Source organism: Prionailurus bengalensis, chromosome E4 (genome assembly GCF_016509475.1).
Source record: "Prionailurus bengalensis isolate Pbe53 chromosome E4, Fcat_Pben_1.1_paternal_pri, whole genome shotgun sequence".
NCBI classification, from domain to species: domain Eukaryota; kingdom Metazoa; phylum Chordata; class Mammalia; order Carnivora; family Felidae; genus Prionailurus; species Prionailurus bengalensis.
The window spans coordinates 42,538,837-42,602,225 of NC_057360.1; the positions used below are offsets into that span (position 1 = coordinate 42,538,837).

A 63,389-nucleotide genomic window follows, 5' to 3' on the forward strand; every position below is an offset into this window, starting at 1 on the left:
AGCAACCCTTAGTAGGGGTGGGGGAGGTAGAGCGGCCTCCACCCCAACTATGGTAGGGAAAAAAACCCGCTTCTTTCCATTCAGTAGGTCATGTTTAACATTTTTACTCCGAGCGCCTTTCTTCGAGCAGTGGTCTCTAGAAGAATTTTCCTAAAGACTCCACCCAAAAGAAACCGAGAATTGGCCAGCTCCTCACTTGCATTTGCTTGGCATAGTAACTATGATCCCTGATCTCAAAGTACATTTTCCTCACACTTGTATCCCATTCTCCCCCAGGGCCCTCCTTCCTTTCTGGCGGGTGTGTGAGGATCAACACCCGACTCCCAGGCCCCCCCGCTCTGCAGTCCCCTTCAGGTGTCCAGGGTCTCAAGGCTCCCAGCCTCCCTCAGAAGCCTAGCCCTCCCCAGCCAGGGGAATCCCATGGAAACGTCTGCCAACCTACCCCTTCCCTGGTCTCAAGGAAATATTTATTGAAATGCTACTATTTCAGTCTGTTTAGGGTTTACTAGAGTTTTACTTTTTAAAAAAATGTCAGAAGGGCCTTTTCAATAAGATACAGGGCCTTTAAATTTTCCTCATTAATACAAAACTGTGCAACAAAGCCAACACGATACTTAGATTCATAGTTGTAGAATTGGAAGAGACTCCAGAGCTCAGTAAGAGGCTATTTATTAGGAAGGAATTTGAATAACCGGAGGACGTCCTACGTGGGGGGGGGGGGGCCGGGGGGGGGAACAATATGAAAAGTGACTTTGTGGTTCACAAGGATTTCTTGGGATATTGTTTTGTTCTCATATAAGACGAAATCTGAGTGAATGCAAAGGATCCCTAATGAGAAGGAGAAGTTTGCATTTCTCTCGGCCCTCTGCCAGGTGACCTTGCGTAGCCCCCTCCACCCTCTTAAGCATCAGTAATATCAGCTTCACTTCCTACTCCGGGCTGTTATGGGACTCGAATGAGAGAATGTGAGTGAAACTTGTTAATGGCTAGACAGAATGCGGCGCGTACATCATAATGTACACATGATCCTAGTCCCGATCCTCGAGAGCCACGGGGGATAAAAACATGTGTTTATTTACTCCCCCATTCACCACTTGTTGGCGAGGCAAATACTTGTGACAGCTTACTGTTTGCCTGTCATTGGCTAAGCTCAGAGGCCTGAGAACAGAGGAGCCTGTGGGCCATCAGCATCTGTGTTGCTGGAGTGAAAAGTCCCAAATAGAGAGCTAACAGGAAAGAGGCCTGGGTCACTGGGTTGAACGTCTTATCAAAGGCTTTATAACGCACTTTGGTGGGGAGAAAAATGTCCTTATAAGAGAAATCAGGACATGCCAAAAAGTTTAGATTTTGTCCCGCAGGTGACAGAGAACCCAGGGGGTAGACAAGTGGAGCTGGGAACGATCTGACCAGAAAAACCTTCTGGCGTGTTACACGGGAGGAAGGATTTGGAAGATGCACTGTGTGTCCTCCCTTTGCTCCTGCAAACGCAATCTCGACCCTCTGGCTTCCTCGTAGGGCGTGGCCACTGGGGAGCCCTGGCAGGAGATTGGAAGGAAGGAGGTCAAAGAGGTCTGGCTATTTGTTTCTCGGGATTTCCTTCTCTTTGGAGTCACTGTGGGCTGGCTGCCACCCTCAACCAAAGTTCACAGCTCCCCCTAGGTGCTTCCCTCTCCCTCTCTTCCTTCCCTTTTCTCAGTTCCTTTGCCTTCGCAGGCCTGGGGGTGGAAACTTGCTTTCCTGCTGGCCCCAAAGTACTGCACACTATTCCTGTGGCTTTCCTTCACCCTGCTGACTCTTTGTAAATTGTCTCTTCAGTTTGGAGCGTGCCATCTGCTCCCTGCCAGGTTAGGAGAACAGGCTGAGAGCTTAGGAGGCCATGGCTATGTTCAGAGTGCAAGATCAGAGAATCTCTGATGTGCCAGGGCTGTGGCAATGAGGATGAAAAGGAAAAAGGACAGGTACGAGAGACGGTTAGGAAGTCACATCAATAATATTTGATAATAGGGGCGCCTGGGTGGCTCAGTCGGTTAAGCGTCCGACTTCAGCTCAGGTCACGATCTCGCGGTCCGTGAGTTCGAGCCCCGCGTCGGGCTCTGGGCTGATGGCTCAGAGCCTGGAGTCTGCTTCCGATTCTGTGTCTCCCTCTCTCTCTGCCCCTCCCTCCCATTCATGCTCTGTCTCTCTCTGTCTCAAAAATAAAATAAACGTTAAAAAAATTAAAAAAAACAATATTTGATAATATATTAAATGTAGGAAGTGGGGGCAGGAATCTAGAATCCCTCTCCACTTGATGCCATAGGAATTGGTGGCAGGTGGTGCCAGCACTAAGTGGGGGACTACGTAAGACAGGGCCCAGGTGTTGGGGGAGCAAACGTGAGTTTAATTTTGCACATGTTGGGTTTGAGGAACCTGTGGAAGGTTTAGGTGAGGTTGTCTAACAGACAGTGGATTTCTGAAGCTAAAGTCAGAGCAGAGGCACAGACAGATGACAGGAATTTTGGACTCTTCAGATTATAGATGGTCGGCGAAGCTGTGGGCATGCGTGAGATCACCCAGATGGGCGTACAGAGGAAGCAAGAGCCCTGCAAAAGAAGTGGAGAAGAAACAACCACGTCGATAGGGGAAAAAAGTGAGACCATAGGGTGTCAGAAAGGAGGGTGGGAGGAAGTGTCAGGAAAGTGACCGGAACACCAGTGTGGCGGGGACATCCAGGGGAGGCAGGGCCGGAAAGTGCCCGTTGGATTGGCAGGAAAGTCACTAGGACCCGTGCTGTGAGAACAGTCAGAGTAACACCAGGCTCCAGTGGGTTAAGGAATACAAGAGACCGAAAATAGCATTGAGCATTTTTTTCTAGAAGGTTGACAGTTAAAGGAAAGGAGAAATGTAAGGCAATCGGGTGGGGGGAGGGCTGCAGGATCAAGGGAAAGATTTTTGTTACGTCTTTCCTTTTTCAGAAGGGAAGGCTTAAACATGCTCATATGTTGAGGAGGGAGACCAAGGAGATAGAGAGATGATTAATGAAAAATGTCGCAGAGGAGATGGGATCCGGACACACGGGGGTGGGGTTGTCTGGGATATCTAAGAGGAAGGGTGCACCCGCAGATGTTTGTGTAGATCGGTAAGCCTGGAGGTTAGGCGCTAACTGGCTGCTACCTGACGGTCTGTAGGTAATCTCCTGAGAGAGAAGGGGGTCAAGCTGGGCTTGAGGAGAGTTCAGGAAAGTGGTTCAGGCAAGGAATGAGGATGGTAACTTCTTAGAGAGGGAATGGAATTGTCAGCAGGGTGGAGGATGTGGCTGGAATCAGATATTCTGATATGTAGTGGCTACGGTATTAACATTTTCATCATTTTCTTCTGCAGCACTGGGAAGCCCAGGTGTAGAATGTTCAATCAGGGCTGGGGGCAGGGAGCCTGGTGGTGTTGCAGAATAGGTACCCTTGGAGGATAAAGGGGAAAGAAGGTTCCTGACAAAACAGGAACTGGCCAGGGAGGGATGTGAAGGTGGGGAAAGGCTATGAATCTTGAGGAAGGGGGTTAAGGGGCTGGGCTACCTCTAGTCTTGCTCCACTCCTGTCTCTTTTCCAACACCCTAGCCAGAATGATCTTTCTAAAGCAGACATCTGCTTCCCTTCCTTAACATCAACTAGCCTGTCAGCTCCATGAGGGCAGGGATTTTTTTTTTTAAGTTTATTTATTTTGGGGGAAGGGGAGAGAGCGAGAAAGAGAGAGAGAGAGGGAGAATTCCAAGAAGGTTCTAAACTGTCAGTGAGAGCCCGATTCAGGGCTTGAACCCAGGAACCATGAGATCATGACCTAAGCTGAAATCAAGAGCTGATCGCTCGACTGAGCCACCCAGGGGCCCCAGTGCAGGGATTCTTTACCTTAGTTTTTAATTTTTGTTATTATTGTTATTGTTTTATTATTATTTTTTTTTACCTTAGTTTTTAAACTTCTGTATTTCCCAGAGCCTGGAACAGTGCCTGGTATGTAGCATGTGCTCAATAAAATTTGCCAAACAAATGGATGAATGACTCTGTATAGCTCTTGCATGAAGCTCAAACTTTTAAGAAAGTCAACAAGGCCTCTCATAATCTGGCCCTTGCTTTTCACTCTAGCCTCGGAGGACAAAAACTGTCTTGTCCATCTTGTAACCTCAGAATGCCCATAATGTCATCATTTAATAAATGGGGCTTGAATGAATCACTCCCTCCCTCATTCCAAGGCAAATCCCATGTTGCTTCTAGAATACATGTGATTCCCAACTCGGGGTCTTTCTACACGCTCTTCCCACTGCCTGGAAAGGGCCTCCTACCTGCCAAAAATCCCACCTCTGTTGCCCTTCCCATTATGTCGCTGTCTTTCTACATGGTAGGCAGAGTAATGGCCCCCTTGAGGAGGAAATGTCTGCTTCCCAATCCCTGGGACGTATAAATATGTTATCTTACATGGCAAAAGGATTGTGCAGATATGATTAAGTTAAATACCTCCAGATGGGGAGATTAGCCGGGATTACCTAGGTGAGCCCAATCTAATCACACTGGTCCTTAAAAGCAGAACACTTTACTCAGCTGAAGCCAGAGGGAGATGCGATGATGGAAGAATGGCAAAAGGGAGATGACGTTGGTGGCTTTTAAGTTGGAGAATTGAGGTTCTGAGCAAAGGAATGTGAACATCTTCTAGAAACCGGAGAATGTAAGGAAATAGATGCCCCCCAACAGCCTTCAGAAAGGAACACGGCCCTGTTGACACACTGATTTTAGCCCAGTGGGCCCCGTGTTAGGCTTCTGACCTACATGATAAGCTTTTTATAAATAGTTTCTCTGCGTGGTCAGTGCAGAGCCCGAGGTAGGGCTCCATCCCACAAACCATGAGATGGTGACCTCAGCTGAAATCAAGAGTCAGACGCTCCAGCAACTGAGCCACCCAGGCGCCCCTAAGATAATAAACTTTTAATCCACTAAATTTGTGGTAATTTGTTATAGTAGCAATAGCAAACTAATACACCCTATAATTAGCTTTCCAGGAAGCTTCCCTAGAGTGCTTCCTAACAATGTCTAGATACACCTGATAGCTGCCTGGATTGTAACACTCATCTCCGAGTGTCAGAATTGCCTGTTTGCTTTTTTTCTGAATTGGGGAGGGGACAGATGAGGAGGGTAATGAGAGTGTAAGCTTCTTAAGGACAAGGCAATCTCTGTTGGGTTTACCTTTGAATTTACAGGACTAATTCATTGCCTGATCCAAAGCTGTTGTTCAGTATATACTTGATGAATGAATGGGTGAATGAAGAACTGGTTACTAGTTAGAGAGCAGGTGGTCGAAAGGAATGAGAGGAGAGGGGGATTAAATCTGTGCTGTGTTCTCTCAGGGCTCTGCTCTGGGCCCGGGCTTATCCGTAAAACAAGTCTGAGCTAAAATTGCAAAGGGCAATGTTTGTACCATTTTCATTTAAAAATCCTTCAGTAGACTTTCTTCGAAAAGATCCAAATATTTTTGCAAAGGCGAATGGATACTGGAGACGGGGTAGAGAAACTCTGTAAATATTTGGTGATCAGACTGGCTTCAATCCCTTTGGGTCCCACTGGCCTCGAAATCAGTCCTGTTTCTCTCTTACACCTTTTCCATGACCCAGAACATTTGGGGGCTGCCTTGTTCAGGGAGAATATTAATCCTAGTGTCTGAGTTCTTGAGGCTGTCCAAGATTATTGGGCTGCCAACCTCTCTGTATTCTCAGAGAGGAGAAGAGTAGAAGGGCTCACCTGAAACCCAGGATGCTCTCAGTTTGGAGTTTTTAGGGCCAAACACCAGAGAAGACTTCTCCAAACAACTTCTCTGTTCCATGCATCTCCCTGGTACCTTGTAATGGTCTCAACTCCAAACACTCTACACAGTGATGATGGAAGATGGGGTCTTTGCACAGGCAGCTACACCTTGCATTGGTTTGGGAAGCCCTGGGAAAGCCTCTCAAAATTAAACCTTTCCCGCTGGCCTAAAATTCACCATTACAGGGGTGCCCACGTGGCTCAGTTGGTTAAGCATCTGACCCTTGATTTCAGCTCAGTCGTGATCTCACGATGGCATGGGGCCTGCTTGGGATTCTCTCTCTTCCTCTCTCTCTCTGCCCCCCCCCATAAATGTATAAACATGAAAAAAAAAAAAAGTCAACATTAGAGATGTTTTCTGGCTCTTCAATACAATTGTATTCAACTCCCAACTATCCATATGCTTCCCCTGTCATGGGCCACTGTGGGAGTCTCAGGATGAGGAGGACAAGACCGCACCTTGCACGCAGGTGCCCCTAAGGCCTTGTGAAAACAGTTTCCTCTTCAAAGTGTAATCACATAAGCTAACGTTTGCCAGCTGTAGGAAGAGGACTGTGTCAGGGTCCAGCTAACGGACGGTGTCACTGAGAGGGCAAGAAGGAGCGAGAACTGCAGAGACCTTTCTTGCTCCACAACTTTTCCCGGTTCTGATACAGAGCTGATGGTGATTTTCAGACAGGTGAGTCTGGTGAATGGCGGGCGGCGTTTGTGTGGGGGGGGGGGGGTTAAAGGGTGAGTGGGGGGGGTGGTAAAAAGCATCCCTTTAAAAATTAGTGGGAGAACACCTGAAACTAATGTAACACCGTCTGTTAAGCATACCAAGTTAAACATTTGATTAGAAAAAGACAAAATAGTGGCGGAAATTATGTTTAAGAAATGTGGGGAGGGGAGGGGGGGGACCCAATATGGAATCTGTGACATTCGACTGCCCTCTAGTGGGAGAACTAAGTTCCGCAGTCTAGGCGAGGTGAGAAATGAAGAGGCACTCCCGGAAGGGATGGTTGTAAATAAGGTACCAGATGGCACCCCTGTTTGTGATTCAACTTGGGGAAAAGCGGATTCAGTTCACGCTACCTCAGGTGTGACACTGCAGTGTGAACGAGCCAGACTTTTGATTCAACTTTCAAACTTTGCCATTGCCTGTACGACACAATTTTTCTCCCCGGCCCCGGATGAATCTGGTCAGCTGTCTCCAATCTGGCACCTCCTGTCTCTACCTCCCTCCATTCCAGCCACACTAACCTATTCACCATTCTTCACCCCCCCCCCCCCCGCGTTGACACTCCCCGCTCTCCTTCCAGGTTCAGTGTTTGCCTTCCCACTGTGTCTAGTTTACTGCTGTGGAAATAGTAGGTATTCAACAAGCCACTTGATGGGTCAGTCCTATCCAGTCTATTGAACTTTAAACAGAAGGAAAGGAGAGGGGGATTAAATCTGTGCTGTGTTCTCTCAGGGCTACCACGGAATACCACATAACAAAGCCATTGGGCAAGGGGGAAAAAAAAACCTTCAAAGCCCCTCTATTCTCTCCCCTTTAGGGAGCCTAGACAGACACCATTTGCCTTCCTTAAACGAATTTAGGTATCGCACGTTTCCACACCTCGTTCATAAAAACAGAGCGAGGAGTTTTCCTTAGTTAACACAGTGGATGCTCAAGGAATGCCTGAATGAATAAATGACAAACGTCTGCTGGCTCATTACAATCTACTCTGCACACCTCTGACAGTTATTTGTTGCAATTCAACTCTGACCATGTGTTTTCCTTGCTGAAAACTCCAGGGCCCCTATCCTGGTTTTGTAACCATGGCCTTGCTGCCCATGCTTATGCCACTCTGTACTTGAATTCGGCTTGCTACACTTATTACTTTGCTAAAGTGGTTTGCTTACGTGTCTGCCTTCTTTCCCAGGCTGTGAGCAGGATCCGTGTCCTACAGATCTCCGACTCCAGAGCTAGTGCAGGACCTAAGCCATAATAGAGGATCAATAAATGTGCAGTTAAATCATTCCTTCCTGTTGCATTTCGAGTCTGTTCCTTCTAATCTTATTCACTGTGGGAGAAGGAAGAGCGTGGTAAAACTTCAGATTTAGAAGGTATCTTACAGGTCATTTGATCAATTTCCCTCATTTTATAGATGTGGAAACCCAGGACTGCTCAGGATCACACAATTTGTTGGTCTTTGTTCTAAAAGAATCAGACAATTGTGGGAAAGAAATTCCTCCAACCAAGGCTGAGCGGTTTTGTTGTTCATTGTGTTCAGAAGCCTCCAGTTCCCAGAAACAAAAATGAACTCCCTTATCAGTCTTCGGAATTTCATAATCCTGCCTTCCCCACCCCATGCGTCAGGGCTGCTGAAACTGATTTTGGGAAAAACTAGGCTGATCTGGAGGTTTATGTTGCTAATACTCCACGTTGTTCCCACTGGTGCACGCTGACACTGCTTTTACAAGGGCTCATTTTGTGAATCTGACCTGGAAACTGCAAGGTGCCTAGAAGGCAGGGAAAAGCAAAAATTCGGTCAAAACCTAAATTAAAAGTCTAAGCTCCTTCTCTCTTGTCTAAATTTGGACCCACCTTTCCACTGTCACTTCTATTTTCCTATATTAGCTGCTCTATTCGTGAATCAGATGCGTCTTTCCTTCTTTTGTGCTGAGGGATGCTCATCTAACAGCTGTATCATCTAGTTAACGGAAATGTATTTTTCATTAAAGAGAAAGATACGGTCATCTAGTTCCGTGGAGTAACTAAAATTAAGAGGTCCTACTGGCGAAGTGATAAACGGAAGACACAAGAATTGTAACAAAAAGAGGTCACAGCTCTATGTCTGAAAGTTTAATGTTGGTTGCCCTTTCCCATAAGTCGCTACCATTTCGTGTCAGAGTTTAGTAGATACTGGCAATTGATCAAATATGAAATATGAAAGAACTTCAAGAACACATGTCTTAAGGAAATGGAGAAACAGAAAAATAAATGCTTTTTTAAAAATCTTGCTAAAAAAGATACTTCAAATATGGTTCAACCAGAGAAGTAATTTATTAGAATTATATCAAGTAAACAGAAGAGCAGAGCTTCCCAAGAGCGCCCGGATAGCTCAGTCGGTAGAGCATCAGACTTTTAATCTGAGGGTCCAGGGTTCAAGTCCCTGTTCGGGCGTCTGTGGCTTTTGCCCCTTACTTACATTACCAAATATTACCGTATGAAAATCTCAGCACTGAAGCAAACTTCTGCCTCAAATTGAGTTTTTTTTTTTTCAGAATTGCTTTCAGAATATGCGAGGTAAATATGTTCGCGGGGAAGAAAACACTGACTACGCAAACTCACTCAATTTCTTGGTGAATATGGAAGTTTTTACGTGGTGGTTTCCCAGTGAGACGGAACTTGTGTTGTTCAGATTGTTAAAAATCGAAGCTGAAAAGGAAGGCAGAAGTTAAAGCAAAGCGCCCGAACAGGGACTTGAACCCTGGACCCTCAGATTAAAAGTCTGATGCTCTACCGACTGAGCTATCCGGGCTCTCACAAGAGAAGGCTCCTATTACAATGCCTTACATAAGAATAAAGAACCTTGCGTAATCGCCTCCTTCCATCCACATTTTGTGAAACCGTTTTAAACCCAAGAAAGCTCACGATTCATACAACAAAGAGAAACAGAAGACCTGAATCATGTACTTGTCAGCAGCGTTAGCAGCTACTTCAGAACTGAGAGGTATTTATGTGCCCAACAGCCATTATTACGTAGGCTTCTTTGATTTGTAATCAATCCAACACATCCAGGATTAAGAGAAGGGCAAGGTACATCACTTTTGAAGCGTTGTGGTGGCATCAGGTCCCTTTTATTATTGACAATCACGTGGATATCAGTTCTAAAACTGACCCGACAACAGAAAAGAAGAAAAGAGTCTAAGAGAAGAGTATAAATATGCTGCTGGGAAGCCACTGGGTTGAACTGCAGAGTACAAACTGGGAGAAAGGACCCTGCAGAGGGATAGTGTGATTGTCCCGCAGGTCCCTTGAAGACGTCCAAATAATTTTAAATGACGCAAACCCTGGAGGAAGTCACCAGCAGTGATCCTGGGGGTACAAGCCCTGCCAGCCAGAGAGACAAGAAAGCTGAGCGTGCCTGCAGAGAGATCTCACTGATCATGGCATTCGAGGCTCTTCTCTTCCACTGCCATCAGTGATCTGAGCACTGCCTTCTGCTACAGGGCCGGCTTTGAGACTTATCCACCATGGGGCTCAGGGTGAGACATTAAAGAATTTCTGTTCGCTGGTGTTGCTCTCCCTTAATCTATCTGCCTAATTCCAACACTTTAGGAGTGGTTGTTCAGGCCCAGCAATGTCACTTTTGGACTTTGTCCTGAAGAAATAATCAGGGATACATAAAAAGACTTGGTTACAGGAGAGATCGTCATGGTATTTTAAGTGGAAAATACTGCAAATGACAGAGATGGCTATATAAATTATGGTACCGTCTTAATGCATGGAGTATTATGTAGCTATTAATAATCATGCTGTAGAAGAATACGACTTGAGGAAAATGCAAAACATTGTTAAGTTAGGAAACACTTCAGACCAATTTTTTAAAAAGGTGCATATATGCACATTGAAAAACCGAAAGCATAAATGTCTCTCTATAAAGTCTGTGTTCTGAATCGAGGTGCACCTGTTTGAAACCTTCCTTCCACTGTGTGATCTTGAGTAAACTACTTCTCTGTGTCTCAGGACAATGGGATAATTGTGAGAATGTATAAGGTAGTTTATACAAATTGTTGGGAACAGTGTCTGACAAGTAAAAAGCAATCACGAAGTCATCTAAAGACTTAATGGCAAAGACGTAACAAGAACAGACTACAGATTCTGCTCTAGCTAGAGTTCTAACACTGTCTACGCTTCGACAAGCACTTAGCTTATTTTTAACAATTATTTTTTTATCAAGATCTAATTGACATATAACATTAGTTTCAGGTGCACAACATAACTAGTCCGTATTTGTATACATTGCAAAATGTCACCACAGTGAGTCTAGTTAACATGCATCACGACACATAGTTTTTAACATGTGTGACACATAGTTAACATGCATCACGACACGTTTTTTCATAACGATGAACACTTCCACGATCTGCTCTCTTGCAACTTTCCAATATGCACTACAGCATTATTTAACTATAGTGACTGTGCTGTATCAGGCTTAACATATTTGAATGGATTCAAGGAAGATGTTGAGAATTTTGAAGGCTGACAATATTGGGTTAACGCCAGACAAAAAGAATCACTTTATCCTCTGAGCAATAGGGGAACTATTAAAAGTTTGGCTTGGGGTGCCTGGGTGGCTCAGTCAGTTGAGCATCTGGCTCTTGATTTCGGTTTAGGTCATGATCTCAAGGTTTGTGGGTTTAAGCCCCATGTCGGGCTCTGTGCTGACAGTGCTGAGGCTGCTTGGGATTCTCTCTCTCTCTCTCTCTCTCTCTCTCTCTCTCTTCCCTTTCCCTGCTCACGCTCTCTCTCAAAATAAACATATAAACTTAACAAAACAATTCTTTTTTAAAGTTTGGCTCAATTATGTTCCAGTTTCCCACTGAAAGGAGCACACATTAGACTTTTTTGTGCTACAATAAAAACAGTAACAAGGACTACCATCAAATATTCTCTGTAAGAATCACATCACCAGAATGAATCATCTGCCCAAGGCTAATGGTACAGGTTTCTAAAATTGGCTCTGTGCAGACGGGATGTTTAACCATCAAGTTAGGAATATTAGACTGCCTTCTCTTTGCTCAAAACCCTTTGATTCTTCCCTACTACTTCATTGAGTAACACATGGAACTTTTTATAGCAGCATTCAAAGTCCTCCGCAATCTGGTCCTGGCCTACTTTGATACCAATACAATACAAACCAAAATTGTTATTTAAAATTTTCCAGGAGCCACATTTAAAAAAAAAAGTAAAAAGAAACAGATGACATTAATTTTTATAATATATTTTATTCAACCCAATATTTCAAAATATTATCATTTTGATATGTAATCAATATGAAACATTACTGGTGCGCCTGGATGGCTCAGTTGGTTAAGCGTCTGACTTCGGCTCAGGTCATGATAATCTGACACTTACTAGGGTCACGCTCTGCGTCGGGCTCTGTGCTGACAGCTCAGAGCCCTGGAGCCTGCTTCGGATTCTGTGTCTCCCTCTCTTTCTGCCCCTTCCCCGCTCATGCTCTGTCTTTATTTCTCTCTCAAAAAATAAACATTAAAATAAATAAATAAAAATTAAAAATATAAAACCTTATAAATAAGATATTTGATGTGTATTTTACACTCATAGCACATCTCAATTCGGACTAGCCAAATTTCAAGCCACATGTGACTGGTGAATATTATATGAGACAGTGTGATTCGATACCATGCCAATCGTTTACTCAGTAACCAACACTTTGATCAAAGTAGATTCTTTCAGTTTTAAGATCATACCTTCCAATTCATCTCTTTCTTTCCTCATTATTTGTGCCATGTTTATTCAGATGACTTCTATTTACACCTCTTGAAATCCTATTCATTTTTTTAAAGTTTCTTTTTAATGTTTATTTATTTTTGAGAGAGAGAGAGAGAGAGAGAGAGAGAGAGAGAGAGAGAGAGACGAGAGGTGGAGGGGCAGAGAGAGAGGGAGACACAGAATGGGAAGCCAACTCCAGGCTCTGAGCTGTCAATGCAGAGCCTGATGCGGGGCTCGAACCCATGAACTGTGAGATCATGACCTGAGCCAAAGTTGGGCGCTTATCCGACTGAGCCACCCAGGCACCCCTCAAAATCCTATTCAATTTTTTAAGGCCCCACTCAAATGAAACCTCTTCTACAAAATCTTCAATGATTGTGTTAACTAGGAAGAAAAGATGGATTCAAGAGACTATAGATAGACTCATATTCAGTTTACAGATTCAGTAATAGAGACGTGTATTTATTCTTCAAATTGAAAAAGTAAAATTGGATCTCCATGTTACAACATACACAAAAATCACTTGCAAATGAGCTAAGGGCTTCTATGTGAAAAGGACATCTTTAGAACCTTTAGGAGAAAATATATGAGTATCTTTATGACCCCCTAACAGGGAGGAATCTCTTTAAAAAAAAAAAAAGGAAGTGAAACATAAAGAAAATAATTAATAAATCTGACTTCATTAAAAAAACTTCTGAAAAACAGAAACTTCTGTTCATCAAAAGACAACATTAAAAAACTGAAAACAAGGTACAGATTTGAAGATTGGTAATACATAATAATCAAGAAGGATTAATGTCCAGATTATATACAGAACTCCTACAAATCGACAAGGGAAAGGCTAATCAATAGAAAAATGGGCAAAAGATGTGGACAGGCAATTCATAGGTGAGTAACCATAGTCAATATATATGAAAAAATGCTCGGCCTTACTCTTAATCATGGAAATAGAAATCAAACCACCATAAGAAATTCTCACATCTATCAGGTTCGTTTTTTAATAGTCTGACAATACCAAGGGTTGGCAAAAATATGGACCAAGAGACTCCCATACACATTCGTGAGGAGTGTCTATTCCCACAACCACGTTGGAGAGCACTGTGTTATGATCTGACAGCATTGACAGTGTGTTTGTGACCCAATAATTCTACTCCCTGGAGTTCACAGGTACAAGAATGTCGGTGGCAGCACTGTTTGTAACAGTAAACGACTGGAAACACCTTAGTATTTATCAAAGGAGGAGGTGAATAAAAAATTGTGGTATGATCATTACAATTATGGGCTGAATTGTGCCCCCCACCCATTAATGTGTGGAAGTCCTACCCCCTGAGCATCTCAGAATGTGACTCTATTTGGAGACAGGCCTTTTACGGAGGTGATTAAGGTAAAGTAAGGTCATGGGAGTGGGCCCTAATGCATTATGGCTGGTGGCCTTTTAAGAAGAGATCAGGGCACAGACCACTTACAGACCGAGGGGTGAGGACAAAGCAAGAAGGCAGCCATGTGCAGGCCAAGGAGAGGTATCAGAAGAAACCAAATCTGCCAACACCTTGATCCTGTACTTCTAGCACCCAGAACTGTGAGAAAACAAAGCTCTGTTGTTTAAGTCATCCAGTCTGTGGTATTCTGTGATGCCAGCTCTAGAGAAGCACACTTACTGTATAACAATTAATTCTACAATTTAATATATTACGATACAGTATTACTCCACAATATTGAAAATTAACTAACCATATGTGATTCAACATGGTGGAACTTCCCAACAATGAGGAAAAAATGCAAGTTGCAGAATACATACAGTTTGATGCCATTTACAAAGATTTTAAAAGCATCAAATTCTGAGGGAATATATGCATATATAAATCCTAAAGGTCTAAAGAAGTGCATGGCAGGGGTAAATACCAAATTCAGAATAGTGGTTCCCTATGGAGTTGAAGGAGGGAGATGGGACTACTGTAGGAAACCTTTTTGTAACAGGTAAAGAATCGTTCTTTAGGAAAAGTAGGGGGGGGGGGTGCCTAGGTGGCTCAGTCAGTTCAGTGTCCAACTTCGGCTCGGGTCATGACAGCACAGAGCCCGGACCCTGCTTCGGATTCTGTGTCTCCCTCTCTCCCTGCCCCTCCCTGCTCGCACTCTGTTGCTCAAAAATGAGTAAACATTAAAAAAAAAAAAAAAAAAAAAAAGGAAGAGTTACGGGGAAAAGATTAGATTCTTCTTTATACTTTTTTTTGTATGTGTGAAGTAGCTCATTATGAATTTTTAAGAAAGGCTATAATAACACTGACTTCCAATTCCTTTAGAACTACCAGGGGCTCTAGAAAAATCACCTCATTTAGCCATTTTATTTACAGACTGGGAAACTGTAGAACTATGTAACTTTCTGGTTTCTAGAAATAGCTAGACTAAACCCAGGTTTCCTGTCTCTTTATTAAATAAACAGTTTTTGAGTATAGTTCTTAGGGAAGGAAGTGAGGATCACTGAGTTAGTTATGAGCTTAAGCTAATTTCATTTTCTTTTTAAGTGCATTTGACGAGCAGAAGAAATGCTACAGTTATGGCTTATTTTCATTAGAGCAAGTCATGTGATGAAGTTTTATGAAATCCTTGGGAAAGGATAGCAAAATGTGTCCAGATATTGACCACTAGTAGGTAGAATCATTTGTGGTTTAAGAACAACGTTCAAGGATGAATGATTAATCACGAATTAATATCAACCATGACAGGAAAAGCTCTATTCTTAACCATGTCCTATTCAGCGTATTTATCAAGACTTTCAGTGAAGACACGTTAAAGATCTTAATCAAAATTTTTGCAAAATGTAAAAGGAAAAGAACTAATCCCTCTCAACCTTCCAGGCATGGTTAAGTGCAGCTCATCAAGCATTGCACTTACCACATTCTCCCACCCAAGAACTAACCAGGCGTGACCCTGCTTAGCTTTTGAGATCAGACGAGACTGGGAACGTTCAGGGCGGTATGGCTGTAGACCCACATTCTCCTTACCTGGACTGTCTGAGTCCTCCACTAGACAGATTCCAGGTGTTACTTGTTTTGGAATCTTCTAGGTTGGTGTTTGGCACACAGTAGGTGTTCAACAAATGTTTATCTTAAACAAAATGAATTGCATGACAGGATCATAATTCCAAGAGTCCAGGAGGCAATAGGAAGAGACCTAAACTAACCGGATACTATTTGAAAGATACAAAACAAACTCCTGTTTGGGAATTAAACCAAAAAAGCACTCAACTTGATTGCATAAAAAGAGAGGGGAAACAGTGGAGACTGGTTCTCCTAAAAAAGCCCCTCCCCTCTAATTTTTGAGAGAGGTGGTTGCTGACTTCAAGCTCTTTCAGAGCAACTGTGAAAAGGCATTACTTTTTCGGCTCCTTTGCAGAGATCTGGATCTCCAGCTCTGCCTAAGGTTATGCCAGAAATAGAGCAAGGTGCAATGTGCAAATTAAGTGTGTGTGGGGGGGTGTCATTGCCCTATTTTATTTAGCATGGGTTTGTACCCAGTTCTGGGAACCACAATTTAAACAGAACAAACAGGTACTTGTTCAGAAGATGGTGACCAGGGTGGCTTGAAGCCATGTCAAGTAAGAAATAGTTGAAGGTTGTGAGATTTTTAGCTTGCAGAATAACAAGGCACAGGGTTAGAGATGGGACATGGTAACTGTCTTCAAATGACTGAACAGTATTCATATGGTAAAGAATGAAGCCTTACTCTACGTCTCCCAAGTGTAGAAATGAAACCAACGGAAACTGCAAAGTAACATACTTCAGCTCAGAAAATCCTCTAACATTTAGAATCATCCTGAAATCAATGAGAGGAGGTATTTGGGAGAGACAATACCATTTGGCACCTTCTGAGGTGGAAGTCGGCCAACCTGGGAGGTTTGTGGCAGGAGCTTTTATATTGGGACTCGATGACCGGGTTGCTGATCCAAAGACGCTCCACCTCCCTCGTTCTTTGCACCTCTTCCAAGCATTTATCACATATCTCGTTGTTATTCGTGTATATCCTAGTTCTATTTCCCCCAATTAGCGACACTAAGATGCTGTTTGCCCTCTGCAGCCACTATCTCTGGGGAATAAGAATGAATACGTTAACTTTGAGAAACAGAGGGAGTGGTGTTTTTTGGAAGAGCGGAAGGCTTCCTCTGACTACGCTATTAGGTTTCTTCCATCCTCGATTTTTGATGTCCTAGGACACATCTGTAAATACCATCAGACTCTGCGAGCTCCTCAAACGTTTTCTCTTGAAACTTCACAACTTAGTCTTCCAAGTCCTGCGACTCTCTCCCCGGACTGGCCTCTACTCTATGGTGGGGAGACCGCAGTCTTTCTGCCTCTCTAGCCCTCCAGTGGCGTCTCTATGGTTTCCGGAGGCCTCACCGGAAGCCCTGGTGTGAGCTGGGTTCAGGAGGCCGGAAGTTGCGCCCTCACTACTCGCCGTTTCAAAATGCTGCTGAGGCCTTAGGGCCTGAGACTGACGCCCCCTCCCCCCCCGGGCTCGGCGGGGGAGCGACTCATGGAGCGGCCGTAAGGTGTGGCTCTTGGGTTTCGGCGGCCGGGTCCCGGGCGGCTGGGGGCCGGGAGGCGGGGAGCGGGCGGCGGTACGGCCAGTTCGGCGGGCCTCGGAGCCGGGGCAGCGGGCGGGTGGAGCTTGAGGCGTGGGTGGCGGCGCGGGCGGAAGAAGGGCTGGTGGGGGAAGGGTTCTGCGTTGAGGCCCCGCGGAAGGTAAAAATGGAGGTAGACTGACGTGCTTGCTGCAGTTCGGCCGGCTGGTTTACAAGTCGGAAATCGAAATCGTCGGTCGACGATGTTTTTAACTGGACGCAAAATTGGAGAAATACTGAAGCCCTTTGGAGGAAAGAGATGGGCGCAGAGGGAGGCGGGAAGAGTGACACTGAGGTGTCCCAAGAATTGAAGGTAGTAACTTTCAAGGGCTTGCGCGCCATCTGTGCCCGATGCACTTGAGTGCTTGTTTGAAGAAGGCTGGTTTTGGGGCCACACCCAGACCCGCCCAAGCAGAACATCCGGAGATGGGGCTCCGGAATATATATTTTGCATCCTCCAACTGAGTTTTGTACACCGTGAAGTTTGAAAACCACTGTGTTAGAGCGACACCCGGAGAGGATGCTATTGCTCTGCCCCGTCATTAGGAAATCTCTGTGTTGGTGAGGAAGCCCCTTCACGCTGAACAAGTATCTGTCAAACGTACTTGGGGTCTTTGGTGTGAAGTATTACTACCTTTTGGTTTAGGTGTTGTCGCCTCCCTCCTCCTCGTATCAGGAATCTCTGATACGAAAAGGCAATTGAGTTTAAAAGTGTTTATTTCACAGTATTTTGTTTGACAGTACCGGTTAGGATCACACATTCTCGTTGTTTGAAATAAATAAGTAAGTGCCTGAAGTTAAAAAAAATGCACACAATACAGAAGTGTGTACAGTTTTAACTGTTCATCAACCCTAACGGGTTCTCTCCTCAGGCTAGCTGCTGTTAACTGCTTGATGTTAACATCCGTCCTGATTTTTTCCTACAGTACTCACATTTTTAAACAACAGTAGGATCCCATTGTACGTATTGTGTATGCGCCTTACGTTTTTAAGATGATAGCAGGGACACCTTCCATCCAGTATATATGTAAGGCTTTCTTTTAAATATTTGCACAGTATTGCGTTATAGAGTTTGTACAACAATTTTGTTCCTCATCAGTTCCTCATGGATGGAGTTTTAGGTTGTTCCTGGCCCGTTGTTTGTTTTGCAAACTATGTAGGAGTATACTCTTGCTACACACTTGACCTTTGTAGGTGCCTAGCAGACTTTGTAAGAACTAAAACAACATCTGAATAGAACAGTAGTTGTTATCTTTTTTTTTAAGTTGTTTTTATTACTTTCAACTATGTAGTTGAAAGAGAATCAGACAGTACTGTTTAGTAGAGGCCCTTAGGGCTTTAAAGAATTAAGAATGATTATTCCTGCTAACTTCTGACAAGAAGTCTTTAATTCAGTCTTAAAATCACAGTTGTCTTCAAAGGTAGAAATTTGAAGATGAGGTGTAGGAATCTCTTGGACTGCATGTAGGGTAAAACCAGGCTTGCATTATCATTGAGAGATGAGTAAGACGATTTCGATCCTCTCTGGTTTCAGTCCAGTAGAGGACACAAATAAAAACCTAAGTGGTAATAGAGGTGCTCTGGTGACATCTTCCCTTGGAGAATCAGAAGGCCTTGACCAAGGAAGTGATTTTTGACCTGGGTAGAATAGGAATTGTCAAGAGTAGCAAATAGATCACAGAAGAGGAGAAGGGACAAGCGCCAAGGCAGTGGATTTCCAACTTTTTTAACAATGATGCCCAGTAAAAAAAAAAAAAAGTTTTATGTTGTGACCCAGTACACACAGTAGGGGTAATGAATGGTTCAGCTCTGGCTCTGCAGCCAGAGTGCTTGTGCTCTAAGACCACGATTTTCAGCAAGCTAGTGTCTTCTCTGCCTCAGTTTCCTCTTCTGAAGTGCGGACAATAATATATTTACCTAATAGGATTTCTGTATGGATTAAGTAAGTTATTGCAAAAAAGTGCTTTAAAGAGTGCCTGATACAAAGGTGCTTAACTGTGTTGTGTTGGCTTTTTTCAATAACGGAAGCAGGTTCCACAAAACAAAACTTAACCTTTGTTACTTACGTTTATTTTCTATTCTGTTCTGTTTCATTAATAGAGGGGAGGGATTAAGACCAACTGGGGTACAACTTGTAGTTTGAAAAACTCAGTACTAAAAATACCTGGGAGGTGAGTGATAAAAGGGCTTACGGATTCAAGAAACTGAGTTCATCATTCATCATGGTAGATACTGAGTGGTGGAAGTGGAAACTTGAAGTGGAAACCGAGGTGGAACGGAGAGAGTAAGTTGGAGACAGATCATGGAAGCTGATGTACACATACCCAGTGAGGGGAGGGGAGTGAGTTTCTGGAAATGAAAACGCCTTGTGAGTCAGCTCTATAGGCCCATGTGGGATAGTCCTTCACTCTTGAGATGCACTGAAAAACCAGGGTATTTTGGCCTGCCCTGGGCTATTCCTAGTTCTGCTGTGTTGTGGACCAAGGTGGTGGGATGACTTCCTTTTCTTTTTTTATTTTATTTTTATTTATTTTTTTAATTTTTTTTTTCAACGTGTATTTATTTTTTTTGGGACAGAGAGAGACAGAGCATGAACGGGGGAGGGGCAGAGAGAGAGGGAGACACAGAATCGGAAACAGGCTCCAGGCTCTGAGCCATCAGCCCAGAGCCCGACGCGGGGCTCGAACTCACGGACCGCGAGATCGTGACCTGGCCGAAGTCGGACGCTTAACCGACTGCGCCACCCAGGCGCCCCGGGATGACTTCCTTTTCAGTAAACACATCTCTCTTGAGGAAGAGTCCTTTTGTTTTTTTTTTTAATTACTATTTTTTTTAACTTGAGATATAGTTAACACACAGTGTTGCATTACTTTTAGGTGTAGTGTAGTGGTTCGACAACTCAATATGTTATGCTGTGCTTGCTACAGGTGCAGCTACCATATATCACCATACAACGCTAGTATAATACCATTGACTATATTCCCTATGTTGTACCTTTTATCTGTGTGCCTTATTCATTCCATTCCTGGAAGCCTGTATTGCCCACTCCCCTTCACCCATTTTGCTCATCCTTCCACCTCCTCCCTTCTGGCAACCATCACTTTGTTTCAGGGAGAGTTTTTTTGAAAGCAAGAAAAAACTGCAAAAAGGACTTTATTCCCTCTTTCATTTAAAAGTAGGCAAATTCTTTTCAGCTTTTTATACTCCTTCCTGAGGTTTATTATTAGCTGTAAAGAAACAAACTTCCAGAGAGCCAAAACAGTACCAATTAGTGATGTAGATTCTTTTTTTTGTAACTGGAGTGTTTCCTAAGACTACTAGTTTTTTCAAGATGCAGGCAATAAACAGTGTTTGTGATTTCTTTCCATTTGGTGTATACCATTTAATAAAGTAAAACCTATTGTTCTAATTCAATATTTTTTCTATTTTTCTCAACGTTTTAATGAAATATTGTTTAAAATGTTCTTGAGGGAGAGCAAGAGTGAGTGGGGGAGGGCAGAAAGTGGAGGGAGAGAATCCCAAGCAGGCTCCACACAACCCTGTGCAGGGCTCCATCCCGCAAACAGTGAGATCGTGACCTGAGCCAAAATCAAGGGTCAGATGCTTAACTGACTGAGCCACCCCAGGGCCCCATTAATGAAATTAAAAAAAATTTTTTTAATGTTTATTTCTGATAGAGCACAAGTGGGGCAGGGCCAAGAGAGAGGGAGACACAGCCTGACGTGGGGCTTGTGAATTCGGACACTTAACTCACTGAGCCACCCGGGTGCCCCCTTTAATGAAATATTTTAAAGCATATCACAGGTGTGTCATTTTACCTTTAAATGTGTTAGGATGTATATCTTACCAGATCAGGATTTAAAAAAAAAATTACCATAGTGCCTTTTTACTACAATTAACAGTTTCTTAATTAACCCAGTACATAACTCAAAATTTCATGATTGTTTAGGGAAAAATGGCATTTTACAGATGATTTGTTTGAATCAGGACCTGAATGAACAAGATCCACATGCTGTGTTAGGTTTATGTTTTTTAAGTCTCTATGATGGTCTCCCCACTTAAGTGTATTCCCCCACCAGAGATCCTGTAGAATTTCCCGTGATCTGGGTTTGGGTAATTATTTGCTTTTGGTATTACTTACTCCTTTACTCTCCAGTTTTCCTACAAACATGTAGTTAGTAGTTAGATCTAGAAGCTTGTTTCGTTGTTTTTTTGTCAGGAATACTTCGTAGGAGGTAGGAGCTTCTAGGTCCTTCCTATTGCTTCACATCAGGAAGTGTACGATGTGTGAATGATGCTCTTTTAGAGAGTTTTGTCAGTGGTCAAGTGCTCTCAGCCTTCTCCATGTGTTTTAAAGTTCCCCCTCCCCCAGCCTTTTACTTTAATGGTTTAGCATCTATTAATGATTGTTGAGGAGGTGATGCTTAACCTGAGACTAAAAGGTCTGGGATGAGTTAGTCTTGCGCAGAACTCACAGTGCTATAAATGAAGGAACGATGTGTGCAAAGGCCCTGAAGCAGGAAGTAAATGCTCTGAGAAACTAAAAGATCAGTGTGGTGAGGTGCAGAGAGCATGGAGAAGAACATGAGGCACAAGAGGAAAGACTGGCAAGACTGGGGCTAGGTTCTGTATTTATCTTTAGAGCAGTAGCAAGCTATGGAGCAGGGCTTGGTTCTGTAGGATTGGTTTTGTTTATTTATTTATTTATTTATTTTTAATCCTTCTAGCTGTAGTGTGGAGTTTGGTTTGAAGGCGGTTAGACCAGTTAAGAATCTATTTCAGTGATGCATGTGAAAAATAACACTTTTTGGTTTGGGGAAATGGTCATGTAGATGAAAAGAAGGGGTGGTTTTGAAAGATTTAGAAGTTAAAATTGATCAGGTTTCATGATGTGAGAACAGGGGAAGAGGGAGACAAAATGACTTCTGACTTTCTGGTTTGAGTAACTGAATGTAACTACTAACTGGTAGCATAGTGGAAAAGGATAAACTTTAGACTTGGGCAAGTTATTTGACTTCTTTAAGGCTGAGTTTTCTCATGTAAGGAGCAGGTAACAATACCTAACCCTGCTGTAATCAAAAGAGATTCCAAGGGGTGCCTTGGTGGCTCATTCGGTTAAGTGTCCGACTTCAGCCTAGGTCATGATCTCACCATTCCTGAGTTTGAGCCCCATGTTGGGGTCTGTGCTGATAGCTCAGAGCCTGGAGCCTGTTTAGGATTCTGTGTGTGTCTCTGTCTCTGCCCTTCCTCCACTTGCACTCTGTCTCTCTGTCTCTCTCAAAAATAGACATTAAAAAAAAAAAAAAGATTCCAAGTGGGAAAGGGACAAGATCTTGCTTTGGATTCAGAGCTTGTCATTTGACTCCATTTCTCACGTACGCCTTGAACAGTGCCTTTGCTGGTGTTTTCTTTCCCATTCTTTCCACTATTCTGCCATTTTAAAATCCTTCCACTCCTGTCTCCATTCCCTCTCAGTCCTCCTTTGCCTTGCAGTCAAAAGTACTGTGTCCTACACTTAACTTCCATGGGCCTTAAAGCAATGCCTTTTTTATGGCACAACACTTTTTACCGGGTGTTAAAGCAAAGTAGGAAAGGCTTATTGAAGTTTAAATTCTTCAGACCTGTCAAGTGGTTAATTCTTGTTCCTACCAAGATGGTGAACTAGCATGACTCCTGGCTCCCTCCCAAAATCATCCGTATAGGAACTGTAATAGGAAAATGCCGTGAAAAATAAATGCATGAGGTAGGCTGTCTTGAACTTGTGTGTGTGTGCATAGATGGGACAGTGTTTCATCTGGGACAGGAGTCAGCCAGGTATGGCTGTAAGAGAATAAAACCATGGGGGAAGGGAACTGCTGGAATACTACTCTAGTTTCTCCCCTGCCTCATTACCTTGGAGTTAACCTTTTTCTATGCTTGTGACTCGGAGCTCTAGTCCAGCTTTCCTCAAGAGTGAATTAGGGCATTTCAGAAGCATATACTTGTGTGAAGTTGATGAAAAACAGGAGATGACTGACTTTAGACCGTCGCTTCTCTGTCCCTTACCTTCTTAAGCCTTAGGTCTCCCGAATCCTATCCTAATACTGCTTCTCCTTGGAGAACAGAGGGTAAGTCTTTGATCTGGGTAGTGATGGCATGGGGTGGAGAGTGATTGTGGTTTCCTGGTGTTTGGGACTTTCTACTTTAGTAGTAGTTCTTCTTCTTTTAAAGGTTTTATTTTTAAGTTATCTGTATACCCAACGTGGGGCTCAAATTTATAACTCCCAGATCAAGAGCTGCACGCTCTACCAACTGAGCCAGGCAGGTACCCCTAGTACTTATTTTCTACCTTACTCCAGCTTACTGCAGCCCTTGTGGGCTGGAATCTGGCCTTGCCCCATATTCTTTGCCTGTCAGGGTATCTGCTATCCTCTAGGGAAAAATAAACAAAGACAGTTGAAAAGCACAGGTATTTCAAGAGAATAATGTATAAGTTTCATTGGAACAAGCAATAGAACAGATGGACCAAGAGTTTAAAGCTAGACTGGTAATTATTCTAAAAGAAATAGGGAAGATCTTAACTTGAAACATGAATAAGCAGGGACTGAGAGAAGCAAGTGGAAATAGTAGAGTTGAAAAATGCAGTGGTTCAAATAACAGAATGGATACAGTTAATGGATTAGAACTCCAGGTTGAGAAAATCTTCCAGAACAAAAGAAGGAAAGGACAAAAAAGAAAATATAAAAGAAAAACTAAAAGGTAAGGAAAATAGATGTAGAGGTACTCACATCTAAATAATAGAGATTTTTTTTTAAAATTTATTTTTTGATTTTTTAAAGATTTTTTAAAAAAATTTTTTTAACATTTATTTATTTTTGAGACAGAGAGCATGAACAGGGGAGGGTCAGAGAAAGAGGGAGACACAGAATCTGCAACAGGCTCCAGGCTCTGAGCTGTCAGCACAGAGCCCGGCACGGGGCTTGAACCCATGGACCGCGAGATCATGACCTGAGCCGAAGTCGGACGCTTAACCGAGTGAGCCACCCAGGCGCCCCCTAATTTTTTAAAGATTTTATTTTTTTATTAAAAAATTTTTTTAATGTTTATTTTTGAGAGAGAAAGAGTGAGTGAGTGGGGGAGGGGCAGAGAGAGAGAGACAGAGAATCTGAAGCAGGCTCCAGGCTCTGAGCTGTTAGCACAGAGCCGATGTGAGGCTGGAGCTCAGGGACCACGCGATCATGACCTGAGCAGAAGTCGGACGCTTAACTGACTGAGCCACCCAGGCGCCCTTAAAGATTTTATTTTTAAGTAATACATCCAACATGCGGCTCAAATTTACAACCCTGATATCAGGAGTTGCCTGCTCCACCAACTGAACCAGCCAGGTGCCCCTAAATAGTAGGAATCTTAAATAAAAATGAAAAGGAGGGGGCACCTGGCTTGGCTCAGTTGGAGGAGCATTTGACTGTAGATCTGGGGGTCATGAGTTCAAGCCCCACGTTGGGCATGGAGCCTACTTAAAAAAAAAAAATGGAAAGGGAGGACATCCTTGAAGAAATAGTGGGAAAAATAGTTTTCTTTTAGAATTCAAAACAAGAAGATGAATCCTCAGAGGGAAAGTTTCCTTAGAAGGCTGAAGATGAGAGATCAGGAAAAATTTGCTTCTAGTATCATTGTAATGAAATTTAGAAGTAACAAAGCAAAAGAAGCCTCAGAGAGAAAGAACAGATTACTACAAGGAACAAGAATTGAAACCAGTTTTGAACAGCATTACTAAATACAGGAAAACAAAAAAGTGTTTGTGGAGTTTTAAAGAGAAACTTAGAATCTTTTTTTTTTTTTAATTTTTTTAGCGTTTATTTATTTTTGAGAGAAAGAGCATGATGGGGAGAGGGACCGAGAGAGAGGGAGACACACAGTTGGAAGCAGGCTTCAGGTTCCAAGCTGTCAGCACAGAGCTCAATGTGGGGTTCGAACTCACGAACCGTGAGATCATGACCTGAACTGAAGTTGGACACTCAACCGACTGAGCCACCCAGGCGCCCCGAGAGAACTTAGAATCTTATACCCAACCACATTCATTTAAATAGGAGGGGAATGATAAAAATATTCTCAGGTGTATGAAGTCTTGGAAGCCTTGCCCTACAAAGACCCATATTGAACATAGTTCTGGATGAAGTACTGAGAGATTCAAATCTGAGAAATGTTACAAGAAGATATATGAAGTAAAGGTGATTATAGTTCTTTGATATTTATTGTAAGGGCTAAGGCAAAAAAAGAAGAGAAAAATACATCTATTCCAGAATTTAAAGTCCAGATGGTATCATGCTAAAGTTCTTGTCTTACTAGCAGGGAGATGGAGAGAGAATTTTTAAGAAAGGTAACATGTTAGAAAGAAGCATAGGAAGAGTAGAACAAACGAATGCTAAGTCAAGGTGGTAGGAACAGATCCATATATATATTAATTACAGTGAATGGACTAAATTTACTAGTTAAAGGTAAAAACTGACAAGGTGGATTAACCCTCCCGGCCCGACCCAAAGTCCAGATACATGCTTTTTACAAGGGACACCCCAAAGGTTTAATGGCATTTAAAGATGGCAAGAAAAAGATTGAGAAAATACATACCTGGAAACCTAAAAGGAAGCTGGCATGACCTTACTAATGTTAGGTAAAATATACTTTAGGACAGTGTGTTAACTGGGGTGGAAAGAATTACTACATAACGATAATCACTATATAATGGCAGTATAGTGACAATAATACAATGACAGTTCACCAAGAATATACAGCAATTTAAAGCATGCATGCCTCTGATTAAAAGTCTTTAAAATAGATGATGCAGAATTGGTAGAACTCACTCTGGGATAAATGGACAAATCCACCATTATAGTAGATTTTATTACATCTCTCTTAATTGTAGGTCAGGCTGACAAATTAGATGTGTAAGATTGTAAAAAGTCGACAGGCTTAACCTAATGAACATGGAGTTTTGCAAGCATATTTTATACAATGGTCACCAACTAGACCAGGTGAAAGCCTTAAAAATTTCAAAGAACTGGGGTGCCTGGGTGGTTTAGTCCGTTGAGTGTCTAACTTCAGCTCAGGTCATGATCTCACAGTTTGTGAGATTGAGCCCTGTGTCAGGCTCTGCCCTGACAGCTCAGAGCCTGGAGGCTGCTTCGGATTCTATGTCTCCCTCTTTCCCTGCCTCTCCCCTCCTTGTGCTCTGTCTCTGTCAAAAATAAATTAAAAAAGAAAAAAATTTCGAAGAATAAGTTTTACAGAGAGGATGATATTGCCCTACAGTGCTTTTAAATTAGGAGTTCAAAAACATAAATTTCGAAAAATCACTGCATAGGCATAGCTATAAAGCTCATGGATTTATAAAATTATGGAAATTTAAAAATATACATGAGTGATAATGAAAACTTCACATAGCAAAATCTGTGGGCTGAATTAAAAATTGTGCTAGGGTGGGAGGGGGAAGGAATTTTAGCCTTAAGTATTCAAATTATAAGAGAAGGGGTAAGCTAAATGTCTTAAGAAATCAGGAAATGACCAACAATAAATTTTTATTAAAAAAAAATTTTTTTTTCAACGTTTATTTTATTTTTGGGACAGAGAGAGACAGAGCATGAATGGGGGAGGGGCAGAGAGAGAGGGAGACACAGAATCCGAAACAGGCTCCAGGCTCCGAGCCGTCAGCCCAGAGCCCGACGCGGGGCTCGAACTCCCGGACCGCGAGATCGTGACCTGGCTGAAGCCACCCAGGCGCCCCACAATAAATTTTTAAAAGTAGAAGAGGTAGTAAAGATACAATATCATTAATATAAAGGAAGATGCATTTGTATACAGATAGAAAGAGAATACCATCAATTATGTGCCAATAATTTTGAAAACTTAGACAAATGCAAGAAGAAATAACAAGCTTGAAAAATCTAATATTTATTAAAATGGTTGGGGGTGCCTGAGTGGCTCAGTCTGTCGAGCATCCAGCTCTTGATTTCGGCTCAGGTCATGAACCCAGGTTCGTGGGATCGAGTCCCTCATTGGGCTCTGGGCTGAGCATGGAGCCCGCATAAGAGTCTCTCTCCCTCTGCCCCTTCCCCGGCTCATGCATGTGCACGTGCTGTCTCAAAATAAAGTGATTAAAAATCTTCCCACAAAGGAAACACTGAGTTTTATGTTTCAAAGGTGAATTCTACCAGTCTTTCAAGGACCAGACCATCTCAATTTTGTGGAGTTTTTTTCCCTGGCAATAGAAAACTAGGGACTATTCAATTTATTCTAGTAGGCCTGCTAGCCCTGATAACCAAACTAGACAAAGACATGGCTGGAAAATTGCAGACCCATGTCACTCCTTAATATAGACTTTACAACTTAAACAAAATAGCAGTAGTGTACAAAATGCAATAGTGTACCAATAGTGTGCAAAAAAAAATACCCCCAAACCAAGTGTGGTTTATCTCAGGTGTGTAAGGATTTACTTTGGTTTTAATTTTTTTAATGTTTATTTTCTGAGAGAGAGAAAGACTGAGTGCAAGCAGTGGGGGGACAGAGAGATGGGGAGACACAGAATGTGAAGCAGGCTCCAGGCTCTGAGCTGTCAGAGCAGAGCCCGACGTGGGACTCGAACTCCATGAACCGTGAGATCATGACCTGAGCCGAAGTCAGGCAGCAAACCGACTGAGCCACCCAGGCACCCTCTAAGGATTTAATACTAGAAAGTCCCTAAATGAAGTTCCAGAGTCATCACACTAATAGATTAAAAGGAAAAAAATTATGATCATTTCAATAGCTACAGAAACAATATTTTACAAATCACTTTTCCGTGATATATTTTTGTTAATGAGGAAGGAAAGGAACTCTTCTAAACTGATAAAGAGTAGCTGTTAAAAAACAAACATGATATAGGGAAACATTAGAAGCACTTCCTTTAAAATCTGAGACAAAGATGCCCATTATCATTAATGTGTATTTAACATTGTATTGACAGTCCTAAGCAGAAGACAGAAGAAATTAGGAGCACAAGAATTGGAAAGGAGGGAATAAGATTTTATTATCTGCAGATGATATAACATTTATGTAGAAAACAGAAACTTCTACAAATTATTAGAAAAAATTATGTAAAGAAAGGTAATTATGTAAACTTATATGTAAATTTTATCCAAGTGACTGGATAAAAGATTAATGAAAATCATTTGTATTTCTGTATATATGCAAAAACTACTAAAATCATAAATAGAAAGCATCACAGCAATATCAAAATCTGCTTTAGAAATTCTAACACAAATATGTTAGATCTTTTTTTTTTTTTTAAATTTTTTTTTAACATTTATTTATTTTTGAGACAGGGAGAGACAGAGCATGAACGGGGGAGGGTCAGAGAGAGAGGGAGACACAAAATCTGAAACAGGCTCCAGGCTCCGAGCTGGCAGCACAGAGCCCGACGCTGGGCTTGAACTCACGGACCGTGAGATCATGACCTGAGCCGAAGTCGGACGCTTAACCGATTGAGCCACCCAGGCGCCCCGACAAATATGTTAGATCTTTAAAGGGAAACACAATTTTACTAAAAGTAATTAAATAACTAATAGAGAAATATATGGTGTTAATGATTGGAAAACAATTTGATCTGTATATTAAATGTAGTTTCATTCAGAATCCCAACAGGGATTTTGATGGAACTTGATTAAGTTGATACTAATCACATGTACATGATTCCATATGAATATGGAAGAGTTAAGGGGGCAGGGATGCAAACTGGTACAGCCACTGTGGCATAGAGAATGGAGGTTCCTGAAAAAGTTAAAAATAGAATTATCCTCTGATCCAGTAATTGCATTACTGGGTGTTTACCCCCGAAATACAAAAACATTAATTCAAAGGGATACATGCTCCCCTATGTTTATTGCAGCATTATCTACACTTGCCAAATTATGGAAGCAGCCCAGGTATCCATCAATAGATGAGTGGATAAAGAAGTTGGTATTTATACACAATATATTGGAATATTAATTCAGCTCTAAAGAAGGGAAATCTTGCTATTTGCAACAACATGGATGGAGCTAGAGAGTATACTGCTAAGCGAAATAAGTCAGAGAAAGTCAAATACCATATGCTTTCACCAATGTAGAATTTGAGAAACAAAACAAGCGTAGGGAAAAAGAGAGACTAAGAAACAGAGTCTTGTAGAGAAACTATAAAACTGATGGTTACCAGAGCAGAGGTGGGTGGGGGGTGGGTGAAATAGGTGATGGGGATTAAGGAGTACACTTACCATGATGAGCACTGAGTAATGTATAGAATTGTTGAATCAGTGTATTGTACACGTGAAACTAATAGAACACTGTATATTAACTATACTAGAATTTACATTGAAAACTCAAAAAGGTAGAGCGCCAAGAATATCTGGTCACTTCTGAAAAAGAATAGGGAGGAGGTGGAGTGGGAAAAAAACAGGGAGAAGACTTGATTAACCGCATAGACTCATTGTAAGATAGGAATTAAAACAGTGTTAAATAAACACTAGAAAGATTGATCATTGGGAATGTGAGGGATGAGAAGATTGATAAATGGAATAGAGAACTCGTAAACATCCATTTTGTAAAATTCTGTATATTGAGGTCTAATGGGCAAAAAATTACTGTGTGGGGACTTCAGAACTGTTTTGAGTTGAAATCTTGACTCTAGTAGTTCACTAAATTGTGTTATCTTGTGTTATCTCTTGCCTTAGATGTAAAACAAAGGCAATAATATTGTGTATGTCAGAGGATTATTAAGTGGGTTAATGTATGTGTCTGGTATAGAGTAAGCTCTGTGTGAGTCTGCCATTTGTTTTGATTATCTAAACCACAACTTAGTTAAAACAACAGCCATTTTACTTATTTATTCTGTGGTCTGAGTTGAATGGTTCTTCACTTGTCTGCCTGCAGCTGTAGTCAGGTGACAGCTGGTGCTGGAATGTCCCATGATATGTGGTGCTTTGGAGGGAATGGCTGGAAGGCTGGGCTCAAATGGACAATTGATACTCTCCACTTGGTCCTTTTGTGTGATCTCCAGTAGAGGAGTCAGATTTTAGAGGCCTCCGAAAGCACAAAAAATGAAGCTGCGAGGCTTGGAATTGGCACATTATCTCACTTCCGCTGTATTGTTTTGATTGATGTGGTTCATTGGGGACCATTTTTGGAGACCATCCACACTGTTACTATTTTTTTCTTTTAAGATTTTAGTTTTATGTGTAGACCCATCATGGGGCTCGAACTTAAAACCCCAAGATCAAAAGTTGGGTGCTCCACCAACTGAGCCAGCCCCCACGCTCCCTTCCACACTGTTACTGATATTTGTATACATCATGTTGCTTTACAGTGTGTATAATTGTCAGTTTAGGCACCAAGGATTTATTAATGAACAAATACAAAAACTTGCTCCTTATGTTTTACATGATAAGTGCTTAAAATGTATAGTGACCAGAACAGTAAAGAAAAATAAGGCAGGGAAGGAGATAGGGAATACTGGGGGTTGGGAGTTGTGGTTTTAAAAATGGGTAGTCATGGAAGGCTTCCCTGGTAAACTGACATTTGAAGGTTTCCCTGGTAAACTGACATTTGAGCAGACGAAAGGAGGAAATTAGGAGCTAGTGGGGCAAGGGTGGAAGCCAGAAAACTGGAGGGTAGTGCAGTTGACAGGTAGGTCATTTGGATTAGTGCAGTAATAATGGAAGTGGTGAGAAATGGTTAGGTTTTGGATATATTTTGAAGATACAGCTTTATAATTTATTTATGAACTGGGTGTGGAGTGAAAGAAAAAGGAATCAAGGATGGCTTGGAGGTCATTGACCTGAGCAACTGAAAGGATAGAGTTGCCATTTGCTGAAATGGAGAAAGCTACAAGGACTGGCAGGTTTTGGAGAGATCAGGATTGGTGTTTTCTGTATAAGGTTTGAAATGCTAATTAAAAGCTAGCTGCTTTAAAATTGTAAATTATGCTTCTATCCTGTCTGACTTCCCATTCTGTTGCAAGGGAAGCAGATGGGGGAGGGAGGAATTCATATTTTATTGCAGTTAGTAAGTGTTCTTGTTCTCAGAAGATTGAGGAATCTTGTTGGTTTTAGCCAGAGTATTTGTCCTTTTTTCCAGTCCCCTTTCACCCTTCCCCTGATGTGGCTTGTTACTGATAAATGTCACTGATCGTTTGTCACCTTTTTACTAAAAAAAGACCTGAAGATAAACAAGTTTGTTTAAAAGTTTATTTTTCCTTATAGCTTTTTCTTTTTTCTTTTTTTAAGGAGAGATGGTAGAAGGTGACAATTTTAACTAAACCTTACTCTCTCTTTCTCCAATTCATGCTGTATCTTTCCGTGATGATATATGTCCACCTTGGCTTAACCCATTTTGTAGGTATTTAGTTGCTATGCTCTTTGGGTTTGGCACACGTTAAAAGCTGCTTTAACTGATGCTGAGTATTTTGATTCTCACTGTCCTGTGGTTCCTTGCCAAGACATGTTTCAACATGTTGTAAAGGTTTTTCTTGATGTGCTCTTGGCATCTTAAATCTATTACTTAATCTTGGTAATTCCCCCAGCTCCACAACTGTTGTCTTCCAGGGGGTGCTCTTGAGCACTGTCCAAAGAGAGGAGGAGTTACTGAAACTCTGATATGCATTGGGGAGGTGATGATTGTAAATTTGACTTTCAGCTAAAACAGTTTACTCATTATCATCACTGTGGGGGTTGGAGCATGCCTAAACCTGTTTCAGGCTTCACCTGAGGGAAGCATAGATGGTTCTTACTCTTAATTAAACTCTTCAGTTGTTTGCAGGATCTGAACTTAGGAAGTGATCAGAAGGGTATCAAGAACCTCATTATGGATATATTGCATTTCTGTAGGGCGCTCTGATACACGTGTCTTTTTCCTTCTGCTGGCTGCTATTTTGTAAATCTTAAAAGAGAAAATTTTCTACTTTAGAAGAGGTTTCATCATGGTTTTTTTTTTCCCTTTTAGATTTATCAACAAACTGCAATTTCTTCACTGCCAAAATGACATCATTTTCCACCTCTGCCCAGTGTTCAACTTCTGACAGTGCTTGCAGGATCTCTGCAGAACAAACCAATCAGGTAAATCATATTTAAGCCATTTCTAGTTTTCAAAAATCTGAATTGGGGCATGTAGGTGACTACTGACTGAAGGATTTTATGTAGAGCAGAAAGGGTTATTTTTTAAAATGTCTTATTAGGGAAACTAGTGAATGGTATCAGTGTTCAAAATTCGAATTGATTATTGATTAAGTAAATGTATAGAGGTTACAGATTGTTCAAAATATGGTACCTTTTGAAAATTACTGTGTTTTACAGTATGGGTGGCCAGTGGAGAATTTGGGGCCAAGATACATGTTTGGTTTCTGTTTCTCTCACTTCATTTTAACCGGTCTGTTTTCTTTAAAAATCAATTTTAAACTGCAACTAAAATATTGCAAATGTATTCTTATAAAATATTCAGTTTTCTAATGTATTTATCTATAAAGTATTTATCTGTAGGGACTCCTTGACCATGTCTTCCCTTCTTCCCCCAAAGTCCCTTCCCTCTGAGATAACACTTTGGTGTGTCTTGTTCCAGATCTTTGCCTCTAACATATAAAAACACTTAATTTTGTGTTTTATTTTCATAAATATTGCACAGTGTGTAGTATTATGTACCTCAGTACATGATAAAGGTGGAATTTGGGTTTGATGGGGGAAGATGTGGCTTATGTAGTAAATGGTTTCGATGTAATTGTCCATCTCTGGAAGGAAACAAATGAAGACCTCAAACTTTGTGCAAAAACAAATCCCAGATAGATAAAGATTAAACGTAAAAAGTAAAATAATATTAGAAGAAAATTTAGGAAATGCGTGTGAAACTTTAGGATGACGGAGGCCTTCAGTAAAACAAAACCAAAGAGGTGGTGAGAGGACGAGAGAGACAAATTTGACCATAAAAGTTTTAAAATAAAATTGTGTGGCTGAACATAGACTCTGCAGTCAGTCAGGGGATGTCAGAGTCACTGTCCCTTACATGTATATACCACATCTTGTTTGTCTGTTCACCTGTCATATCTATTCACCTGTGAACACTGGTGTGCAAATACTTGTTTGAGTCTTGCTCTCAGTTCTGGGTTCGTATGTAGCAGTGGAACTGCTGGGTCATATGGTAATTCAGTGTTTAATTTTTTGAGGACCTGCCAGACTGTTTTCCACAGCAGCCGAACCATTTTACATTCTCACCAGCAGTGCACAGTGGTTCCAGTTTTTCCACATCCTTGCCAATGTGGAAGGCTGTTTTTGCCCTTTTTTCTTTTTCTTATGGCTGTGCTAGTAGGTGTGAATGTTCTGTCTTTTGAAAGTGTGATTTTTCAGGAAGGTAACAAGTAGTAGTCTGATTATCTGCAGTTATTTTATATATTGGAAGGCTGTATGTGATTAGATGATAAGTATTTCTACCAGAGTTTGTAAACAAACAAAAAAATATTTAAGGAGGTTCTCTTATTCCTTAGGGTTTCAGAAACCAATTTAATTGAAATGTAAATAGCAGGTTTATTTTGTTTCTGTCAGGTACGACCAAAACTGCCACTTTTGAAGATTTTGCAGGCAGCAGGTGCACAAGGTGAAATGTTCACTGTTAAAGAGGTAAGCCATCAAAGAAAATTCTCAGTTGTAAGAACAGCTAAGAAGTAGAAGCTGACGAATATATAGTTCTGAAATCAGGCCTAAGAAAGCAAATTCTACTTCTGAGGTGCTAGAGAGGCAACTTTTTCTTTATATTAAAGATCATCAAGCTAAATTGAATTTCATTATTTCCTTTAAATTTCCTTTTGAAAAATTTTTTTTTTCAACGTTTTTTATTTATTTTGGGGACAGGGAGAGACAGAGCATTAACAGGGGAGGGGCAGAGAGAGAGGGAGACACAGAATCGGAAACAGGCTCCAGGCTCTGAGCCATCAGCCCAGAGCCCGACGCGGGGCTCGAACTCCCGGACCGCGAGATCGTGACCTGGCTGAAGTCGGACGCTCAACCGACTGCGCCACCCAGGCGCCCCTAAATTTCCTTTTGAAGTGTGTTGTCAGCCAAACCTAAAATTAACCATGAATTCATTGATCTCAGAGTTAAAATGCAAAGCGTGTACAAGATTTAAAAAATGACACTGTCTATGATTTATAGGATATACTGCCAGGCAGGAATTAAATGCAGTAGTTTTCCATTATAAATGTGTCAGATACTCTTCTGAGCACTGTGAGTTACTTTAAACACTTATGCATTTAAATAACTTATTTAGCATCTAAAGGTTTTTTTTTTTTCTTAAGAAAAACAAATTGAATTCCTTAAGTGGAAAAACTCAATATTAAAATGTTAATCTCTTTGAACTGCTTACATTTAGTAGGGTAAAAATCTAACCTTTTCTAATTGGAGGAAACAAAACTATCAAGCTTTTTTTTTTACTTTTTTGAAAAGCTTAAGACCTATTAGCAACACTGCATTCCTGAGCTGTTACAGTTTTCTTTTTTTTTTTTTTAATTTTTTAATGTTTATTTAGTTTTGAGAGAGAGTGTGGGCGGGGGAGGGGCAGAGAGAGAGAGAGAAAGAGAGAGAGAGAGAGAGAGAGGGAAACACAAGAATCTGAAGCAGGCTTTAAGCTCTGAGCTGTCAGCACAGAGCCTGACTTGGGGCTCGAACTCATGAGCTGTGTGATCTTGACCTGAGCCATAGTTGGACACGCAGCTGACTGAGCCACCCAGGCACCCCTCCTGAGCTGTTGGATCTTTCAAGGAAACAAATTGGAAGCATTTTTTTTCTAGAATACTCATATTTCCTGAGCTGTTCGATCTTTCAAGGAAATAAATTAGAAGCATTCTTTTCTACAATACCTATATTTCCTTTATCATTTTAAATTTAAGTGCATCATCTTAAATTGTATCTGTAGAGTTCTCTAAGTTTTTTTTTCCCAAACTATTACTGAAGTATGGATTTTTATATCAATAAAGTTATAATAAATTACGCTATCTCCTTTAATAACATGGCAGAATTTGCCTGGGTTAAGAATAAATTAAGTACATATTGGTCAGAGAATGTTTTACTGGGGAAAAGTTGGACAGAGTCAGTTTACATGAAGCTCTCTATTACGAATCTTGATCCTCTGTGGTGCATAAAGAATTTCTTAATTTTTTATTTTATTATTTATTATACTTTTTAGAGCATGAGCGGGAAGAGGGGCAGAGGGATAGAGAGAGAGAGAGAGAGAGAGAGAGAGAGAGAGAGAGAGAGAGAATCTTAAGCAGGCTGCACGCTCAGGGTGAAGCCCCACATGGGGCTCAGTCCTACTACCTTGGGATCATGACCTGAGCCAAAATTAAGAGTTGGATGCTCAACCGATTGAGCCACGCAGGTGCCCCCACCAATTTTTTTTTTTAATTTTAATATTATTATTTTAAAGTTTATTTATTTATTTTGAGGATTGGGAGGAGTAGAGAGAGAGAGAGAGAGAGAGAGAGAGAGAGGGAGAATCCTAAGCAGGCTTCTCACTGTCAGTGAAGAGCTCCATGTGGGGCTTGAATTCATGAACCATGACAAGCTGAGCTGTAGTGAGATGATTTATCAACTGAGCCACCCAGGCGCCCCTCTAATTTTTTATGTTTAAGTATTGGTTCTCAGTATGTGTGCATTGAGGCAGTATGGTATAGTGAGAGTAGTAATCATGTACACATTTATTTTTAATTTTTATTTTATTATTTTTATTTATTTTTAATTTTTTTTAACGTTTATTTATTTTTGAGACAGAGAGAGACAGAGCATGAACAAGGGAGGGTCAGAGAGAGAGGGAGACACAGAATCTGAAACAGGCTCCAGACTCTGAGCTGTCAGCTCAGAGCCTGACGTGGGGCTCGAACTCAGGGACTGCAAGCTCATGACCTGAGCCAAGGTCGGACGCTTAACCAACTGAGCCACCCAGGCGCCCCTAATTTTTATTTTATTTTATTTTATTTTATTTTATTTTATTTTATTTTATTTTATTTTATTTATTAAAAAAAATTTTTTTTCAACGTTTTTTTATTTATTTTTGGGACAGAGAGAGACAGAGCATGAACGGGCGAGGGGCAGAGAGAGAGGGAGACACAGAATCGGAAGCAGGCTCCAGGCTCTGAGCCATCAGCCCAGAGCCTGACGCGGGGCTCAAACTCATGGACCGCGAGATCATGACCTGGCTGAAGTCGGACGCTAACTGACTGCGCCACCCAGGCGCCCCTATTTTATTTTAAAGAAATGTTTATTTTGAGAGAGAGAAAGAGATCGTGAGTGGGGGAGGGGCAGAGAGACAATTCCTAGTAGGCTCCACATTGATGGCATGGAGCCTGATACAGGGCTTGAAGTCACACATCATGAGATCATGACCTGAGCCAAAATCAAGAGTCGAATGCATAACCTGTACTGTCCAGGTGTGCCCCAGAAATTTACTTGTTAAAAAAAAAATCCACACGCTGGCATTGTCCAGAAAAATGTAACAGGTTTATTTATAATTATTGTGAAGTTGAACTGCTAAGACGTGTTCACTAAAACATTTTGACTTGCATTAATGCTTTAGGTCCCACATTTGTATTAAAAATTTGCACACAAGGGGCGCCTGGGTGGCTCAGTCAGTTGGGCGTCCGACTTTGGCTCAGGTCACGATCTCACTGTCCGTGAGTTTGAGCCCCACGTCGGGCTCTGTGCTGACTGCTCAGAGCCTGGAGCCTGTTTCAGATTCTGTGTCTCCCTCTCTCTCTGCCCCTCCCCTGTTCATGCTCTGTCTCTCTCTGTCTCAAAAATAAATAAACGTTAAAAAAAAAAATTCGCACACAAATGAAAATGGAAAAGCTGCCAATACCCGATTTCTGTACCCTGTTTTTCCACTCGCAATCACATACTTAGGTACCTTTTGACCCCATGGAAAAAAAATAGTTTTTTTAAAGAATGAAATAGTTTCCATCATAGTGGATTCTTAAGCACATTCTCCATGTGTGTGGTGTGCTAGCTGGATGTCTTTTGGCATAATTGTTACATGTTTGGCATGGACAGCACACAGGTTGGTCTTCAAAAAGGCCCACCGAGGCTCCGTAGCTCAGGGGTTAGAACACTGGTCTCACAAAAAGGTCCACCGATAGGCCTCACTCACTTGCCTCCTGCAAAGCACCCATAACTGCATGCTGGAAACACAGATCTGTTTTGAAGTCCTGAGCAGTTTCTCACACCAGATGCCGGAAAGGAAGTTTGCAAATCACAAGTTCTGTGGAGTTTCACGGAGCGCCACAGTAGCAGAGCTGTAATGGTGAGGTTTCTTCACTCCTCCAGTAGTGGGCGCACTCTCACCAGGGGCTTTTGTAGTCAGTGGCTTCCTCGGTGCTATACCACCCGTCGATTTGGGAGCAGTCTGCTTTGGGCAAGCCATGATATAGCGAATTTCTTACTTACCCCCCTCCTTCTTCAGCTGGGGCCCGGGAGCTGGAGGTGGCGGTGGTGGTGTGGCGGGAGCTGCAAACATTTAATTACATACTCATGTAGAGTAGTGTTGTAGAAGATCTTATTTTGCATACTTACAGTGGATTTCTGTTTTACAAGTTGGACAGGCTAAATATAAAACTTTCTCCTTTTTCTTCCAGTAGGTGCTCTTCCCCATCTTATTTCCCCCTAGATATTTGGTTAGGTATGACAGCACCATTAACACTGGGACAGAATGTTGCTTGGGATGGAGGGGAACCTGGGAACATTTTTGTACCAATAGTGGGAACAGGGTTAGAAAAATTTTCTGTGAAGATACCTAATAATTCCTGAGAAGTTGGGGCCTAAAAATAAAAATAGCTGCTTTGGCCTGTTTGTGATAACAAAATTCTTATTGTCATTAAGGGAATTTAATTAATCAGTTTAAAAAAATTTACCTAGAGAAAACATTATGAAAAAAATAGATAACTTAAAAATTTTGAATCGTGAACTTGTCTGAGTTCCTTCCATTGTTGTGAACTTTGAAAAAAGCCAGATAGGCTAAACTTTTATTTGATAAACACTAGATTCTATGTTTTATGCACTTATGGCTTATTAACCCTTGTACTTCATTTGCCAAAAACAAGTGAACATGCATCAAAAACCTCTTGTAGTTATGGGTCTCTGGACTTGGAAAATACTTTTATGACTCAGGCACATTTAATGTTTATTACTTCTAATGATAGAACAGACGTCTTTATCTGGATTGGTGAAAAAATTTTTAAGGGGATGGGGTGCCTGGGTGACTCGGTCAGTTGGGTGTCCAGCTCTTGGTTTTGGCTCAGGTCATGATCTCAAGTTCATGAGTTTGGGTCCCCCATCGGACTCCACACTGCTGGTGTGGAGCCTGCTTGGGATTCTCTCTCTCTCTCTCTCTCTCTCTCTCTCTCTCTCTCTCAAAATGAAAAGAAAAAATTTTAAGGGAATACTAGGAAAATTCACTTTTTATCATTGTCAAACCCTACATTTCTAAAAAGTAAGAGTTTGGGAGCACCTGGGTGGCTCAGTCAGTCAAGCGTCTGACTCTGGATTTCAGCTCAGGTCGTGATCTCACAGTTCAGTTTGTGAGATCGAGCCCTTGTTGGGGTCCTGTGGAACTGACAGCATGGAGCCTGCTTGGGATTCTCTCTCTCCCTAATGTTCTGTCTCTCTCAAAAATAAATAAACTTAAAAAAAAGTAAGTCTGTTAACGTCCAGCATGAGAATAAGTGGATGAGCCTGGTGGTTGAGGACAGCTCTCTTGTTGTAGGACTCCTTTCTCGAGCATGACAGTCATGTTCATAAATGTTTCCTCTTTCTCTAGCAAACTGTCTTCTCATAATGAATTTGTGTCTTTTGGAGCAGCTGCACAGACCTCTTCGTGCTTTTTTATCACCATGTAGGTCATGCACTATCTAGGCCAGTACATAATGGTGAAGCAGCTTTATGACCAGCAGGAGCAGCATATGGTGTATTGTGGTGGAGATCTTCTGGGAGAACTGCTAGGACGTCAGAGCTTCTCCGTGAAAGATCCGAGGTAGGGAGAGCGAAGGTTGGTTTATCTTTTTGGGGGCTTCTGTCTAACCACTCAGTCTCCATAGGTTATTAATGGTTATCTTTTTTTTTTTTAGTCAACCAATATTTAAGGGTCTGTGTATGTCAGGTAGCCGGTGAAGCACTGAGAACAAGTCAGTGAGCAACGCAGTCTCAGATTCTATGGCACTTAAAGGGTAGTTAGACAGTAGATGCGCTTCCCCATCTTAATCAGACAGTCACACCAGCACAAGGTAAAATTATACCGTGGGTAAGTGTTACAGAAAAGAGGTACATGCAGCTGTGTTGGGGGTGGGATTCAGGGTCTTAGGAGTCAAGGGAATGCTCCTTGAGGAAGTGGTTTGAACTGAGAGCTGAAAGAGAACTAAGGAGTGAGGGGCCCGAAGGAGAGTGTTGAAGGAGAGCTTCTGGCAGATTGCACGTCGTGTGCAAAGGCCTGGGTGGGAGGAGCTTCACGTGGCTAGGATTCTGTGAAGCCATTGTAGAGAGAGGAAAGTGAGCTGGTGAGAGAGATGCGGTGTTGCCGGGCAGCTGGAGGTGATGATGGGCCTCAAGAATCTCGGTAGAGGTCCTCTGACCTGTTGTGTGACTTTCTCCAGCTGCATGGGGTGTAAATGGTTGTTACAGAGTCAAAAGCTAATAGGTAATTGGGAAGCCAGTTGTTCTCTTTGGATAGCTTTGTGATGACTGTTTCTTCTGAGCTCATTTTGTCTTATATTGGTAAGACTCCCTTCCACCCCTTCCCCAATTAAAATTGTAAAAATTTCTAGAAGGAAGGAATGGTCTCTAAAGGAAATCTTGGGCTGTTAGCTAATTAAATAAAATGTAAATTAATTAGTTTTTTAATGAGGGCAAAGTAACAAAAGGGCTTGGGCATTAACATTCTTGACTTTTAAATGATTACAAACAAATCTATCCTGGGGGAAAAATATCTGCCTTTTTGTGTGTTATAGAGAAAGTTGGAAGATCACATATCAGATAGACACATAACATCTAAATTGGAAAACCATGGGGTTATTAATTTTTTTTTTTTTTTTGTCTCTCTGACAGCCCTCTCTATGATATGCTAAGAAAGAATCTTGTCACTTTAGCCACTGCCACTACAGGTATGTCACATCATATTTCTTCAGTGTGTGTCACAGCTTTGAGCTCAAGGGGGCAAATGATGGGAAAACGAGGATCGAGGTGGAAATGAAATGCTGTGTTGGCATGATCGAGAGGGATTCCTGTCACACAGAATGTTATTAGTATGTTAATTTTTCATTGTGAAAAATTTCAAATACGCTGAAAATAGATTAGTATGATGCCTACCTCTTAGTAATTGTTAACATTTGCCACATTTGCTTCACCTGGACATGCTTTTTTTTTTTTTTTAATTTTTTTTCATCTGGACATACTGTAAAAATCTCTAATTTTTACTGTCCAGTAGCCAGTGTATGTATAGTTACCCCCAGTTATCTCCGAAATATCTTTCACATTTGGCTTGTTCAGATCAAGATCCAGACAAAGTCCACACATTGCGGTTGGTTGAAACACCCCTAAGTGTCTTTGTAAAACAATCCTCCTTTTATTTTTATGTCATTTATTTGTTGAAGAAATGGCTCATTTGTCCTGTAGAATTTCCCACATTCTAGAGGTTGCACATTGTATCCTTGTGATGTTGTTAAACGTCTTCTATTTTCATTAAACTAGTAATGCTTGAATAGTTTCAAGTTTAAATTTTTTGCTGAGAACATTTCACGGGTGGTGCTTTGTACATCTGTTGCATCACATCCGGGTCATGTAAGGTCTGCTTGTCCCTCTTTCCGTGATGTTCAGGTTCTGTGGGCTCACGTGGTGTTACCCTGACCCATCTGTTATAAAGGTCCCCCGAGACCCTTTCACCTAATGGTTTTAGCTTTCTGGTGTATGAATGCCAATTTGCCTAACCCTTTGCTTGATTCTGTATCTTTTAAATACTGCCCTTTGAGTTTAAGTTAGTAGGTGTGTGCAGGAAACTGGCTGCTTTGGGGTCTGATGTTTGGTGTGTTAGAGATAAGTGAATCAGCTGTACATAACTGAAATGTAACCCGATTTCCCTTGCTCGTTGCCAAATGATGACACTTTTTTTTTCTCCATTCCTATGTGAAGCCCCTTCGTGAGCTTCAAATCAGATTTTGGGTAACATTGACCTTTGAAGAAAGCCCAAGTTTGTAATTCTTTTATTTATTTATTTATAATTTAAAAAAAATGTTTATTTATTTTTGAGGTAGAGAGAGACAGAGCGCGAGTAGGGGAGGGGCAGAGAGAGAGGGAGACAGAATCTGAAGCAGGCTCCAGGCTCTGAGCTGTCAGCACAGAGCCTGATCTGGGGCTTGAACTCACGGACTGTGAGATCATGACTTGAGCTGAAGTCAGACACTTAACCAACTGAGCCACCCAGGCATCCCTGGTTTCTTTTAGATTGGTTATCCTTCAGTAGTTCACTGAAATAAATACTGTAGTTGAAAAGAATCTGTTTCTAATAAAGACTTATGATTTAAAGTGAGAGCAGAGAGACTTTGCTTTCATATTGAAATGTGATTTTGAACTTACATTGAATTTTGGAGCCTGTTGACTTCATTGAGCAATTTGCCCACTTTGCCCACTTCACCCAGCTGTAAATTTCTGTTGCGAGGAAAGGCCTTGTAAATAATATAGTGCTTTATTGAAATTCAGTCACTTGTGAAACAGTAGGGCTTTTCTGGGATATTCACTGCAGACTTGAAATACACAGAGGATTTTATATTTGCTGATCTACTCTTTCGGTGGAATTTGTTTTCTGATTGATCTGTTCTCTGAATATCTAGAGTGGGTGTGATTCTCACTTTTTCTCTCTCTTTCTTGCACTTTCTCTGCAGCATTTAACATGCTGTGTATTAAGATGAAAATTTCTGTAACAGACATTTCAGATGATCCTCACAACAAGGCTGTGAGGAAGGTCTGGAGATGAAGAAACTGAGGGGTTTTTTTTGTTTTGTTTTTGTTTTTGTTTTTTTTTAGAATGAGTGATTTGTCCAAGATTAGTTGTCACTGACAGTTGGTAGAACAGATATTTCTGACTGGCCAGTTCTTGTTCTTTTCATCGTGCCACACACACGCGTTGGTGTCATATAGAATTTGCCCGTTAGTTTTTCTTAACACATTTTTCCTGTGAACATTAAATCTTTAAAACATTTTGTTTGTTCTTAAACGTGTGAACCTTGAAATAACTTCAGTTACGGAAAGGTAGTAAAAGTATTATAAAGAGTTCCAGATATTCTTTACTCAGATTCCCCAGATGGTAACATCTTCTGTAACCACAGTATAATGTTCAAAACCAGAAAATTGCACCAAAGTAATTTTGATTGATTGTCTGCTCTGACTTGCCCTTGCATTCGTGCTTGTGGCTGGTCAGCTCTGTTGATCCTCATAAATTGAGTTACATGTGTTATATTTAAAAGGGCAAATGAGAAAAGTGCTTTCCATGTACACCTTTGCAAGTGAGTTAAACCTTTTATTTTGATGGCTGCGAAATGCCATTAAAGTAAAGGTGGGTCTTTATGAATCATGTCTCCAAATCTCCACGTGTATACCAGTAAAATGAAATACGTGACAAACTTTGCGCTTATTTTAAAATTCCTTTGTACTTTGTAGTTTTCCCAGATAATTTCTTTTTGCTTCTAAATGTTTTAGCCTAAGTAAGGTAGTAAGGTTTTAGAAGTACAAATGACAGTAATCAGATTGCTTTATTAAAGAAATGCTTCATCCGCATTGTCTGATAACTGATCTTTGAAAACCACTCTGGTCAGAAAGTGCTGTCTCAAACTTCTCAGTATCTCCATTTACGTATAAAATGATTGTAGAAATAATGCTGTTTATAATTACAGTTTTGAAATTGCTTGCTTTGTGCAAAACAATTGACTCATCAGACCATTGTAGGATCTGTATTCTTTTCTTTTCCCTGGCAGTCTTTATTATGTGAGGACGAGGTTTTCCGTAAGTGTCCTATCTCTGGACCTGATAGTAGCTAATGAGCCCAACCCTTGGTAGACTTATTTGGGAACCAAGGGTTACATATAACCTCACAAAATGAGAGTTCTAGGTTATTCAGTTCTCTACAGCTTGTTTTCCTGTTGGCTTATGTTTTCATCTTCTGTTCTGCTTGAAAAATTTCCAAGTCCTTGAAGTACATTTCTCTCAGACTTAGAATGTTTCTCAGGTTACTGTTTTCTTTGCTATTTATTGCCTTTGAGAAAAACTTTATCTGCTTCGTCTTCCTTCTTAGGAAATGTTGATAGTAACTGGGGAAAATAAAACTTGTTAATTAAAAAAACTCTATATTCAGGTGGTGGGAATTTAAACCATGAAGTCATCATACACACTTAGAATGTAAGTTTACACGAGGTGCTATTGTGTACAAAGCAAATGGGGCAAAGTCCAGATTTGCAGATTTCATAACCCTGTATAACTTTAACAGTTGAAAACAAAAATTAAAGCCAGACTTTCTGTTTGTTTGTTAGTTTACAAGTTAGGCACATTTGCTCATAAGCACCTTTGGGAAGATACGGTAAAAATACTCTCCGTTATTTTTTGGTTGGAATCACTTTCGTATTAAAATTTGAACCCTTACTGTGAACATTTTTTAGTTATTTTTCCTTTTCTCCCAGATTACATTTTGGTAACGTATCTTGAATATAGCCTGTCTTGGTCTTTGCCATTTTTACCAGTTTGGATTTTTCCCTTTTGGATGAGAGCCTTGTCCAGCCAACATGGAGAAGTACATCGTTAGGGACTAAACCTGGCTCCAGGGTTGTTTGCTGAGGTCCTTTTTATGTGGAAAGAATGGTTATTACCAGGGAAGGTTTTCCTTTTGTTTTACTTGCTATCCAGATGCTGCTCAGACTCTCGCTCTCGCACAGGATCACAGTATGGATATTCCAAGTCAAGACCAACTGAAGGTAAAATCACCACACGGTGACTTCTTTTGTTGTACAGAGTGGCCCCTTCTCTGTACCTGTGGATCTTGGGCTCCCAAGACCTTTCCCCGAATGTGGTAAGAATTTAATAAGAAAGGTTCTTGGGAGTTCACAGACCAGGGACAGAGTGAACCTTCTCTGTTCTGCCTATAACAGAGTTCCAGTCTCTGCATCTTTCTTTGGGATGTAGCACTTCTGATCTTCAGTTCCTCCAGTTGGATTTTCTTTGGGGTTTTTGTGTGTGCCTGTATGTGTGATGGTGTATGTACATAGGTGTTTGAGAAAACTGCTTTATTCGATTTTAACAGGCTTGCGGCAGTTAAATTCATGTCAGGCCGTTCTTAAAGCTTCCCCAGACCTGGGAGAATGTTATGATCATCTTGGTATATGCTGAGGGTTTCACATGTTTTCTGAACGATGCCTAATTTTATAGTCTAGAGGCTTTATAGCGATAGCCTGTTTTTAACAGTCGGTTTGGACCTTTTGTGCAGAGATTTTTTTTTCCCCCAGTTTTGGGGTTCTCCTAGTTGTGCTCACAGTGGGTTGAGGAGAGGCGTTGCCTTTATTTGATGACTGTTGTGAACTCCAGAGATCTCTTTCTTGTGCGTAACCCATTGTGCCGCACACTAACTGGTGAGCCAGAGTGGAACTGCTACATCCCCTGGTCTCAGTCATTTTTACTGCACTAATACACCTCTTTCCCTTTTTTCCAGCAAAGTTCAGAAGAAAGTTCCAGTTCTAGGAAAAGAATGGAAGAAGGCAATATACCTACACTGCCTACCTCACAACATAAATGCAGAAATTCTAGAGAAGGTAAGTTTTGGGTTAAGGCTATATACACTTATTTTTTTCTCTTTTTCATTTTTTTTTCTTTTGTTGATGACTTCTAGAAATGGCATTTATTCATATTAAGCACTGGCTGTAATTGGGACCATTATATAAGCAACTCAAAATATAACGTACTTTCTTTGCATATGAAGTAGGAGGGGCATATGTCATACTTCTGTGTCTCATTCTTTTCTGAAAACGTTTTCTTTCCCCCAGTGACCATTATTAACTTGGAAGAGGATGGTAGTGCTCCTTTAGCAACCCGTGATTTCTGGGCTGGAGCCAGTCCCTTCCTTTGGCTAGTGTGCTAATAGAAGATAGCTACACATTTATCAGTTGGCTGCCTGGCGAGTCAGCTGCCTTGGCCTTTTAAATCCTGTCACACCTGTATATGTTCAGTCTGGTTACAATTTTTACTTTTATTTGTCTGCTTGAGGCAGAGGCTAATTTTCATAGAGTTTTGAAGTTTGCAAAGATATGTACTTAGTATGTTAGAGCCGAGAATGAGGCATCGGAAGTCTAGTAGTTCCTTTGCCCTCGGATGGTAGTCCTCAGCTCTTTGCCATCCATACTGGATATGCTATGGTCAAGTTAAACGAGTTAGTCGATATTTTGGAAGTTTCCCCCGTGCCCTGCTTTATAAAATATGTCCTAACATTTTTTCTACAAAGGTGTATACTGTCATAAATTACTCAGAGGTGTTTCATGGTCCGATAGTTTCTAGTCTTAGGCACCTGGCTCACACTTGGAGCAGTGGCAGGTTAGACCTCCAGCAACCTCCAGAGAGTGATGCTGCTGAAATTGTTTTCTTGTTTAAAATTGAAACAGTTTATCATGCAACTGAATTTTGGGCTGCCTGTTTACCTTGGAGCTTATTCTGTTCTGAATGGTATTAAATGTGTATTTTTTTCTATAACTGCAGGTCCTTGCTTATTTGCTACTCAGAAAGCTATTTGAAATATAAGAATAGCCAATTCAAGAGATTATATGTTGTTTGTGATGTAAACTTTGAGAATAAATAGCTTAGTATCTTCAGGAAAGTAGATAGAAAGGACAGACTTTTTATATGTGGAAAGTATATTTCTGTTCTCTTTACAAGAAGTTATAGAGCTTGAATAGATGAGAATAATTTTAATATGGTGCCATCTCAGGAATTTGGATTTTGATAATTCTAGTAATGAATAAGTAAAAAGTTGAACTTTCTCCTGAACTTAATGGGCAGGGATCATTATAATTTGTAAGTAGATAGGTAACCTTCTGTTCTGACAGAGATCTATTTATTACAAAAGTTGCCAAGCACGTGTACCTCAGGACATTTAAACACTTGTGGCTGCCATTGGCGTGCCTGGTGCATTGGGAGGAGTAGAGGAGAGTGAGAAAGTAGGAAAAGAGGAAAGCACAGCAAAAAAAGATTGGATGATGGGAAAGAAAGAAAAGAAGTTCTTGTGGTAGCAACAGACTTACGTTAGTAACCACCTTGAATGCCATTTGGATGTACAAAGCAACATCTCTTACTTGGAATATGTGGGGCCTTCTTATGTTTTGGATTTGTAATATTTCTTGATTTTAGATAATTCCAGGAGAGCCCATTGATCTAGAAAGGACATACTTACTTGGATAACCTTGAGTTCAGCATTTTATGATGGTTGTTACCTGTCAAAACGTGAGTTAGTGAGAAACATTTCCTGAATATGTGGTAGCAGTGAGACTGCCTTGTCAACCTTGTGAATGCGCATTCCGGTCTGGGCTGCCTTGGTTCTGTCTCAAGTCGGACCACCATGCCACCACCATTTGCAGTTCAATGGATGGAGCCATTATCAGGCATCATGTGCTACAGCGAGTCATTCTTTAGTTATCGCTGTGGTAAGAATGTTTAACATGCGAATAATGACCATTTTGAAATCCTCTAAGAGCACTGTTGTTTGGATGCTTTCAGAGTTTAGATTTCTTGATAAATGATCCATCTACTTCTGGTGTCATTACTTACCAATGAATGAAGCCTAAATAGGAGGTTTGGCTCTGCCACTTTTGTACTGGGTGTAGACATGTCTTTTTATCTGTCTTAGAAAGAGATTGTAAGTGTTACAAACCGAGTTTTGATTCTTAGTGTTGTGTACATAGTTACCATTCTTTTCGTTTGACCGCTGTAGGTGAAGACTTCATAAAAAACTTAACCCAAGGTGAGACCTCTAAGCTGGACCTTGGGTTTGAGGAGTGGGATATAGCCGGACTGCCTTGGTGGTTTTTAGGAAACCTGAGGAACAACTATACACCTAGAAGTAATGGCTCAACTGATTTACAGACAAATCAGGTAAATGTCACATTTGAAGAGGAACTTTTTGTTTTCTTTTGAAAGAGTAACATCCTTGGTTGCTCTTGACCACACATTGCATTCTGTAAGAATTCTCATTCAGTGCCACGACTTTAAGCACCATCTGTGTGCGCCTGATGCTCAAATCTGTATCTGCAGCCCTGACCTCTTCTCTTAAATGCCCACCTTCTATATTCAGCTGCCTACTCACCACCTTCACTTAGATGATCTGACATTTAACATGTTCAAACCAGATTTTTCTTTTAATTTTTCTTTTTCCCCAAACATTCCTATCCAGCCTTTCTTTTTTCACAAGTCTACCTTCTATCCAGTAATTCTAGCCAAATCCAAAGGGCTATCCTTGATTTCTTTCTCTGTCATATGCCGCATTCACGTTGTCAGCTCTTTACCCAAAACATATCCAAAATCTAACCCCTTTTATTACTTCCGGTGTCATACCCTAACGCGAGCCATAATTATTCTCTTCCTTTATCTTATTTTATATTCTCCATTGCACTTCTCGCTTTGTAAAACTGTTACTCTGTTTCGTTTTATGTATCTCTTGTCTGTTTACCCCTACTGAAATGTAAGTCCAGGGCTTTTGCATCATTTACCACTCTATTCTGTTACCTGGTACTTAGAACAGTACCTGACACGTAAAAGGCGTTTCGTGAGCATTTGCTCAGTAAATGAATGGGTATATTATAGTGGCAAAATAATAAGTTTTCTTTTAGGAATATTGGAGAAAAGCATGTCATAAAATATCCATAGTTGAATGTGGAAAGAAAGTTATATTTAAAGTTGTTTGGGAATTCAGAAAGAAGATTTGAGTTACTGTCAGTATTTCTCATATTTTAGTAAACATTATTGACTGTCAAGGAAATGATGTACCACAGTTAATAGAATGTCTTCTAGGTTCTCAGAATACCACCTTTGGAAAGGAGTTGAGGGAATGGATTCTATTTAGTTGAGCAGCTATGAGTCTTTAGCCTTTAAGCTCTTTAGTACCATTTCTCAAGTGTTATACTTGAGTTACTGTTAAAGTAGAGAATTCTTTGCCAGACTCCTTTATATCCACTCGTGAGTTTATACATAGTAGATGCGAAGTAGATGTCTGTGGAATGAATAGATGTCCGTCGAAGAAAGAGGCAAGGTGTTCTTTGGAGATGTGTAAGGACATTGAGTTTTGGGTTCATTTTTATTGGTTCAGCATCACTGATAAGTGTCTGACTATAAACCTTTTTTTCTACTAGGATATAGGTACTGCCATTGTTTCAGACACCACAGATGATTTGTGGTTTTTGAATGAGTCTGTATCAGAGCAATTTGGTGTGGGAATCAAAGTTGAAGCCGCAGATACTGAACAAACAAGTGAAGAAGTAGGGAAAGTAAGAGACAAAAAGGTATGTTTGGAAACATTTCGCCTTGTTTGTATCTACGTGTACCTAGCATAATCTGTTCAGGTCTGGTATCCCAACCCTTTTGTACAACAGATGACTCACATAATTCCCCCCCTTTAATTTCTTTTTAAAGTTTGTTTATTTTGAGAGAGAGGGTGCGAGGTGGGGGGAGAGAGAGAGAGAGAGAGAGAGAGAGAGAGAGACAGAGAGACAGAGAGACAGAGAGACGGAGAGAGAAAGAGAAAGAGAGAGAAAGAACTCTAAGCAGGCTCCATACTGTCAGCATAGAGCCTGACGTGGAGCTCTATCCCGTGAACCGTGAGACCATGACCTCAGCCGAGATCAAGAGTTGGATGCTTAACCAGCTGAGCTTTTTACTCATTACTTTTTCATGTTTTCCTGTATCCAGTTTTAAGAGTCACATTAAGTTAACCAAGGCTGTCTTAAAAACAGAATAGGACTGTTTGGGTGAAACTCCTCCTCCTTTAGAAGCAATAAGCTGCCCTTTCCTGCTTGTCTGATCTCTCACTGTGGAGTTGTTTCTTTAGGAGACCTTTCTTTGCTAACAAGGCAACGTTCTAAATGGCCACAGCAGCCTGTAGGGAAAGAAATTCTTATTTCTTGGACATCTCCGTGTCTTTCATAGCCATTTATATGTAAATGGAAATAGATGAGTTCTCCCTACATATTTTAGAGTTTAAATAAGGGGAAAGAAGAGAGAACTCCAAATACACATGGCGTGAGCACACCAAGATGAAGCATGTGCTCAAGTCTCAAAAGAAATTGGACACCAGCTCCAGTGTCCCAACATTGACAAGATTCTCAGTAAACATTCATTGAATAAATGTAGCAAAACACACACCCTGAATAGGGTCATTTTTTTAATTCAAGGGATTTTCATAGTAATTTGGGTTCCTGAAGGATATGCTGGTGTGGTTGTAGGCAGATAGATGCTTAGGTCCTGCTAGCCTAGTTGTATGTTGGCAGCATTAGAAGGGACTACAAGTGGCTTGAAGGAAGACAGAGGGGACATTTAGAAACTTCCATGGAGAGAGGTGGGACTTAGAATACTTGAACTTGCATGAGAAAGTTGCTATACTGAGGTCCCTAATTGAATCATAATTGGTTTTATTCCATTTACCAGATCACAAAGTAGGGTGTTGTTAGAATTTTAAATTCCAAATTTTAAAATTTAGAAGACACTTCCCACATTTCTTGACTTTCTGTGTCCTGGTCCATGGGCATGTTGTTACAGGGCAACCACAGTATCACTTAACTAGGTTTACTTTTGAATATGAGAAGTAAAACTTTGAAATACTTTGTTTTCATTCTTGACATCTCAGTTCCTTATTTTATATAGTACTCTTCACTTTCGTTTTCTCGTGTAATTCTGAATGCCTACCTAGATTCCCAACATAAAAAAATCACATTTGGGGCGCCTGGGTGGCGCAGTCGGTTAAGCGTCCGACTTCAGCCAGGTCACGATCTCGCGGTCCGTGAGTTCGAGCCCCGCGTCGGGCTCTGGGCTGATGGCTCAGAGCCTGGAGCCTGTTTCCGATTCTGTGTCTCCCTCTCTCTCTGCCCCTCCCCCGTTCATGCTCTGTCTCTCTCTGTCCCAAAAATAAATAAACGTTGAAAAAAAAAAAATCACATTTAATGATTTGTAGCTTTTCTACTCTGATATTGTTTATTTTCATTAAAGTCATACATTTGGGCGCCCTCTTCTATTTGGTGACCTTTCTGGGTACTTTTTAATCATTTCTTCCACTAAAGTTCCGGCTGGGTGCATCTAGAATCATTTAAGCTATTTTCTTTCTAAGTGCTAGTGATGGAGGCAGAGTGTAGTTTTAAATTGAAGCTCTTCTGTCTTTTTTGCTCTCAGGTTATAACCTCCTGTAAACTAGGTGAACCTCACTAATGAGATGTCTTTGCCCTCATAGGCGATTGAAGTGGGAAAAAATGATGACCTTGAGGACTCCAAGTCCATAAGTGACGATACTGATGTAGAAGTTACCTCTGAGGTAGGGGTATCTAGTAAAAGAGCTGTTTTGCACCCCCCGCGTCTCCCAGTGTGTACGTTCCAGCACTGCACTTGTGTTGAAGAAGGCCATTTCCCCCATTTCTATCTCCCTTTCCTTGACGTTAAGACATGTTGGCTTCTTTATATTTTGTGGCAGGTTTTTATTGGAATTTGGAGAAAGGGCGACTTAAGTGCCTGTCTGTATGCCTTTCTCCCCGCTGACAAAATTCTTTGGACCTGATGCAGTGGACACACAGAGTTGTTCAGAATAGTCCTGCACTGCTTTCCCCACTAGCCACCCCTCTGTAATCGTAAAGGTAGACTTATAAGCTATCTAAAATTCTTTGTCAAGTACAAAGATCATATTTTCAGTGCTTTGTTAGAAATCGACAAATGGAAAATGGCTTAATTTCCACACAGGTTTATGTTAATGGAGGGCTAGTAAATGAAAATGGAGTATTAAGCTGGAAAGGTAATAGGTATGGATTTGTCACCAAATGACAACTCAGGTTTAGACTCAGATGTATACCTTTTCTCTTTTCATGCTGGTTCCCCATTTTCCTTTTAGTGCTTCCCTTGGCTAACCCACCGTGGGAAGAAGGGTGGTGGGGGAAGGACAGGGGAGGAGAGTTTACAGTTTGCTGCTTGGGGATAGAAAAATGGTATGTTGTCTTTGGTTGATCCTCCCCAGCTCCTGGCTTGCCACTGTTGCCCATTATGGTAATTGACTGCAAATTATCTGTCCGTGTATAGCTAAGTAATAAAGTAGAATATATTGGTCCGTTAAGGGTTCTTGACCATAATACCAATAGCAGAGAGAAGTGTTTCCATCGTCATCAGACTTCTTTGGCTACTTGGGCCCAGAAAATCTATTAAGCAAATAGACTGTATTTTATCAAATCAAAGATGCCATTGAATTGAATAAGCCCTATTATTTTATGTACTACTAAAAAAGAAAAAATGATGCCAGTTAGACTGTGACACACCATCAGTTATGAATTCCAAATCTTTACGAAGCCCCTTTGAGTATCTGGATAGCATTTCAGATGAGATGTGAGGATCTTAAGCCGGCAAGAGTGTTGTGAGGCTCCCTGAAGACCACCCAGTTTAACAGATGGTCGCGTCCCTGCCTCTTGGCCCATGATATTGAGTTACGACTTCTAAACTTGAAGTGTGTGGCCTTTGTTCTGAAAGTAATCAAGTCTGCCTGTGTCCAGTCATTGATCCTGTCAGAGCCAGGCAATTAGCCACATTAAATACCCTTGACTTGTTCCAGGTAGCTACCTTTGCATGAAGCAAGGCATTTAAAATTCATTGAGCTCCAGTATCTCCTAATTTGGTATCTACTAATTTGGGTATGGAGAAGTAGGAAAAAAGTTAGGGGCATCCAAGGACAAGAACGTTCATTTTTCAGAGGGTATGGTTTAGGCGTGTAGTTAGCTAGTGAGAGACCATGAGTAAATTTAGTAGTTTTCAAATCTCATTTTAATTTTAGCTTCCTTTTTTTGCCAAATTTTATATTTCTTAATTAGTGGGGAAGAATGAAAGTGTTCTCTTTGCTTCATTCTTTAGCTTCTTGCTCAGTAAGAGAGTTAAGTTGTACAAAGAAATGAACTAAAAAGAAGGCAGCAGGGAAAAGCCAGCAATCAAAATTCCATCCAGATGAGATAGAATGCCAAAATAATGAATTTAACTTTCTTAAAGATAGCTATATAAATCTTGACTTGAAAATGGCGGTTGTGTCACTATCATTGTAAAACTTGTCAAGACTTTCTTCCACGTGGCTGTGGAATTTGCTCATATGCGAGGCTAGACCACCGATGGGGAATGTCCGGACTCTCACCAGCTTAGTGAGATGATGAGCCAGGGCCTACCCTCCCTTTTCCTCAACTTCATGTTTGCCACGGAGTGAGTGTTAATTGGCTGCACTTGTCTTTGTAGGATGAGTGGCAGTGTACTGAGTGCAAGAAATTTAACTCTCCAAGCAAGAGGTACTGTTTCCGTTGCTGGGCCTTGAGGAAGGATTGGTATTCAGATTGTTCTAAGTTAACCCATTCTCTCTCCACGTCTGATATCACTGCCATACCTGAAAAGAAGGAAAATGAAGGAATTGATGTCCCTGATTGCCGAAGAACCATATCAGCTCCAGTTGTTAGACCTAAAGATGTGTATACAAAGGAAGAAAACCCTAAACTTTTTGATCCCTGCAACTCAGTAGAATTCTTGGATTTGGCCCACAGTTCGGAAAGCCAAGAAACCATATCAAGCACGGGAGAACAATCAGATAACCTTTTTGAACAGAGAACAGATACAGAAAGCATGGAAGATTGCCAGAATCTCTTGAAGCCGTGTCGTCTGTGTGAGAAAAGACCACGAGATGGAAACATTATTCATGGGAGGACGGGCCATCTTGTCACTTGTTTTCACTGTGCCAGAAGATTAAAGAAGGCTGGTGCTTCATGCCCTATTTGCAAGAAAGAGATTCAGTTGGTTATTAAGGTTTTTATAGCATAGCTAACTCAGCGAGTTGCAGGAAATATTACCAGGGCTAGGTCATGTTTCAAAATGTCAGTATTGAGCATCTCTACTCAGTGTAGCCCATTACATCTGTTTATTTATTTGGGTAAACATCTGTGTTCCCCAACATTTTTGCTTCTAAACTTATATGGAATTTGAGAATGCGTTCTTTAGAACTAGGTTGCCAATTTGGGGGATGCTGTTAACATGAAAAGATACGTTAACCACTTCATTCTCTCCTCAAAGATGAGGATCTGGGAGAAAGCAACTGGCAGTACTAACAAAAATACATTAATTCGCTCACTTACCAAATTATTTGAAGATTTACTATTTCTTTAGTTAATTGTATTCCCCATTCTTTTTTTCTGTTAGGGAATGTTATTAGGCATTAGGATCCAAGGTGGCTATTAGAAAAATACTAAAGCTAACAAAAGAAATAATAATAAATTTGATTAGTCAAGGTATGTAATGCTATATAGATTGTTGCAGTCAGGCTGCACGATTCAGATAAGCTAAAAGAAAAGTCTTGATAAACAAGCGCTTTCTTCCATGTGTGCCTAGAACAATGGTATGGAGCATTTTTGCTAACATACTCCTAAAAGGATTTTGAAAAAGTATATGTAACCTTTTGCACATTTTACACCATGAGGTATATAATTAACAGACAAAGTTTCCTTTCTGGTGAGTTGTAGACCTCTGAGTAGCCAGCCTAAAACAAGCAATGGAACATTTCTGTCTCCTTAGAATGTTTCCCTTGTTCCTCTTTCCAAGCAGTTCCCCCTCCATTTCGTGCCTCTCATTCTAGGTTAGCTGTCCTTTTGCACATGTTTAGTGTGACATCTAAATTTTAAAAATACCTTTAAATACTTAGAAAGCGTACCCTATCCGATACATTGTATATGTGCCTTAAAAATATTTTTCTCAAAGCCTTGGAGCTGTAGGTTTCGTTGATTAAAGTTATAGAAAAAGTCCTGTCATATAAAGTAGCAAAGCTGTTCTCATTTTAAAATTCATCAGCCAAATCAGATTTCACTTTCAGTCAGAAAATGTTTGACTTTATTTTTAAAAATAAATGCAGTAACACATTTCTGGCACAACCGTCTCAATTACAGTTCTAAGGTAGGTAAGGCATAGAATTTTTAACCTAAGCTCCCTTTGCTTTACTCTGTCCTCATTATCTTCTGAGAATCCTCTGGAGGTTTTTTGTTGTTCTTTTATTTGATGCCTCTAGAGGTTTTTTACATTCTGAGGCAATGCCCCATAGTAAGATTCTAGATGGGTGAGAGGCAGCCTTTCCTTTGGAAATAGGGAGTTATGGCGGTTGTGAAAAGGATATTAAGAAAAATGGTAGATCTGAAGAAGCCTTATCTGAGCACATTAATCTTAGGACAGTACAAATGGAAGTTGAAGACCTTTAAGCTGATGTCTTTATACCTATCCCTGCCTGCTTTCTCCATGGAAAAATCTTGAAGTATGCCCAGGGGTATGCATATGAGATTTTGGGGACGAGGGCCCTAGAATTAGCAAATTTACTGATCCAAAAAATTACCTGGGTTGCTTGTTAAAACAGCCCAAGTTTAAAAAAACAAACAAACAAAAAAGCCAAACTCAAACCCCCCCTCCCCCCACTTTGCCCTGGAGTTTCCATTTGAACATGTGTTCCTGGAAGCTGATTCAAGTGGTCCACAGACCACACTTTGGGAAGCCCTGCCCTAGAAGGAAGGGTTTTCCCAGTTACAAGAAGTAGAATGAACGAGATCATTTTTAGCAGCATATTTAGTTTTCTGAGGGGGAGTTTTGTTAAAAGTTCTAGAATTTTAAAACTAGAATGCACTCATATACTCAAGCCCCTGTTATTTTGCACTTGAGGCTAAGTTTAAGGTTAAATGACTGTCAAAAGTCACAGCTAGTGATGGAGCTATTACTAGAATCTAGGTGACTTGTAGTAAATCTCTAAACCATGCTCGCTCCCTTGTCATTGCTTGTTAAATATATAAAGTGGGATGCTTCTCGAATTGTGGTAGCTCATCATCCTAAAATACTGCAGAATGTGACTTGCAGCCAAACTAGGACTTTAGAGAGAGTAATAACTTTTAACGCTTTTCTCCCCAAAGAAAAAGGCCCTATAAATGTCAGGCTTTCTTATATAATCAGATGTCCTCCCACAGGGAGGACAGATAAAGGTGCAGAGGAGCCTGATCCATTGTCTCCAGTATTGTTCCTTCTTGGGGAAGGAAGTTAAGTTCCTGGCTCTCTCTAGGCATCAGGGACAAGGGTTTGTTTTCCTTCTAGAAGTAGAACGAGTCCTTTGAGTTTAGTGTTTTGTTAAACCATGGTAAATGCTCCACCACTCCTGCAATTTAAATGACTTTTTCCCCTATTTTCTCTCAAGTACTACTCTCTTCATAATAGTTTGAAAGCCCTCAGTTTTGTTTGATTTTTGCCGGTTCGGCGCTTTTGCAAATGGTAACTTAAAGGAGGGACAGGGAGAGTTGGGGATCTGCACTTGTACCCTCTGATTCCTCTTACGAAAAGTCGCAGGTTTTTTTAGAAAATTAAAAAATTGGAAAATTTTGTGTTTGTAGATATTCGATGCCAGTTTTGGTACATCCTTGCCTAGCACAGGATCCTCTTTTGCTGCTCAACTTTCCTTCTCCCCCTTGCTCGCCTGGGTTTTATACTGTCCCCGTTACCACGAAATACTTTGCTTAGAACATCCCAAGCTGTATGTTTGAGCTGTGAGTGGTAGAATAACCTAGGCTCGGGTTTCCTGGATCTCTGATGAGAGCCGAGAGCCGTGCGACTGACTGCAGCTGTTACAGAGAAACGAGTGATGGTATCTGCAGGAGGAGGCAGCTGGTATTTCTTGGTAGCTTATCTGAAATCCGGGATGCCGCTTCCCCTGCAGATTGTTTCCTTCATCCCGGATCCCTATCCTGTGTAATCACCCCTGGGAGTGGAGGATAGCAAGTAGGACTTGTCATTCCTTGGGGTAGAATGGGTGAAGAGTCCTGCAAAGGGCCACATCACGCTATCAGAGCAGTTCGTTACCTGCATCTTGATTTGTTTTTGGTTTTGTTCTTTTTTTTTCCATGCTACTGCGGTACAGGTATGTTTTACTCACTGCCGGTAAAGCAAGACATAGTTTGTACGTGAAGTCTTCATAGTTTTACTTCTGCCAGGTAAATTCCTAATTTCCAAACACTACTATTTATCTTTTAGTTGTATTTAGGGTGGACAGTGTGCTCTGGTGTTCTGGAAACAGTGCCAGTTTACCGCTCTTTTTTTAGCAGCCCGTCCGATTTATCTCCTTTTCTCCCTTTTCACTCCCAGATGCTTGAGTGGAAATCTTGATTGTGAGGAGGGATCTCTTAAAGTGGGTGCCAGTGGAGTTTAACTTTTCTGCATCATGCCATAGATTTGTGATCAATGAAATCATACCATATTAGCACCAAATTTCTGTTTCTTTCTTTCTTTCTTTCTTTCTTTCTTTCTTTCTTTCTTTCTTTCTTTCTTTCTTTCTTTCTTTCTTTCTTTCTCTCTCTCTCTCTCTCTCTCTCTCTCCCTCTCCCTCTCCCTCTCCCTCTCCCTCTCCCTCTCCTTCTCCCTCTCCCTCTCCCTCTCCCTCTCCCTCTCTCTATGTCTTTCTGTCTTTCTGTCTTTTTCTTTCTGTCTTTCTAAGTAATCTCTATCCTCAACGTGGAGCTTCAACTTCTGACCGAGACCAAGTTGCATGCTCTACTGACTGAGCCCAGCCAAGCGTCCCGGCACCAAACTTCTTATTTTAATTACCATTATTAATATTTATGATCAGGTTACCCTGGACAGAAAATTCAGAGCAAAAGTGACAAATCTTAAGAAACAATGAATTTTTAGGTTACAGCTAAAAATGTCTCCTGTCTCATTAACTCCCTGTACTTGCACTGTACTTACAATATTTGCTATGCTTTTGTATTAAATACTTAAATCAGACTTGATAAAAATCTTAAGACCAATGCATATTGCCATTTTTTCGTAGTCCATCTATGGAATATCATAGGTTCTCGGTCCTAGGCTTGAACAATGGGTCAGCGTCTAGCCAAGCCAGCCTACAAACTGCCATGAACTTTTCTAATATAAGATGGAATCACTGCCAAGCATTTGAAATATGCAGTTTTGTTTTAATAATAATTTATGTATATTTAGGTGTATATAATGCTTTGTAGGACATTGTTTTATTTGTGACAATTTTTAGTGGTCAGGATCATTTGTAACCTTTTTTTTTTTTTTAATGTCAACTCAATGCAATCTTTGGCTCCTTTGAAAAGTCATTAATGAGAAATTGGTGAATGCTAGATCTTGGGTTCTGCAGAAGTATTGTGTTATCTCTTGGTTCTCTTTAGAAAGGAGGAAACTTGTTAACCAGTTATTTGCAGCCCCCCCCCCCCCGCCCCGAGAGTTATGTGAACTTTGAACTATATGCCTTTAGATACTGTGAATCTGTTGTTTTCCATTTAGCCAAGTATCTACTTAAATTGTTCATCAGAGCCCTAAAGAAGAATTTACTTTGATGGTTCTCTTCATTCATGGGTGTGTATATATGTATGTACATACGCTATCAAGACTGCTAATGCCTTTGCTGAAAATGGCTATAAAATAGGAAGTAGCTGTGTTTAGGATCTGCACTTCAAAGAGAAAAAACCCGTAAGCTCTCCCCTGTGCCAAAAGCAAAATGTGCAATGTTTACAAATGTCTGGAATTTTGCACTGCCGTAGGGTATGCTGAGGTTACTTTGCTGGAATTGTCCGGAAGGTGATTAATGGAGTTGCAGTTCAGCGTATGAGGAGAGATACTGAGGGTCTGCAGCTGAACTGAGGTAGTGGTTCAAGTGACTCCCTGGCCTAACTTGGGGACAGTTTTTCCAGACTGCTTTGGGACATCCTTTCCGTGGACAGAGCTTTCCTCGGTCACCATTGCTACATTCGTCCTTTACAGGAGCCGCCAGATCTCTTCTCACCTGTGGGAGATTGTATCCTAAGCATTTTGAGATCTTTTGATAGAATGAACGTGCAATCCCAAGTAATGCCGTTACTGGTGCGTGTGACCTTGTTAAAGAAAATACAACCTTCAAAAACACTCGGGTTTACTGTACCTCCATCAGAGCCTTTTGAATGACTGAAAATGTTACAGAGAAGTGTATCTGCAGAGAGAAGTAGCTGATATCTCTTGGTAGCTTATCCGAAATCAAAGATGTTGCTTGTCCTGCAGATTGTTTTCCTTTATCCAGGATCCTTATTTGATACCTTCTGGGAACATAGCACAGCAAGTGAGAGTCCTCATTTCTTGGGGTAGAATGGGTCAGGGATCTTGAAAAGGGTCAAGTGCTATAGAGTAATTCCTGTGTCAGAACAGTCGCTATCATTTGGCAAATGCTTTCTTGAAAGTTGACATAATCACTAGAACACTGACACCTATCAGAACACCTAATGTCTTATCTTAAGGCTTTTTTTTTTTTTTTTTTTTTAACAGCTACCTTGATGTCCTACCTTTCCTCTTCCTTCTTCCCTTACTGTTGCTCTTTTTTCCTCAGAGTTCAAAGAGGTCTGCTTCTGGATACTGCTTTTATACCAAAGGCCTTCTGTATCACCCCTGGGTGGTTGTAACTACAGTGATCTTTAGATAAGATTCCTCTTTTCCAGTCAGTCTGGGGGAGTGTTTCTGTTGGAGAGTTAGGTGGCAGATTCTAGCAATCAGGAGGGGAAGCTGTGACATCAGAGCTACTATCTAATAAAAAACAACTCGTAGTTTAGGCTTCCTTTGCGTCCATGATGGGAGAACAGGGAGGGCAGTCAGTGCCACTGTTGTCTCCGCACTAAGAGATTGAGGCCAGCCTTCCCCTTTCCTGCAGGACTTTTTTCTCCTTCAGTTTGCCTTGCTTTTTCACTTCCTTTTAAAATAATCAAAATGTCTCCTTTTGGGGTTTTTTTCTTTCCTCCTTTTAAAAATAATAGAAAATGTTTTAAAAGGGGAATGAAATGTTTCTGGCCTCCTCAGCACTTGGCAAGGTAGAAGTTGTAAGCAGCCTTTGAACAGGACTCTGTCCTTAGTCTGTAGGCACTATTACGTGCCTTTTGGGTAGAGATAAGGAGTGAGATCATTCCACCCTCTGTGGTCCTGGTCTTGACCTTCTTAAGCCTCGGTTTTTCCCATCTGCAAAATGAATACTTGTACTACCCTTTTTCTACCTCATAGTTTGTTATGGAGATAAAGGATGCGGGAGCAACCTAACCTGTAAATTGCTTTAAATAAGATGTTCAGAATTGTTATACCAAGCTCTGGGGTATGTATTCAGAATACCTCATGTTCTGGAAGCCGAGCACAAGCTCCTCTCTATGCCTGCCTAGCAGAGCCTATGTTGCTTCCTTATACCCATGCCTCTAGCCCATCTATTCTTTCCTTGCTATGAAGCTCTTGACTAGAAAAGAGGCCATCTCTAGGTTCTGAGAGAAGTGTGTGTAAATTTGGATAGTAGATACAACTGCCACGCTATGGTCTTGATCCACGAAAATTTTCTACGTGCACTTGAGTAGGTGGCCTAAAATGCACTGCCAATACACCGAAAACATGCAGTTTTCCAAATAACATATCTCATCAGGTAGCATAACCGACAGGAGTGTAGCCAATGTGCTTGCATCGCGTGGAAGGAAAAAAGCAACTTTAAGTAACTGAATGTGGCCAGCTTAGTAAATGGGGAAAGGAGACAGCTTCATGTGTTCTCATCTAGTCCTTTTAAGCGCCAATAAAATAGCTCTGTATCTTTTTGGTTTTTGCACTATGTAATGCTTTTAATCCCTGTTGATTCTGTTGTGCCTTTTTGTGTATTAAATATTTTTCGTTTTGCCGTTGTGGTGTCATTATTGGGGAAATTTGTATATAACAGAATCTCACTTTTTGTTTTTATATGCAGTCTTCTGTCTGATTTGGGGACGGAGAGAATAGAATTTGCTATAGAAGTTGCTGTACTTAATCAGTAGTGACTTTGATAGTTTCCACCATTCACCTATTAGAGTATTGTATTTCATTTTTAGGTGCCCAGTCCTTCAGTTTCTTTTTAAAAAAAAATTTTTTTTTAACATTTATTCATTTTTGAGACAGAGCATGAACGGGGGAAGGTCAGAGAGAGAGGGAGACACAGAATCCGAAATAGGCTCCAGGCTCTGAGCTGTCAGCACAGAGCCCGACGTGGGGCTCGAACTCACATACCGCGAGATCGTGACCTGAGCCGAAGTCGGACGTCCAACCGACTGAGCCACCCAGGCGCCCCAGTCCTTCAGTTTCTTTCTGAAACTGAAAAGATTTTGCAGAGTTGCTTTGAACCTTGAGCTAGTTAGGTCAAGTGGAATTTCCCCAACTATAGTCCTTGAGAATTAGAGAATGTATCATACCTGCATGTCTAGGGTGATTTGAGACAAGCCTGCCTTCTAGGCATCAGTCTGTACCTGACTCTTCTGAGCCCACGACTAAATCGCCTTGTCCGTCTTTGCTACTGGAGAGATTTCAAATGGTGAGGTGACAGATTTGCCTCTACTGAGTTGACGGAGACATGCTAGGTGCAGGCTTCTATTTTGTGTTTCGGATTGGGGCTAGTTCAAGAGGTAGTGAGGGTTTGTCACAAAGTACACATTGATTTATCACTTCCATGCCTAACGTTTGCTGAGGTTTTTAGATTGGGGGGATTCTAGCCCTCCTTGAAAAGCTAACGAAACTTAGGAAATTCTTATAAAAAAGCACAACATTTTACGTTCATTTTCAGTAGCTTCATTGAAACCACTGGTCTGTGGCCCTCCTGTTCTGTTCTTTTGAGGGATATCACGAAAACCTGTCCACCAGAGAGCTTGCTAGCCCACGTTCTCAGAAGGTCATGTCCTCCCAGCTGGGACCGTTAAGGTGAGTGAAACTCGGGTCAGTTGTCCTGAGCTCAGGGCCACTGCAAAACAGACACGGATTGGTGTATGCTGCACAGTTGTTGGGGGCACACTTCGTAGGCTGTCTTATCTAGAGTTATGTAATATGTACCTGTATGAGGAGCTCCTGGGGGTGTGGGGTGATACTGGAAATACTGGGGGTAGCATTTAAAAATGAAAAAAAGAGGAGGAGCATCAGAGCCAAGGATGAAGCCAGTTTCCGTGTCCAACCCTTTCCACGTTTTGTGACCCCTTTAAGGTACTTTGTATGGATTCCAACTGCATAACATGTTTTGTTTCCTGGATTTTTGCATCCTACTTAACCTGGTGCTGCAAGCTGAATCATTGTTGAATGTAGTCTGGGGCTAGAGTAAGGCGAGCTGAAGCTAGTCACTGATTCAAATTGCCATTCGCAGACGAATGCCTAGTTGGTACTTGATTGCTAGAATTTTTTTTTTAAGTTTATTTTTTGGAGAAAGCACAAGTGGGGGAGGGGCAGAGAGAAGGAGACACCGCATCCAAAGCAGGCTCTTGTGTCATCAGCGCGGAACCCGATGGGGGCCTCCAACTCGAGAGCCGTGAGATCACGACCTGAGCTGAGATCGAGGCAGATGCATAACTGACTGAGCCACGCAGGCACCCCCGTTTGCTAGACTTTGCACAAATCCACACTCTAAAGGTATCACAAAAATCAGTGCTATTAGAAAGATTGCAGGTCATTATAGGTTTGGGGATGCAGGGATAATCTCACTACATACCTTCCCAGCCCTGAACTCATGTGGTTAATACTTTCTTTTGCTTTGTTTCCTCTTCAAAATAAAGCATGGGAGTTCAATTCGGTCAATAAGTACTTATTTGATGTTAATCTGAGCCAGATCCTGCTTGGCACTGGGAATAGCACAGTGAATCAGGAAGCTCCCTCAGTTGCCTGCGGTCTGCGCTGGAGGTAGGGATGGGGGCAGTTTGCACACGGGCCAGGCAGCGGCAGTGAAGGAAGTGGCTTTGGTGGTTCCACGTGACTGTGACCGGAGCCAAGGGTGTGATGGGAGAAGTGCCGAGAGACGGCCCTGGGGTGTGATGCGGGTGGGCTATGACAAGCCAGGAAGGTTGAACCTTATCCTGAAGGCAGTGGAGAGCCATTTAAGGATTTTAAGCACGAGTGTGACATCTCATTTGCATTTTGGGGAGCTTTGGGTACATTGTTGAGAATAGACTGAAGTGCCGGCCAGAAGCAGGGATAACAGGGCCTGGCAGCAACCTGGGCTGGAAACAATGTTCCTAGAGTGATGGCAGTGGACCTGGCAAGAAGAACAGTAGATAGCACTTACTGAGCGTTTAGTGGGTGCTGACTGGGCATTTACTAGTCCCATCGGGTATTTAAGGCTTAGAGGAAGTAAGTAACCTGTCTGAGGGAATGAACCTAACTGACAGAATCGAGTCAGTGGTTAAAACTATTGTGTCTGAGACAAAAGCCCAAAAGAAGAAGTATGTGGAGTTGACAGAAACCCAGGCGGAAGGGACGCACTTCCTGAATGAATGCCTGGGGCTGTGAGGGGAAAAAGGGAGGAGTCAGGGATGGCTTGGGCAGTTGGTGGATGGCGGTGCCACCCACGGAGGTCTAGAATATGGTAAAAGGGGAGGTTTGTGGTGGTGGTGAGGTAGGAAAAAGTGATGAGTTTTGGACGTGTTGACTTTGTGCGTATGAGAGATCCAAAGGGAAATGGAGACACCTGGGCTGTAAATACTAAGCACATGTCACTTATCTTGTACTTTGTAGGTCCCGGGGACACTGTGCTGAAACTGAGGAACGTGGTCCTTGCTCTCGTGGCTTCGGGAAACGGGCTAGGCAACACGTAGGGTTAGTGTCACGCGTGGTCTGTTGGGGGCACACGTGCTGCTGTGGGAAATACAGAAGAGGGGCCTGATCTAGTCGAGAGTTCAGGAACAGCCTCCTTGAAGAGTCGAGAAGCCGAGAGCTCAGGGAAGGACGGGGGTTGGGAGATGGGGGAGCATGGAGGTAAGAGCAAACAGGCAAGGGCCTTGGAGCTCATGGTATCTGGCAGACTGGAAAGTTTAGTGTGGTTGAAAGCAGGGAAGGAGAGTGCAGTCCCGCGGGGGAGGCAGTTGGCGGAAGGGTTTGAAGAGAATGGAGGAAGTCCGGGGAAGAGGAGAGAACAGACTTAGAGAAACTTGCTAGGTGATTGCCTGACACTAGCGGGTCTCCGGACCAGGGCTCCTCAGCCTTAGCATGATGGACATTTGGAACTGGGAGATTTTCTGTTGTGGGGACCGGTGTCCTGGGCATTGTAGCATCCCTGGCCTCTATTCACTAGATGCCAGTAGTGCCCCTTCCCCAAGAAAAACTGTCCGCAGGCACTGCCACATGTCACTTGAGGAGAGAATTACCTCT

General features: G+C 41.5%; 1 protein-coding gene and 2 non-coding genes across 5 annotated transcripts; 2 read left to right on the forward strand and 1 right to left on the reverse strand.

Annotated features, from left to right (window-relative positions):
- The first annotated feature begins 8,900 nt into the window (after window positions 1-8,900).
- TRNAK-UUU lies at window positions 8,901-8,973 on the forward strand. The gene has a single exon. It is a non-coding gene; the product is annotated as a tRNA-Lys (tRNA).
- A 285-nt stretch (window positions 8,974-9,258) lies between these two features.
- Window positions 9,259-9,331, reverse strand: TRNAK-UUU. Its single transcript has one exon. It is a non-coding gene; the product is annotated as a tRNA-Lys (tRNA).
- A 7,378-nt stretch (window positions 9,332-16,709) lies between these two features.
- On the forward strand, window positions 16,710-59,916 carry MDM4 (MDM4 regulator of p53). Of its 3 annotated transcripts, XM_043568690.1 has the most exons (11): window positions 16,715-16,855; window positions 31,911-32,024; window positions 33,498-33,572; window positions 38,834-38,967; window positions 40,035-40,090; window positions 43,875-43,942; window positions 44,674-44,773; window positions 46,939-47,099; window positions 48,353-48,502; window positions 50,440-50,520; window positions 52,461-59,916. In XM_043568690.1, the coding sequence occupies exons 2-11, from the start codon at window positions 31,947-31,949 to the stop codon at window positions 53,031-53,033; spliced, it is 1,476 nt and encodes a 491-aa protein (XP_043424625.1). In that variant the 5' UTR covers window positions 16,715-16,855; window positions 31,911-31,946; the 3' UTR covers window positions 53,034-59,916. The 3 variants fall into 3 exon arrangements, 1 of the variants encoding a protein (XP_043424625.1); XR_006295425.1 differs by lacking the exons at window positions 48,353-48,502; window positions 50,440-50,520; window positions 52,461-59,916 and having other exon boundaries at window positions 16,710-16,855; window positions 43,904-43,942; window positions 46,939-47,054; XR_006295426.1 differs by lacking the exons at window positions 43,875-43,942; window positions 48,353-48,502; window positions 50,440-50,520; window positions 52,461-59,916 and having other exon boundaries at window positions 16,712-16,855; window positions 46,939-47,054.
- The last annotated feature ends 3,473 nt before the right edge of the window (window positions 59,917-63,389 follow it).

Coding starts and splice junctions, on each gene's coding strand:
- MDM4 (XM_043568690.1), top strand. CDS start 31,947: ATGACATCATTTTCCACCTCTGCCCAGTGTTCAACTTCTGACAGTGCT. Junction 33,573..38,833: donor AAATGTTCACTGTTAAAGAG/GTAAGCCATCAA, acceptor ATCACCATGTAG/GTCATGCACTATCTAGGCCA. Junction 44,774..46,938: donor ATGCAGAAATTCTAGAGAAG/GTAAGTTTTGGG, acceptor TGACCGCTGTAG/GTGAAGACTTCATAAAAAAC.